General features: G+C 43.7%; 1 protein-coding gene across 6 annotated transcripts; it reads left to right on the forward strand.

Annotated features, from left to right (window-relative positions):
• Positions 1 to 5,636: 5,636 nt before the first annotated feature.
• FZD6 (frizzled class receptor 6) lies at positions 5,637 to 51,238 on the forward strand. 6 transcript variants are annotated; one of them, XM_005306022.4, is made up of 7 exons: positions 5,637 to 5,802; positions 8,051 to 8,442; positions 36,648 to 36,844; positions 41,370 to 42,387; positions 44,889 to 45,037; positions 46,378 to 46,818; positions 48,125 to 51,238. In XM_005306022.4, the coding sequence occupies exons 2-7, from the start codon at positions 8,263 to 8,265 to the stop codon at positions 48,291 to 48,293; spliced, it is 2,154 nt and encodes a 717-aa protein (XP_005306079.2). In that variant the 5' UTR covers positions 5,637 to 5,802; positions 8,051 to 8,262; the 3' UTR covers positions 48,294 to 51,238. The 6 variants fall into 6 exon arrangements, with proteins under 6 accessions (XP_005306079.2, XP_005306080.2, XP_042701089.2 ...); XM_005306023.5 differs by lacking the exon at positions 5,637 to 5,802 and adding an exon at positions 5,834 to 6,186; XM_042845155.2 differs by lacking the exon at positions 5,637 to 5,802 and adding an exon at positions 6,281 to 6,303.
• Positions 51,239 to 64,171: the final 12,933 nt, after the last annotated feature.

Raw genomic sequence — 64,171 nt, forward strand, 5'->3', positions numbered from 1 at the left:
ATGGCAGAGATGCTTAATGATGATGAACAACTTGCCTAATATTTTCCAATATAAGACCCTGTTTTCAGTTGTTTAGAACTTTACCAAACATTTTGGCTGAATTTTTCCATGCCTCAGGCTGATATTTTTTTTTTTAATTTTTAGCCAAAAAAAAAAAAAGATCAGGTGTTTTAGAGAATGAAAGTATGGGAAAATATGTCATTTTATCCATGTTAAAAAATATGTACATCTGTTTCATTGGGAAGCTCTAGCACCTCCATTCGTTGGAGAAGATACTTGACATTTGGCAAGGGGACGCTGTACTGTCAGGGATGTGCCTGCATTGGTTCCCATGAAAATCTACCCACATTCAGTCAAGGTATAAGCATCTGAAAACTGGAGTTTGCATATTCTTAGAAGAGGCCAGTTAGAGTTTTGCAGCTAAATTCTCCTAAGATTCCAATGACACTGAGTATGCTTCATCCCCACACAGGTTCTGTGTGCTGGCCAGACTGAGCATGTGCTATGCCCATAAAATGATTGAGCATCCTCCATCATGGGGTGACAGGGGCTGAGCAAGACCTGCAATTGTTTCTCCTGGCAGCCAGGCATCAGAAAAGAGAGCAGGGAGACTCTCTCTCACTGACCCCACTACTGGAGCCCAGGCAGCAGGAGGCTGTTGGAATCCAGGAGGAGAAGGATGCACCCTTCCTGGAATGCAAAGGGGTAAGGATCTTGGGGGGGCAGGGAAGAGAAGATTGGGATAAGAACTGGTAGGGGAGAAGAACTGGGACAGAGACAAGGCAAAGAGGACAGGAGTAGAAGAGCACAGAGGTGGATGGGTCCGCAAACATTAGGCACACTCCTTGCTAGAACCTGGAATTGAACGCAGGATTGTTCAGTCTTTACATTTGTGACCGGAGGCCGAGGGGGAACCAGGTGACATCACTCAATTAGGGTGAACTGCAAAGAATAGAGCAGACAATCCCCAAAGCTGGTGGATATTTCAATACTTAGATTTACCAAGCCAGCACTAAACAGCTTCTGTTATACCTTACTGGTTATTCAGAAGTCCAAAACACGGTTCCCTTAAAGTAACCCAGCCTCAGCCTTCACCCAGATACCCAAGTCAAGAATGATGAAGATTACTGAAAATCTTTTTCATCATATAAAAGAAAAGGTTCTCCCAGGTTAATGAATATTTCAGATCTTACCCAAATATATGCTTACAGTCAGTCATTAACTAAACCAAAATGTATTAAAAAAAAAAGAGAGAGAGAGTATGGTTAAAAGATCAATATACATACAGACATGAGTCAATCTTAGGATTCAGATTCATAGCAGAGATAGTAAGCTTTGTAGTTGCAAAGAGTTCTTTTCAAATTTAGTCCATAGGTTATAGTCCAGTGTTTATCTTCAGGGCGGTCTGGTCAGAACTGGGATCTCAGTCCTGATGCCTTAGGTTTCCCCTGCATGAAACCTCAAGCAGATCTGAGATGACAGGATCAGGACCCAAGGATCTTTTATACAATTTCAAACCTTCTTTGACAAGTTGGAGTCCCTTGGCTTACAATAGGTTATCAAGTCGACTTTGAAGTAGGTCCATCACCGGTACTTAGCTATACGAATTAACATAAGGCAATTGTCTGTTTTTCCACCATTCATAGATATACATTTTGAAGAAAGATGAATACAGCCACATCCTTGTTTATAGTTCATTTAAATGTTATGATGTTCTTTTGATCTCTGAATTAACAGAATACAGCATAGACAGGGACTGTTGATTACATTGTAAACCAGTACAAATATATATGTAAATATATAAAATCACAAACATTATCTCCCCATATGTCTTTAAGGGTTGAATCTGAGTCATTTATCCTGCAGGATGTTTAATCCTTTCTGGCCAGGCGTCACAACATTCCTCTGTTGTCATCTATAGAATCCACTATCAAACTTGAATCTCGGATATCTCTAGTGGCTGGTCCACTGAGGATAACAAACTATTACTGCTGTCAGTTATTTTGTTAGCTCAAATGGCAAAGGTGTGTGCTGTTAAACCTAAATATTCCAACCCTGCTAATGGATATCAATATGGCTGCACATGATGGAATTTGTTCTAGTTTGATTTAAAAAAACAAACACCTTAGGATATTACACACAGAAAAGTTACATTAAAAGAATGTTACAGTTACAAAGCCAAGCACTAAAAGTTAGGCCAGGTCTACACTATCAACGTATATCGGTATAAATACGTCACTTAGGAGTGTGAAAAATCCACATTCCTAAGTGACACAGTTATACCAACCTAACCCCACTGTAGACAGTGCTGTCTTCTCTCGTCGACATAGCTACTGCCTCTCATGGAGGTGGATTATCTATGTCAATGGGAGAAATGTCTTCACAGAAGTGCTCCAGCAGTGCAGCTGCATCGCTCCAGCATTTTAAGTGTACACCTGCCTTCAGGAAATGCCAAAATTAAGGTTGCCTGTACAACCTTAATTTGGTCCCTTTGTGCATATGTATTATGATAATCATTAATTTCATGATTACATACTCTTTTTTCTACAGGAGCCCTGCCTCTTTCAGTGTACAGAATGGACAGTGCTCAGGAAATGAGTCAGGGTTGTATAGGGAATGAGGCTGTTGTTTGTAGGGCCCTAGCCTCATTTGTTTCAGAACCTGAAAGGTGTGTAGTGGTGAAGCAGGAGACTGCAGGAAGGTAAGAAATGGTCTCATGCTTTAGACACTTGAAAGTAAATCTTGAGAACTGGATTCTGTCCCTGCCTTTGCCAGAGTTCCTCTGTGATACTGGGAAAATCACGTAACTCACTGAACTTTTCATGGGTGGCCACTGACTGTGTTACACATTTCTGTGTTCAACTTGGCACACCTGTGCTTGGTTTGCAGAAGTGTTGTATGCTCACAGCTGCAACTTAATTCAATGGGATAAGAACGTAAGAACAGCCATACTGGATCAGACCAAAGGTTTATTTAGCCCAGTATCCTGTCTTCTGAGAGTGGCCAATGCCAGGTGCCCCAGAGGGAATGAACAGAACAGGTAATCATCGGATTACAGAACAGAGGTTAGGGACACCATCTCATAGGAAACCCACCTGGGACCTGCTGTGGCCAGGGGAGGGGCACCCGGCCCCAACCTAGCCCGGCCTCCAACGGCCAGGGCAGCCCCCTGGCCCAAACTATGCTCCGGCCCAGACCTGCACATGGGTGCGAAAAATTAGAAGGAACACTGCCCTCCACCTGCATTTAGGCACCTAAATCCCAGAGAGGGGTAGGGTTTAGGACACACACCTGTCATCACCATCTGCTATTCGTTAGCTTAGATAGCTCATTGCCTAGCATGCTGGCTTTTGTGAATCTTGTTCTCAGGTGCCTATCTCTTGCCATGTATTGGGAGCCTAGGTGCCTAACTCAGGCTTTGTTCATTTCAGTGATTTTCTGGATGTCTAAGTTCCTTTGTGGATCCAGGCTAATATCTAAGGCTCTGATCCTGCAAAGACTTATGCACATGCTTAATTTTATGTGCTGAGAGTAAACTCATGCACTGGAATGGGACTACTCATGGTGCATAAAGTTAAACGTGTGCATAAGACTTTGCAGGACTGGAATCTAATTCAGCTTTAAAATTTTATACATGGTCTTTCATATTGTAAGTTGTTTGGGGCAGGGACACACTTCTCTAACATTTCATTGCATATACCAGGGGTAGGCAACCTATGGCACATGTGCCAAAGGTGGCACGCAAGCTGATTTTCAGTGGCACTCACACTGCCCGGGTCCTGGCTACTGGTCCGGGGGGCTCTGCACTTTAATTTTAAATGAAGCTTCTTAAACATTTTAAAAACCGCATTTACTTTACATACAACAATAGTTTAGTTATGTTGCCGGCACAGAATGCACGAGGACAGCAACAGCGGGGTTCGTTGCCCGGTGTGCTTCGTGCCAATAAACACACCAGGGGTGGAGAAACAAACAAAGTTTATTTGGGATCCCAAAGTGGTGCAAGGAGACTGGCAAGTCTCAAATCAAGCACACTAACAGGAACAGTTTTTCTTCTTTTATTCATTTTGCAGTTAAGCCTCACCCCCTTCCTTTCCCCTCCCTTCCTCCCCTTCTACCCCTCCCTTCCCTGGTAACAGTTACCAAGCAAATAACGATTACATTTAAGCAGTTAAGTCATTCTTGGCAGCTATAAGCCTAGCTTGTTAGTAACTTCTTTAAACCATTATCTTGTCCTTTTTCCTTTCAGCCAGAAACATGCAGGCCTCATTATTACCGCTTGATACCGGTGTGAGCAGGGGGTTGCACACAGATAACTGGTTGCTTACATATTCCAATTGCACCTGGCTTTTGAGGTTGATTAGAGTTTAAACATGGAAGAAGTTTGGTTCATATAGGCCTAGTGCAGGAAGGCTTCATTGACACTTAGTGGCCTTCCACCCTCCCGAGTTACCTAGGGTTATGCCTAGTGACACCAACAGTTATATATCATAGATTTATAGAAAGAGACCTTCTAAAAACATTAAAATGTATTACTGGCACGCGAAACCTTAAATCAGAGTGAATAAATGAAGACTTGGCACAGCACTTTTGAAAGGTTGCTGACCCCTGGCATATACTGTTCCAGGACACAGAGTTGCACATGCAGTATATGGGCAAATTATTCTTTTTTCCATTTTCATATAGGCATGAAAAAACCTTCTGAGGGAGAGAACACTTTGCAGTTAGGAAATTTCCTGTACTCATGTGACACTTAAAAATTATTTTACATGTGTTCAGTGCAGTATCCTGAACTGACTCACAAAAGACTGACATGACATGAGCATCTAGGGTGACCAGACAGCAAATGTGAAAAATCAGGACGGGGATGGGGGGGGGGTAATAGGCACCTATATAAAACAAAACCCTAAATATCGGAACCTGTCCCTATAAGATCAGGACATTTGGTCACCCTATGAGCACCTTTTCTTTTTCTCAGTTAGCAGCATCACACTCCACTTGGTAATGATCTTCTTTCAGGCCCCTTTATTTGATGTCTTAATGCACTTTCGGTATGCAAACGAAGCAAGCTTCACAAAACATTTGTAAGGTATTTTTATCCCCATTTTACAAATGCAACAAGTGGTTATGTGATTTGCCCAAAGCCATGCAAAGGATCAGTGTCACGCGAGGAAATGGAACCCAGGATCCTGATTTCCAATATTAGGGTTTATTGCCCCGAAAAAGTTGCACTGGTATAATTTAGTGGGCAATTAAACCAGTACAAAAGATTGTTGCCATGCTTAGTTCAGTTAAAGCGTGGCTCATTTCTGGGTAGCCTAGGGGCAGGTTTAACTGAACTACAGGGCAGTAATACATCCTCACACCCTGTTCACATGGGAGCCTGCACCAGTTCAACAATTATAGGTTTAAACCATCCCTGTGCATCGCTGGTTCCCAGGTATCCAGGCCCAGTACGGGCCCCCTCCTTCCCAATGCCCCGACATGGGGTGAGGCTGGGCCTGCCTGGCGCTGACGGGCAGCGGCTCGCGACAGACCCTATTGGAAACAACTGGGAGGTGGGCGGGCCGCCTCGCGGCTGGCTGTGCGTGCCGCGTGCCGGTGCGGGCACCGCCCCCTCACTCTCCTGCCCGCCGGCTTTCAAATATCGCGCGATTCGGCAGCCAGGTGTTGAGACGCCACGTCCTGTTGGTGCTTCGCAGGAATCGCAGCCGGAGCGGAGCGGAGCGGCCATTGGAGGGGGGAGGAGGAGCCGCCGCCGTCGCCGTCGCCGCTGCCTTTCTCCAGCCCCGCGTGGCTGAGGTGAAGAACGGGCGCCTGCACCCTTAAGGGCTGAGCCGCCCAGCCGCGCCGGTTGTTTCCCGGGGCGGGGGCAGCAGGGAGGGTGCGAGGACGGGCATGTATCGGGGAGGGTGGCCCCTCCCCCGCAACGCTGCGTCACGCCTCCCGAGCGCGAGCGGTGGTGACGGGGTGGGGCCGGGGGAGGCCGCCTGAGGGGCCTGGGATCCCCGAACCGCTTGGGGGGTTGTGCCGTGTCCCCGGGCGGAGCTGTGTCCATGCCGGCCGGGGCAGCCTGAAGCGGGGACATGGAGCAAGTTCCTTGGCCCCGCCCCAGGCGCCGCTTCCCAGGGAGGGGCTGGAAACCAAGTCCCGGCGCCGGGCGGAGGCCGCAGCTGTAGCTCCGGGGTAAGGCGGTGGCTGAGCTGTGCCGCAGCGAGCCGATCGGGGGGAGGGGGAGGGGGAGGGGGGGGGGGGTTACACTCGGCTAGTCCCGGCGGCCAGGCACGGGAGAAGCGCGGAGCGGTGAGTGGAGAGCCCGCGCCGGGACGCCTGTCTGCTGAACCTATTCCCCGCTGTAACCTAAGCGGCTGCGTGGAGGTGGGGGACATTCATTCCTCGCCTGGGAAGCCCCCTTGCCTGCTTAGAGCCATTGGACAGGTACCGGGTGTGAGTGAAGCTTCATCTGCCGCCTGACCTCTCCACTCAGCTAACGTTGATGGCTGTCGACCTCAGATTTAGCAGACCTGACCCATTGTGAAAGATTAAAAAAACTCATAGTGTTGACAAAAGAAAGGGAGACAAACACTTTTTGTCAGGGATGATCTAGCAGCTTGATTTAGTCCTGCCACAGCATTGGGGCTGGACTTGATGACTTCTTGAGGTCCCCCTTCCAGCCAAGGATGGCAGGTTTGTAGAAATTTTGGTGGTGCCCAGAACCTGCCCCCCCCAAACTCTGCCCTCCACCTGCCTAAGGCTCTGGAAGGGAGTTTGGGTGGGAGAAGGAGGTCTCGGCCCTAGGCTGGGGAGAGCTGCAGGTGCTGGGTGGGAGTTCGGATGCAGAAGGGGTGAGAGGTTGGGCTCGGGGAGGGTGTTTGGGTGGGGGAGGGGTCTGGGGTTCAGGCTCTGGGATGGAGTTTGGGTGCAGACTCGGGGGTGGGGGTATAGGAGGGGTGATGGGTGCAGGCTCTGGGAGGGAGTTTGGGGATGGGAGGGGGTGCAGGGGTGAGGGCTGGGGATGAGGGGTTTGGGGTGTGGGAGGGGCTAGGGCAGAGGGTAAGGGTGCAGGTGGTTGAAGGCTCTGTCTGGGGATGAGGGGTTTGGGGCATTGGTGAGGCTCAGGACTAGGGTAGAGGGTTGGGGTGCAGGGAGGTAAGTGCTCTGGCTGGGGGGTGTGGGCTCTGGGGTGGGGCGTGGCTGGGGATGAGTTTGGGGTGCAGGCAGGCTGCCCCCGGGGCTGGGGCAGGAGAGGACTCCCCCCAGCCCTCTCCCTGCCGACAGCAGCGAGCTCTGGGGGAGGGGCCCCCTCTCCTCTGCCCGTAGCACACTCACCCTGCACCATCCTCGCTGCACGTGCTCCTAGGGCCCCTCTCAGGTCCAGGAAGCCCCCTTGTCTCCCCTGTGGTGGGGGCCGGGGGGCAGGCTTCCATCACATGTGCGCCTCTTCCCCTGCTGCTGCCCCTCACTGTAGCCTCGGTGGGGGATGGGGCTGCCCCTTGCCCAGCGTGGGGCAGAGCGGTGACTGTGGGTGGGGGGCACTCGCTGTCTGGTCACCCTACCTACACCAGCACAGCAAGTGTGAAAAATCGGGATGGGGTGGGGGGGTAATAGGAGCCTATATAAGGAAAAGACCCAAAAATCGGGATTGTCCCTATAAAATCAGAACATCTGGTCACTCTAGGTGTAGGGATCTGCCAGAAAAGGGAAGGGTCCAAGGCAGAAGGGCAGGGTAAGGGCAGTCTGCCCTGCCAGTAGGGGATGGGGGGCACTAGGACCCTGTGGGAACAGTTGATGCCCAGAGCCGGCTGAGGCAGAGCAGAGTCAGCGGGGGCACCGGGGGAGGTGGGGGGGGGGGTAGCAAGTGGGGGCGTTACTCTTCATTTACACCAGTATCAAGTGAGAGGAGGGGTGAGGCCTGGGAAAAGTTGTCTTTTCATTTTACAGATTTATAGAAAACCTGTTTTCTCTGCTGGAAAGTCTACTGTTTAATGTCATTTACTGGCCTTTGTACAGATAATTACAGCTGAGGTGCTATGTCTTTTTGTTCTTACAGCTCACAAATAAGGAGAGAGAGATTTTTCAAGGAATCAAGATTGTACAGAATGGGAAAGTCCCATGAGAAGCAAGGAGCTTGATCAGTTTTTCAGTGCTCTTTGTCCATGTTCTTCTGGAAGAAGAAAAGATGAAGATTGATTTCCTTATGAAAAAACAATCTCTGTAACCACTGACCAAAACTATGTGCTAAAATCAGAAATCTTGACAAAAATGGGAATATTTGTGTTTTTTGTGATTTACAGTTTAATCTTAACCCTGATACAAGGGCACAGTCTGTTTACCTGTGAACCAATTACTGTTTCCAGGTGTACAGGAATGACATACAATATGACATTTTTTCCAAATATGATGGGACATTATGACCAGAACACTGCTGCTGGCCAAATGAAGGTAAGTTGCCCCTCCCTGTTTTGTAATATTTGTTGCATTCGAGTAATATCACTGGGAGCAATTGGAAAGGAATGATTTGTAAACAGATAAATCTTTCTGCCATCCTGTAATGCTTGGAAGGGAAGGTAGGTAATGTAAAGCAACTAACTGCCCATTTGAACCACCTAGGAAGTGCTTCTCCACCCTCTTGCAGCCTCCTGGATGTGCAGATAGGGTGTATGACAGCTGTAGGCTGTCTTATGCAGACCCTTGCAAGCCTCTGTGTAGAAGGTGTGCAAGGAAGGGTGCCTGAGGAAGGCATGGGCCTGCCAATAAGAGACAATAGCACATTACTGTGACTGTTCTGGGCCTCTCTGGGTTGCACAGCCAGGATTGTCAGAATTTAGAGCAGCTCCCTGAAATGCCTAAATCATGTACAGTGGCAAGTAGAACCTTGATCAGTCCAGAATCCAAAGGGTATAAAAGTGTCTTGAAGTTGCCTTTCCCACCCCTCCCAAGAAGCTGCTTTGTGTGCTCTGCATCAAGGAAGCTGAGCACATAGTCTCATCCTACTTCCCATTGTTTGTTTCCTGATGTGTCCTGACTGAACTTTATATTAAAAAACAAAAAAACTTGCATCTGTTTTGAGAGTTGATGAAAAGAAGCACTTCATATACCCAAATAAATTTTCTGAAAACTTATAACACACTTAGTTTTTCTGGGAGCTTGCCATCTGCAGAAAAACAGTTGTGATAGTAGCAGAAAAGTTCTTGTTGAGAGACTTGTAAAACAGGTTTCAAACCTGTTTTAATAATGGCTTAACGGGAGGGAAAAACCCTCCTAATACAGGGCTTGAAATACTTACCAGACATGTACTTGCCAGAGGCTAATGCAAAAGATGGAGGTGGCAGAGGGGGCACAAGGAAAAACTCAAGCACTTTTATCAGGGGCTGAGGACCCGATAATGGATGCTACCAGCAGGCAGGCTGAGGGATTGAGTAACTGAAGCAATAAGACAGGTTTCAGAGTAACAGCCGTGTTAGTCTGTATCCGCAAAAAGAAGAACAGGAGTACTTGTGGCACCTTAGAGACTAAACAAATTTATTAGAGCATAAGCTTTCGTGGACTACAGCCCACTTCTTCGGATGCATATAGAATGGAACATATATTGAGGAGATATATATATATATACACACATACAGAGAGCATAAACAGGTGGGAGTTGTCTTACCAACTCTGAGGCCAATTAATTAAGAGAAAAAAAACTTTTGAAGTGATAATCAAGCTAGCCGAGTACAGACAGTTTGATAATAAGTGTGAGAGTACTTACAAGGGGAGATAGAGTCAATGTTTGTAATGGCTCAGCCATTCCCAGTCCTTATTCAAACCGGAGTTGATTGTGTCTAGTTTGCATATCAATTCTCAAATATCAAATCAAATACTCACCAGCAACCACACATCACTGAACAAAACCACTAACCCAGGAACCTATCCTTGTAACAAACCCCGATGCCAACTCTGTCCACATATCTATTCAAGTGACATCATCATAGGACCTAATCACATCAGCCATACCATCAGGGGCTCGTTCACCTGCACATCTACCAATGTGATATATGCCATCATGTGCCAGCAATGCCCCTCTGCCATGTACATTGGCCAAACCGGACAGTCTCTACGCAAAAGAATTAATGGACACAAATCTGACATCAGGAATCAAAATACTCAAAAACCAGTGGGAGAACACTTTAACCTGTCTGGTCATTCAGTGACAGACCTGCGGGTGGCTATATTACAACAGAAAAACTTCAAAAACAGACTCCAACGAGAGACTGGTGAGCTAGAATTGATATGCAAACTAGACACAATCAACTCCGGTTTGAATAAGGACTGGGAATGGCTGAGCCATTACAAACATTGACTCTATCTCCCCTTGTAAGTACTCTCACACTTATTATCAAACTGTCTGTACTCGGCTAGCTTGATTATCACTTCAAAAGTTTTTTTTTCTCTTAATTAATTGGCCTCAGAGTTGGTAAGACAACTCCCACCTGTTTATGCTCTCTGTATGTGTGTATATATATCTCCTCAATATATGTTCCATTCTATATGCATCCAAAGAAGTGGGCTGTAGTCCACGAAAGCTTATGCTCTAATAAATTTGTTAGTCTCTAAGGTGCCACAAGTACTCCTGTTCTTCTTGAAGCAATAAGGTGGGAAGAAAAAGCTCCTTTGTTTTTTCCAGTAAATTTGAGACCATGACCATCCTCCAGCTTCTGGTCGGTTTCACTGCTAGGTTGAGCCCTTTGTCAGTTCCACTGCTGCCCAATCATGTCAATTCCTTACTGGTGCTAGGCTCCGGAGCTTTTCTCTGATGAAGACACTATAATGGATGCTGGAAGAAGGATAGAGCAGCAGAGTCCCAGTCCCTCAACAGCTGCCAGTAGTTCTGCATGGCAGCAGTGAAACTGACTAGAGTTGTTTAAGGTTGATTCTGCTGCTGCTTGGGGGCAGTTCTGTATACTGGCAGAGGCCTTGGAGTTGTGCATAAGTTAATGCTTGAATGGTTATCTTTGCAACCATAAGAGGTAGAAACCAATTATTTTTAAATTAAAGCTTGAATTCTGCAGGAACTTGTCTTTGTCCCCACCACCACCACTTCCATGAAAACGATCCTTATGCATAGCTATTTGGATTTTGTCAAGACCCAGAAAGCAGGAATGTTTAAGGCACTGGGCCTAAATTAAGGTGATTCAGGGTCTAATCCTGACTTTGCCAGAGACTTGTGTGACCTTGGATAAGTTTGTGCATGGAGGGGACACTCTATATGCAGCTGTCTCCAGCTTTGTGTGCAGAAAGGGGGGGTGGCCCCTGTTTGCACCATTTTGTTTTCTCTCATTGCTTTTGGCCTTGTGGAGGCCTCCACACAGGGTCCTGCTTCAGAATAATGAATGGGGACTTGGCAGGCCAGTGGGGAGAAATGGGGTGGTCCAAGGGTGCATATCTTTCTCTTTCTGGCTTTGTGAAAAATCTGTGGTACAGATGATAGCCACAGGCTATATTACCTTATCTATATATCCCCCCTTCACCTTTTCCATGGCCATCTAGAGGGGGAGAGGAAGTTTCTTGTATAGTTTCACTGGAGCTGGGGAGGTGTGCTGGGGGGGGCAAAGCTAGTGCTGAGGCACAGGGCCTCTGCACAGGTGGCTCTACCTTTCCCCTTTGTCTTATCCACTCCTTTGACAGGGTGATGTGGGGTATATTCCATGGTGGTATTCTTTCTTTCTTCAGACATTTCTCCCAAAAGAGAAGATGTGAAGGTGCTCTGCCTTAGTTCACCATCTGTGAATGGGCATGCCACTTCCCTACTTTGCAACAGAGTTGTATGGCTAAGTTCATTAATATATGTGAGGAGTTTGTATACTGTGACGGGTGACATAGCAAAGCCTAGTAATAAACTGATACAGAATTGGGCCCTAAAGATTCCCCCCCTTCTTAAATCACTATGAAAACAGACTAAACTGTTCTTTCAAAAGTTTACAACTGAACATTGACTTAATACAGCTTTGAAACTTCACTATGCAGAAGAAAATGCTGTTTTTCCTTTATTTTTTTAGTAGTTTAACACTGTACTGCACTGTATTTGTGGGGGGGGGGGGGGGAGGTGTTTGTGACTGTGCTGCTGCTTGATTGTGTACTTTGGTTCCAAATGAGGTGTGTGATTGACTGGTCAGTTCATAACACTGGTGCTCATAACTCTGAGGGGCTACTGTAAAGCTCATAATCCAAAAACAAATGCACAGTATTCTGTGGTTAGCGTCACAAGTGATACCACTTTTCAGGTGGCCACCAGCAATAGGAACAATCTAGGGAAAAAAGAATGAAGGCCGCACTTAGAGGATAGGGTACTCTATCCTGAGAAGCAGTGACTCTGAAAAGAATGTAGCGGTCATGGTGGATAATCAGCTGAATGTGAGCTCCCAATGCTAATGGGATTCTTGGGATGTATAAACAGGATAAGATCAGGGCGGTTATCTCTGTCTGGTGCTTGTGCAGCTGCTATTGGAATACTGTGATTACATCTGGTGTCCACTATTCAAGAGGGATGTTGAAAAATTGTAGAGGGTTTAGAGGAGAGCCTCAAGAATGGTTACAGGATTGGAAAACATGCCAGATAGAATTCCTTGAATTTTTCACTGTGTGGTTTATATTAACAAAGGGAAGGTTAAGGGGTGACTTGATCACAAGTTATAAATGCCTTTGTGAGGATCAGAAATTTTGATAATGGGTCTTCTAGCAGACAAAGGTATAACAAGATCCAGTGGTTGAAGGCTGAAAGTTGAAGCTAGACAAATTCAGACTAGAAATAAGGTAAACTTTAAACAGTGAGAATAACCAGTGGAACAGCTTAGGATTGTGGTAAATTCTCAATCACTGGTAATTTTAAAATCAAGATTGGGTGCTTTTCTGAAAGATATGCTCTAGTTCAAACACGAATTAATTCAGGGAAGTTCTCTGGCCTGTGTTATGCAGGAGGTCAGGCTAGCTCATAATAGCCTTACAGTCTAAGAATAGGAAGCCCAGAAATATCAATTGTAATTATTTTTCAAAAAACATTGATTTTATTTTTCATTTTTCCTTACGAATTTTTGGATTGTTGGACTTCTCTCAGGCTATTTTGGTCTTATTTCTTAATTTAGGTCTGTTGAAACAAATGAAGTTGTTTCAGCTCAGACTCAGAGAAAACAATAAAAGTCACCATCTTACAAAAATGTTTTATGCTGTGTGGTATTATAGCTATGTTGTTCCCAGGATATTAGAGAAGCAAGGCAGGTGAGGTAATGGAGCAACTTCTGTTGGTGAGAGAGATAAGCTTTCTAGCTTACACAGAGCTCCTTTTCACGTCTGGGAATTGTATTTAGCTGTGACTTAGTACAACATGGAACAAAAAAGGCTCCAGAGGCGATCCCAGCAATTATAGGCTAGTAAGACTAATGTCAGTACTGAACAAACTAGTTGAAACTATAATAAAGAACAAAATTGTCAGACACATAGATGAACGTGATTTTTGGGGAAGAGTCAATGTGGCTTTTGTAAAGGGAAATCATGCCTCACCCATCTAATAGAATTCTTTGAGGGGGGTCAACAAGAATGTCCACATGGATGATCCAGATTTTCAGAAAGCCTTTGATAAGGTCCCTCACCAAAGGCTCTTAAACAAAGTAAGCAGTCAAGGAATAAGAGGGAAGGGAAGGTCCTCTCCTGGATCAGTAACTGGTTAAGACACAGGAAACAAAGAAGTAAATGGTCACTTTTAGAATGGAGAGAGGTAAATAGTTGTGGCCCGCAGGGGTCTGTGCTGGGACCAGTACTGTTCAACGTACTCATAAATGATCTGGAAAAAGGGGTAAACAGGCGGCAAAATCTGCAGATGACACTAAACTACTCACGATAGTTACGTCCACTGCAGACCACAAAGAGTTAAAAAAGGATCTCACAAAACTGGGTGAGTGGGCAACAAAGTGGCAGATGAAATTCAATGTTGATGAATGCAAAGTAATGCATATATAAAATTATGGGGGTCTAAATTAGCTGTTACCACTCAAGAAAGATCTTGGAGTCAATGTGGATAGTTCTCTGAAAACCTCCACTCAATGTGCAGCGGCAGTCAAAGAAGCTAACAGTGTTGGGAATCATTAAGAAAAGGGGTAGATAATAAGTAAGGCTAGGATTTAATCACTGGTATTTTTAGTAAGTCATGGACAGGTGATGGGCAATAAACAAAAATTTACATCCCATGGCCTGTCCACGACATTTACTAATATCTGTGATTAAATCTTGGGGGGGGGGGGGGGGGGGGGGAGAGATGCTGCTGGGGGGTTGGGAGAGGCAAAAGGGCAATTGCTGTTGGGGGAGGGGTGTGTGTGGAAGGGAGGAGTGGTGCTGGGGGCCAGCAGCCGCCCAGGCTGGCCAGGGACTGGTTCCAGGGGCCAGCAGTACTGTTATGCTCGTACAAAGCACATGGGATCTTTATAGAGGAAGGTAAATACACACAGCGTTTATTGAGAATACCACAGTAGCATATGCTTTTTATATTTATAAACACACACACACAGTCCTGCAGTGATGTTTATAGTTACCAGTCCAGAGTCTGGATCAATCTAGTGGCCAGCCAGATTGGTCGCAGAGAGGAGCGGGGTTTCTATCGGTCGTGATCTAATGCTCCTGGAGTGTGGCAAGACGAACCCAAAGTCCTATGGCAAAGCACCCTGTTCTTATAGGATTTCCTCTTTGTTGAAGCCTATGGATTCTGCTGTGTCACTTTGTGACCGGTTACTTCTTAATTGGTGTAAACATTCCAATACACCTCCGAGAGGGGTCATCCTGTTCTTTGTTACGATTTAATCAATTGTCTTTAGGGGTGCCAGCCTTTTACCTCAGGGTCGTCAATCTGCCCTTCCTTATGGATGCGTGTTGATGATTCTTTGATGTCCTTTAAGTTTCTTCACTCCTTCTTCCTTGACTCAGGCTATAACAATGGCCTTCACACCTTATCTTTTTCTAATGCATACATTCCTCATTCACACAAACAGATTGAGAATACAAACAGTAGTATTTTATATTGAGCAAAAGGACATTGCAACTTAAACCTTGCTAAGTTTTACAATCAATAACCAAGCCAATTTACATTGAGACCCAGGCCTTCAATGGTCCTCTAAGCTACTTAACATAGACACAATAGAGAATCCTGTCTCTTACTTCCTAATTTGTAATACATATAGGAAACCATAGTAGCTTTATAACTTATTATAAAACAAAAGGATGACCATAATTAGTCATAAGGATTGTTCTGGTCTGTCATTCGTTTCTGCTATTCAAAAAGGGTGGCTGACAGGATGAAATCAAATCATACATTAATTCTCATAGTACATTATAAAATCCAGCTCCTACAGTACCAGCGGCTGGAGCAGCAGCTGGTGTGGCTGTCCTGGGGGCTATCTGCTAGGGTGGTCCTGGGGTCAGCCACACTGGCCCCTGCAGAAGTCACGGAGGTTGTGGAAAGTCACAGAATCCATGACTTCTGTGACCTCCATGACACAGTCTTAATATTAAGACAGAAATTATCATATTGCCTCTATAAATTCATGGTACACCCACATCTTGAATACTGCATGCAGATCTGGTCACCCCCTCTCAAAAAAGATATATTGGAATTATAAAAGGGCAACAAAAATGATTAGGGGTATGGAACAGTTTCCATATGAGGAAAGATTAATAAGACTGGGACTTTTCAGAGTGGAAAAGAGATGACTAAAGGGGGGATATGATAGAGGTCTATAAAATCAAGACTGGTGTGGAGAAAGTAAATAAGCAAGTGTTCGTTATTCCTCATAACACAAGAACTGGGGTCACCCAATGAAATAAATAAGCAGCAGGTTTAAAACAAACAAAAGGAAGGACTTCTTCGCACAATCAACCTGTGGAACTCTTTGCCATAGGATGTTGTGAAGGCCAAGCCACTTACAGGGTTCAAAAAAGAACTAGATAAATGCTTGGAGGATAGGTTCATCAGTAGCTATTAGCCAGGATGGGCAGTGATGATGTCCCTAGTTTCTGTTTGTGAGAAGCCAGGAATGGGTGACAGGGATTGGATCACTTGATTACTTGTTCTGTTCATTCCTTCTGATGTATCTGGCATTGGCTACTGTTGGAAGACAGGATACTGGGCTAGATGGATCTTTGGTCTGACTCAGTATGGCTGTTCTGATGACTTGTCAACAACAGGGAAAGTGTCCATAATAGCTATAGCAAAATACATTATACAGCCAGAATAAACTATTAATGAAGATGGAATAAACTACTTTACTACAGCTATGATGGTCAATTTCCCTGTGTAGACAAGCCCTAAATCTTTAGTTTTCCCAGGTCACCTGATTACTGGCAATAACCTGCACAATTTTTCAGCCTTCATAGTATGTGCATCCTTAAGATATCTATAAATTTAATTTCTAGTCTTTACTTGTTGGTAAGTTGAGATATATGTAAATCAATCCTTCCTGCTAATCCATCACTTTTGTTTTTCTTCTTTGAACTCCCTTCAGTTTGTCAGTGTCTATGTGCTGATAGTCTGAAATTGTGAACATGTCTTTTAGAGAGACAAGGTAGGTGAGGTAATATCTTTTGTTGGACTAACTTCTGTTGGTGGGAGAGACAAGCTTTCCATCTTAAACAGAGCTGTTCTTCAGGTGTGGGAAATGTACTCAGTGCCACAGCTAAATAAAAGATGGAACAGATTGTTTAGAACAAGTAAACACATTTCAAAGGACCATTCAGGGTGAAGTGGTCTGCTTCCCCCCTATGATTTGAAAGGATTAAGGGGGGGAGGGAGCTAGGAAGGAGGGTTAAGTGGGTCATAAATTGTTGTAATAAGCAATAAATCTAGTGTCTCTATTCAGTCCATGATTTTTAGTATATATTGCAAAGTTATAAATTTAAGCTCTTAGGCTCATCTTTCAAAAGTGTTGTGCAGGTTTTCTTTGAGGAGGAGAACAGAGGTCAGCTATAGAGTGGTGGCTTTGTGAAAAATGTTCACCCACAGGTGATTTGGTGTGTTAACAAAAGAGAAGCTTAAATTTAATAACTGCTAGATACTGAAAATCATGGACAATAGATGCACTGGATTTATTGCTTACTATAGCAATCTGTATAACCCACTTCTTTTTCCGCCCCGCCCCTTCCCCTTCTCCTTGAATGGTCCATTGAAATGTGTTAATTACTTATGCTAAAACAGCAACTTAAGAACGGCCATACTGGGTCAGACAAGTCCATCCAGCCCAGTATTCTATCTTCTGACAGTGGCCAATGCCAGGTGCATCAGAGGGAATGAACAGAATAGGTGATCATTGTGATCCATCCCCTGTTGCCCATTCCCAGCTTCTGGAAAACAGAGGCTAGGAACACCATTATGTGTGTTGGCTAGTAGCCATTGATGGGTCTATCTTCCACGAATTCATCTAATTCTTTTTTGAACCCTGTTATAGTCTTCTCTGGCAAAGAGTTCCACAAGTTGACTGTGTGTGTGTGAAGAAGTCGTTCCTTTCGTTGGTTTTAAACCTGCTGCTTATTCATTTCATTGGGTGACGCCTGGTTCTTGTGTTATGAGGAGTAACTAACACTTCCTTACTTACTTTCTCCACACCAGTCATGATTTTATAGACCTCTATCATATCCCCCCCCCTTAGTCATCTCTTTTCTAAGCTGAAAAGGCCCAATCTTATTAATCTCCTCATATGGAAGCCGTTCCATACCCTTAATCATTTGTGTTGCCCTTTTCTGTACCTTTTATCAATTCCAATATAGTTCTTAGGCTCAATATCAGGAAAACTTCCCGGCTGTAAGATTCATTAGATTTTAATAGTTTTATAGAAGGAAATGATGTAAGGCCATTTTCAAAGTATTTTAAAATTAGACTATAGGATATTTTCTACTGTTTTGTATAGAGACCAGTCCTGCTCAGGAATGGAAAAAATGATCTAATCTTGTATTTTCCATTTCTAAATTCTGAGGCAGGTGTTCATGTGTCTGTTATCTATGCTTACAGTGGAGAACTAAATGAATCTAGCTACAGCAGCAGGAAAAAATAAGTTAACAGGCACTTTAATTCTTCTAGGATGTACCAAAAATAATATCACTTAAATTATTGAAGCCCAGGTAGAAAATAAAATAAGGACAACACTTCTGTACCAAAAAACACTTCTGTATTTTTCCCCTTCTGTAAACAGAAATTAAATTGATTCAGTATTGACATAATAGATTGTAAAATGAAGAAAACAGTGGAGTTGGGAGAAATAAATCTTTCATGGTTAGTTCAACATTAAACAACAAACCCATGCAACTGGTAAACATTGACATCTGTTTTTAAATTACCGTATATCTTCAGCACATGGAAGGGGTTGGTAGGAGAAAGGAAATGCAGTGGCTACAAATAGGGAGTGTCAGGAAATCTGTAAGAAGACTGTTTCAGAATATTAACACACTGAAATGTGGATAGATATTCTTTAAAATTTTAAGTAAAAAATTATCTGGAAGAAGACAAAGGAGATGATGGACTAAAATCGAAATTTTGAAGATTGTCTTAAAGAACAATATAGCATAGTGCTCACAAATAATAGTGGCACACCGCCGATGTAAGATGCTTATATAAATTCTTTCATGTACTTGTAATTTAAGACATTAATGTAATAAGGTGAAGCTTCACCAGAAGGTGAGAAAAAAATTGAATTATAAATATAAAACTGACAAATACTATCCAAATTATCCTACATGCGTCTAATAAGGCTAGCTTCAAGACTGGACTGCTTGCTATTTGAATGGCAAAGTGGTTTACTTTCTCCAGGGAAAAGTTGTTGGCTGTATCTCCTTAGAATCACTCTGAAAGTTCAGGAGATGAGCAAATATCTATACAAGCACCAGCATGAAAGGTAGTTAGTTTATTTTTCTCTTTAGTGTAGAGTTTTATAATGTATTTTTCATTTAACAGCAATGCAGGTAGAAGATGGGAAATTGTTAGGAAGCATTTATTTGCATGATGTGATGGGTATGCTGACTTTTGCTGGCCCTTTAGATGGTGGTTTCAGGTGTATTTGTTTTAACCATTATGCAGAAGTGCATAAGGGATAACTTCATTTGTGTACAGTACATAGTGAAGATTAATCCACCAGTTTTGGTGTTAGTAGTGGTAAGCATGTCAGTAGGAAAAGTACTATGCCTTTATTTAACCTCCGGTCAGTATGGCTATTCATGTACTTGAAGTTAAGCATGTATGGAGCAGAAGGAAACGATCCCATAGTTGAGACCCTCTTTCCAGATGATGTCATGGTATCCTTTTGCAATGAGGATACCTCTGTGAGGGAGGGATCTCCAGTTATTAGGAAGAGACAGGTAATAGTAGTGGGGGATTCAATTCTTAGGAACTTAAATAGCTAAGTTTGCAATGAACGGGAGAACCGCATGGTGTCTTACCTGATGGGTGCAAAGGTTGCAGATCTCTTGAGACATCTAGACAGACTAATGTGTAGTACTGAGGAGGAGCCGGTGGTCATGGTACATGAAGGTACCAATGGCATAGGGAAGGATAGGAGAGAGGTCCTGAAGGTCAAATTTAGGCTGCTAGGTAAGAGATTGAAGTCCAGGACCTCCATGGTAGCATTCTCTGAAATGCTTCCAGTTCCATGTACAGGGCCAGTAAGACAGGCAAAACTGCAGGGTCTGAATGCATGGATGAGATGGTGTAGGGAGGAGGGGTTTAGATGTATTAGGAACTAGGAATCTTTTGGGAAAGGGGGAGCCTATACAGAAAAGATGGGCTCCACCTAAACCAAAATGTAACCAGATTGCTGGCATCTAAAAGCAGTTTTTAAAGTAAGGGCTGTGGGAAAGCTGACCGGTGCGGAGTAATATGTGTTTTGGACTGAGACATCCCTTTTGGGTGGGGGTGGGGGGAGGGAGATCTATTCATGGAGATTCTATATGTCCTAGTAAGAAGATGATAAAATATGGATAGGATCTGATGAGAAACAGTTAAATGAAAAAAGTCTCAATTACATCGCATAATGGCAGACAGCTAAAAAGTGATGATTTTTTAAGTGCTTAGATACAAATGCTAGAAGTCTAAACACTAAGATGGGTGAACTTGAGTGCCTCATATTAAATGAGACTATTGATATAATAGGCATCACAGAAAATTGGTAGAATGAGGATAATCAATGGGACACAGTAATACCACAGTTCAAAATATATCTGAAGGAGAGAATAGGTCATACTGGTGAGGGAGTGGCACTAATGTGAAAGAAAGCAGAGAGTCAAATGAAGTAAAAATCTTAAATGAACAAAACTGTACCATAGAATCTCTAGGGATAGTAATTCCGTGCTTCAATAATATAGCAGTAGCGATATACTACTGACCACCTGACCAGGAATGGTGATAGTGACTGTGAAATGCTTAGGGAAATTAGAGAGGCTATAAAAATAAACTCAATAATAATGGGGGATTTCAGCTATCCCCATATTAATTGGGTACATGTTGCTGCGGGACGGGATGTGAAGATAGTTTCTTGACATCTTAAATGACTGCTTCTTGGACCAGCTAGTCCTGGAACACACAAGAGGAGAAGCAGATCTAGATGTAGTCCAAGTGGAGCTTGGGATCTGGTCCATGAGGTGAATATAGCTGAACCGCTAACATAGTAAAATTTAACATCCCTGTGCGGGGGTGGAAAACATGAAAGCAGCCCACCATGTAGCATTTAATTTCAGAACGGGGAACTACACAAAAATGAGGGCGTTAGTTGAACAGAAATTAAAAGATACAGTGCCAAAAGGGAAATCCCTACAAACTGCATGGAAACTTTTTAAAGACACCATATTAGAGGGAGTGTTCCCGCAGCAGCGCTTTGAAGTTTCCAGTGTAGACATACCCTATATGAATTCTTTGCATTGGTCTTCACTGCTGAGGATATGAGGGAGATTCCTAAAACTGAGCCATTCTTTCTAAATCACAAATCTGAGGAACTGTCCCAGATTGAGGGGTCCTTAGAGGGGGTTTAGGAATAAATTGATAAATAAAACAGCAATAAATCACCAGGACCAGATGTTATTCAACCAAGAGTTCTGAAGGAACTCAAATGTGAATTGCAGAACTACTAACTGTGGTATGTAACCTGTCATTTAAATATCAGCTTCTGTACCAGATGACTGAAGGACAGCTAATGTGACACCAATTCTTAAAAAGGGCTCCAGAGGTGATCCCGGCAATTGCAACCTAATTAAGCCTAATTTCATTATCAGGCAAGTTGATTGAAACTATAGTAAAGAACAAAATTATCAGACCCATAGATAAACACTATTTGTTGGCAAAAGTCAACATAGTTTTTGTAAAAGGAAATCATGCCTCACCCATCCAATAGAATTCTTTGAGGGGGTCAGCAAGCATGTGGACAAAGGTAATCCAGTGCATATAGTATACTTAGATTTTTCAGAAAGCTTTAATAAGGTCCCTCACGAAAGGCTCTTAAGCAAAGTAAGCTGTCATGGGATAAGTGGGAAGGTCCTCTTCTGGATCAGTAGCTGGCTAAAAGATACACAAACAAAGGGTAGGAATAAATGGTCAGTTTTCAGAATGGTGACCCCCCCAGAGGTCTGTACTTGGACCAGTACTTTTCAATATACTCATAAATGATCTGGGAAAAGGGGTAAACAGCAAGGTGGTGAAACTTGCAGATGATACAAAACTACTCACGATAGTTAAATCCACTGCAGACCACAAAGAGTTAAAAAGGGATCTCACAAAACTGGGTGACTGGGGAACAGAATGGCAGATGAAATTCAGTGTTGATAAATGCAAAGTAATGCATGTTGGAAAACATCCCAATTATGCATATAAAATGATGGGGTCTGAATTGGGTGTTACCACTCAAGAAAGAGATCTTGGAGTCGTGTATAGTTCTCTGAAAACATCCCCTCAATGTACAGTGGCAGTCAAAAAAGCAAACAGAATATTGGGTATCATTAGGAAAAGGATAGATAACAGAGAAAATATATTGCCTCTATAAAAAGTCATGGTATGCCCACATCTTGAAAATTGCATGCAGATCTAGTGGGCCCCGCTCAAAAAAGATATCAGAATTGGAAAAGGGCAACAAAAATTATTAGGGGTATGGAATAGCTTCCATATGAGGAGAGATTAATAAGACTGGGACTTTTCAGCTTAGAAAAGAGATGACTAAAGGGGGATATGATAGAGGTCTATAAAATCCATGACTGATGTGCAGAAGGTAAATAAGGAAGTGGTGTTTACTCCTTCTCATAACAAGAACTAAGGGTCACCAAATGAAATTCATAGGCAGCAGGTTTCAAACAAACAAAAAGGACGACTTTTTTCCACAGGTTGACTATGTGCTGAATGACATTCTTTGTCACAGATGTTGTGAAAGCCAAGACTATAACAGGGTTAAAAAAAGAACTGGGTATGTTCATGGAAGATGTGTCCATCAATGGCTATTAACCAGGATAGGCAGGGAAGCAAAACCATGCTCTGAAATGTCCTTGGCCTCTGTTTACCAGAAGCTGGGAATGGATGACAGGAAATAGATCACTTGATTACCTGTTCTGTTCATTCCCTCTGGGGCACCTGGCCTTGGCTGCTGGCAGAAGACAGGATACTGGGCTAGATGGACCATTGGTCTGACCCAGTATGACTATTCTTATGTAAGCCTTTTGCAGGATCAGGACCTAATACAATACGAAAGTTTAATATATGATTGCAAACATTAAATCACAATCTTAAGCATCTTAACTATGATAAAGAAATAGTAATAAAGCCTACAAGTGACATATGACAACTTCAGGCAGAGGAAGTAGTTCGGTATTTATGGGTGAGGCAGGAGACTTTCAAAGTTGTAAGTCAAGTTCAATCTCAAGATTTGTGTGTGTGTGTGTGTGTGGTTAATTTAGCATAATTACTGTTTATTTTCTTAAAATTTCTTACAACAGCTTTTTGAAAAATTCTTTTTTTCCAGCATTTGAATGCTGAGCTACATTGCTTATATCTGATTACATTATCCAACTCTTCTTTCCAGAAGAATTAGTAAAATGGTAGCTCTTGAGACACAGAATACCATTCACGTTTTTAGATGTTGAAACAGTTGGATGTTTCTAAAACTTGATAAGAATCAATTTTAATACATATTTTCACACTGTCTGGAGTGACTCACAACTGTGAGTGCCTAACTCTGGGCAGACTGAAATGTTTTTATTCACACACTGGCCACTTGCTTTGCGATTAGCATTCCCAGTTAGTCCTTTTAAGCATTTCACAAGATTTCTTTGAGTAATTTATTTACCGGGTTATATACAAATGCAAATATTTGTAATAACAATGTATTTCACTAGTTTTTATTAATTGAACACCTCAATACAGTCTTATTGGCACACACTTGAATCTAGGATTATCTAATTACAGGAGTATACATAATCTCAATGTAGTTATAGGGGTATGTAACAGCTGGTTACAGATAAGTACAATAACATTAGCATCTCTTTTGATCTCTATTAGCATACGAGTGAATTAATTTGAATATATACTAATACGCTTAACACTTCTTTGATATTCACACACAAGTTAATTGTCCTATGGCTCTGGCCTGAGCTAGCCTGTCAGTGTCACACACATAGTTATCAAATAACTGAAACTAAACAATACAGTTTTCCTTAACTAATGGATGATCTAATGGGCCAAATTCATCCCTGCATTTAGGTAATTGGTTTTACTTCTGAGATAATTTGGTTTATTGTGTCTTCCAAGCACGGAGAATCATAGGACCAGAAGGGACCTTGAAAGGTTATCTAGTCCAGTCCCCTGCACTCATAGCAGGATTAAATATTACCATCCCTGACAGGCATTTTGTCTAATCTGCTCATAAAAAAATCTCTGATGGAGATTCAACAACCTCCATAGGCAATTTATTCCAGTGCTTAAACTTCCTAACAGTCAGGTGGTTTTCTTAATGTCCAACCTAAACTGCTCTTGCTGTAATTTAAGCCCACTGCACCTTATCCTATCCTCAGAGGTTAAGGAGAACAAATTTTCTCCCTTCTCTGTGTATCAACCTTTTATGTACATCTCTACCCCGATATAATGCTGTCTTCGGGAGCCAAAAAATCTTACCGCGTTATAGGTGAAACCGCGTTATATCGAACTTGCTTTGATCCACCGGAGTGCGCAGCCCTGCCCCCCGGAGCGCTGCTTTACCCTTTTATATCCGAATTCGTGTTATATCGGGTTGCGTTATATTGGAGTAGAAGTGTACTTGAAAACTATCATCATGTCCCCTCTGTCATCTCTTCTCCCAACTTGTGAGTAACTTCACTAACATCTAACCAGTGAAGTGAAATAGTTATTCTTTAAACAAATTTAGTAGAATTAAAAAACATAAAGTGAATAATAAATTGCACTCCTCTGGTTAGTCTCTTGAACTATGCTGGCACTGTACTTATGGTGTTTTTGGAGTAATCTTTCTAGTGGCTTGTAAAGTCTGCCTAGCTCCTCTCATCCTCTCCCCCAAACTCCAGCCACTTCTGTTTGTTTGAAATGTTGATCTTTAATGTGGGGTGGGGGGAGACAGAGGAGGTCTGTGTATTAGCGACATATGCAAGTCTTATCTAGATTTGGATTCCTTTAGAATCTGATGTGTCTTGGTGGTCTTATTCAGCTTTTTTAATGGAAGTCAAAAGTATAAATTCAGAGTAGTTTATACTAATTCCGATTTTAAAAATGTAAACCATTTTGTATATGAGGGTGGTGAGAGATTGTAAAATCAAGACTTCTAGCTCCATAGTTCACATTAGGTATAGCACTGAAATATTATAAGAGTTGTTGGAAAGGAAAGTACAGCACCAGAAAACAGAAGCTTTTAAATTAATATTCATTTAATACAACTGAAAATGAGCCACATTAAACAGAAGAATGGTAGACTGAGAGCACTTGTACATTGGAAACACGCATACACGCATTCCATCTTTAAAAGACCAACTAAATTTTTATTTCTCTGAAACAGGTTGTGATTTTTTGCAACATATCTGTTAGTTACTAAAAGTGTTTAGTTCCTGCTTGACTGTAGAAGTAAAGACTTTTATCCTTCAACACTGAACATTTAGGCTAAATCTGCAGATCTCAAACTTTTTAGAGTTTGAGTTTGAGCAGCTGCCCTCTGGCAGGGTGTTTGGGTAGAAGAAAGATGGGACTGTCACAAAATAACAGCTGTTGTAAAGTTCTGAGGAAAGGACTTGGTTTCCTGCCTCAGTCCCCTTCATCTTTTTAAGGTTTAATTATTGTGATATATTATATATTTTTTAAAATATAACTATTAAATTATTTTAGAAATCTTGGTATACTTAACTGTGCTTGTATTTTAACATGAGGATTGGAATCAGTAAGGTGTTTCCTTGCCTTTCTGTTTCTTAGGATTGGGGTGTGTCTAGAATCATAGAAGTTTAATTACTATGTGTGTACGTCTATATAGCAAAAATTCCCAGCCAGTCATGTTAAAATGCAATTTTAGACATATCTTGTGTGGGGAAAATTCTGATCTCACAAACTATTTAAAAATACCCATGTGAAAGATCTGAACAGTTTTCCTATAATTAATTGAGACATATGTAGCACTATTTTTCTTTCAAGCAAAAACTTTTACATAACTTTTGTCAAAACTTAAGGACACACACAGATTCACAAGGGGGCTTAAACACTTAACTGCCACGTTAGGTACCGAAGTTTAACATTTAGGTGCTATTGGCATGCACAAAATCACTGGTGAGATGCTGCCTCCCCTTGTAGGTGCCTACGTTTCCACTGTTAAAGTCCCCCAGCTGCCTTTATTTCTGTCCTGGGACATGCACACAGCCTAAGTCCTGACAGCACCAAGCAGCTCAGGGCCTAGCTCTCACCTAAGCCCCAGTGAAAGTTCCCTTACCTATCTTGCCTGCAGGGACTGAGCTGGTGGCTATGCTAAAAGTCTGCCTAAGAGCATGCCTACCAAATTAGGCCCCTTTTACCCAGTGGCTAGAGCAGTCACCTAGGCTTTGGTGTTCAAATCCCCAATTTGCCTGTTTTGGAGCAGGGACTTGAACTCAGGTCTCCCCACTCCCCATAGGTGAGTGGCCTAACCAATGTGTGTCCCATTGAAGCCATTTTGCTTTATATAAATAAGTATTCATTGGGCCAGAGAGAGAGAGAATGACTCTATAGCCGCTGTGGTTAGTACACTCTCCTGGGAGACCCAGGTTCCAGTCCCTGCTCCAATGGATATTTAAGTATTTTATACAAAGTGGAACAGCTTCAACAGGAGAGACACAACTCTTCCCTCCGCACCCACAACTACCCTATAGCCCAGGGCACTCACCTGGGAGTAGGGGAGACCTGACTTCAGTTCCCTGCTCCAAATCAGGTAGACTGGGGAATTGAACTGGGGTCTCCCACGTCTTGAGTGAGTGCTCTAACTACTGGGCTGTTGGGGGCAGGCCTCTTTCTCCTCACTCCTCCCCTCCCCCGAGAAAGGGCTGACCTGGCTTTGGCACCTAACTCCAGGAATGGGTTTATGTCTGGAATCCTGAATGGAGATAGGCACTAACTCCAGGCCAAAGGCAAGTGCATAATTGCCTTTGAGGGATGGGACTTAGGCCACACTCATCTCATTGGCATTTCCTTCTGGCTTGTTTAGATGGTTCTCAATTCAGCTTGCTGATGTCTGTGAATTCCTTTTTTGGCACCTAGCTTTCCCCATGCATTGTGAGGGGAGCCCGAGCCCCTAACTTGCTGCTGTGAATTCCTCTATGTGCATAACTCTCAGCATTGCAGTGTCCAAGTACCCTTTTTGAATCTAGCCCCAAATGTGCTTTTTGTAATTCAGTGGTGCACTCTGATGTAATAACAGGACTTAACACATGTATTTTAAGTTTTCAAAATCTTATACAAACATTAATTACAGAGAAAATATACTTAACACAAGAACAGGTCTTCTGCTTTTTCTGCTATCGCTATAATGTAAACTCTCATCCCAGAAGCACTGGTATTATAGAATTACCCTGGATTCAAATGTACAACAGTTGGTGGATCCTACATATATGTAAAGACAGCAGTCATCATACAGTCAGTCTCCCAAATAAAACCAAACCAAAAATGTTTTCTGTTTTTCCATTGTTCTTTCCAGCTGTACCTCTAGTTGTGTAATTTATATATTCAGATTAATCATCTAACAGGGGCATTCTGTATAGTTTTACTCTGGTCAGTGTACTTGCGAAACTAAGAATTCAGTTTTAGGCCCCAAACTTGCAAACTGGTCCTTATTGATGCAGAGATCCTCTTGCAGGATAGGGGTCTAAGTTTGTCTATGGAAGGTAGCTAAACGGCATTAAAATGGTTTAAACATAAGTTCAGTGAGTTGCAAAAAATTTTGTTTGAAGGAGCCATGTGTGCAATGTACATTTGCATCTTGAAATCCAGAAATTGTGAATTTTAAGTTGTCAAACAAAAGGAACTGTGTACCAAAGCTTCTCAAAACAGATAATGGTTTTGCTTTCTCAAACCTCCAAATTTATTTTCTGTCATTGCTTGTCAAATCATAAACAATTCACTTAGGGCAGGATGTTTGCTGCTTTGAGATCCTTCTATTGCCATTTCAAAAGTAGGTGTCAGTCTTAATGCTTGAGGTACAGGATCTGAAGTAAGTAGACCTCTACTCCATAGGTGAACAGTCTATAGTCAGGTCTCTGTGGATATGTCTACACAGCAATTTGGAGTGAGTCTCCCAGTCCTGGTTGACAGATGTGGGTTAGTGGGATTTGCACTAGCACTCTAAAAAATAGTTGTATAGATAGCACTTTGAAGTTGCAGCTTGGATTAGATCTCAGGCTCTGAAGCTTGGGGGGAGGGGGGGGCTTCAGAGCCCAAACTCCAGCCTAAGCCACAACTTCAAAGCGCTATCTGTTCAGCTTTTTTTTTTTTTTTTTTTTTTTTTTTTTTTTTAAGAGCACTACTGTGAGCCCCACTAGCCTGAATCTGTTGACCCATGCTGGGAGGCTTGCTTCAAAATATTGTGTAGACATACCCTGTAAGATCTGTAAATATTTTGCTAATTAGTGGACACCAAGTTTCCTTATTATTAAGTAGGCCATCATGCTGGGGTGTTATTACATCTTCCAAATAGGTTGGTCCCTGTTAATGCTTCATTTTTTTTAAACTTGATTGGTAAGACCTTTCTAGCTACCCTTACTTATTCGGTGCTTCTGAATTAGAAAAATGTACTTTTAGGTTAGATAATATTTTCATTTAAGGGGACAGAGTATGAGAAATTTTTAATTAGCAGAATGATAAAGTAGCCATTTATTTTGATGATCTAAATTGTTAACTCTGAAACCTAACATTGAAAACTTCTGTGCCAACTTTATTTTTTCTAAAAGTCATGAAATAATTAACATAGTCCCTCATCTCTCTGATCAGCAATGGGAATTGTCTTCAGCGTAACTTGATTTCCAGCTCTCTAATTGGATTCTTTTAAAGTTACTTCGTAGTTTGGGTAAAATTCACTATATATCTCCAGAAAATAGGCTATTAAATTCCTATACTTTTATCAAGACCAGTTAGGTTATTCTCTTTGTATGAACCAAAATAAGAGTCAAATAATCTGTTATGCAAATTGCATTGTGGCTGCGATATGCTTTGTGTGTAGTCTTTCTAGATTGATCAGAGTTTCTGGAGACTTGTAGCTAACCTAGCCAATTTTACTTTGTGACATGACAGACTCTTAATTAACCTAAGGTCCATGTTCTCTCATGAATTTTTTTTTATTTTTATTTTTTCTAGAGAGGGTTGGAAATTCCTTGAATTTCAACTCTTGTGATTTCTGGGCTTCATTTTGTTGGGTGGGTCGAAGACCGGCTTCAGCGTTTTTATCTCTGTACTTGATCGGTGATGGGATTCAGCCTCCTAAACCAGAGGATCTTCTAGTTTATATATGGGGTTCAGTACTTCCCACCAATGCCTGATTTCTCCCCCTCGCCGCCCCCCCAACACACACCTCTTCATACCCTTTCCTCATTTGGGCAGCAGTGAAGGTTGAGGGTATAAGTGTTAGGGTGTGTATGTGACAAGTAGGCCCCTTGGTAACGGGTCCCATGTTCTTTGCAAACAACTCTTGTCTCAGACCTGACAAACTCACTATGCCACACACCTCTTGTAGGGTATTTAGCTGTAAGGGGTAACGTACCGTATCTATTGAAAGCTCATAACTTATCAAGACTCATAATCATTACAAGATGTATGAATGAGTAATATTTAAGAAATAATGTAACTATATTAAAGGTATGCTTTATGGACTTGGAGTAAAAGTTAGTCACCTGGGGATAATATGTCTTGGTGATGGCCCATTCAAGGAGGACCAAGTTGTCATCCCTCGGTTAGCTTCCCCTCCGTTTTCTAGCTTTGCTCCATCCCACGACTATCAATGGAAAACCATCCGACACAACTGAAACCACTTCCAGGCAAAAAAGGAACATTGATTGCCAGCTCTCTAACTGGATTCTTGCCCTACCTATGAATAAAGACAAAAGACTGTTTTAGTAAACAAGGTGGGTTGAGGCACTCTGTATCCATTCACTGAGGAAATATCTTATGGGGCAGGGGTATTTTCATAATAGTTTGGATCTTGGTTCCTGTGAAGCCAGCAAGCTCTATAACAGACTGAACTTTGGGGGAAAACCTACTTTATTAGATAGAAAAGGAAACTATTAATAAGTGTAGGTCCTAGTTTGTATTTTATTTTGTTTTGTATTATCATTTTGTTTCCATTTTGTTTCTTGTTGAATCTCTATTCTTAAATAAACCTTCATTAATTTTATTACAAGCACTGTGTTATGTAGGAGTGGTGATTTAAGGTAAAACTAGTAAAATGGGGTACACTGCTCCTTTGGAGGCAGAGGATCTGGAATTTATGTGAATAACCAGGGTCACGGGCTGGATATCACAGGGAAATGCTTCAAAGGAACTGAGGGCTGGGGTGCATCTATTGTTAGGCACCTACGCAAAGATAGGGCTGGCATAGCCCAGAGGAGAGTGCTTGAGTGGCTAACAGGCTGATGGTGTTAGGGAGCTGACAGCCACCATGGGCAAGGCTACCTCTTGCTAGAGTCAGGAGGTAATAAGGCGACTCACAGTTCCGGGTACCCCAAAGATCGTGACAGGTGGAGTAGAGTATATCATGGGGTGCAGCTGTTCCTCTACTTGCTGCCTCAGAATTCCTGGGAAGGGCCATCCGCACACAGCTCTGTTGGATAAGCTTTCATTGAATACTAATGAACATGTCTGTGTGGTGGGGGGCAGAAGGGAAGCATGCTGGTGAAGCCAGAGCTCCTCTTTTCCCCCAAGCCTCATCCTGTGCCATCCCACCAGGATACACCTGTATGCTCGGAGGCAGATGGAAGATTAATGGCTCTTCAGTGTATTAGGACAGTCAGGTTAACTACTACCACTTCTGTAAGATCCCACAAGTGAAGAGATTTCTTTGGATAACAGCAGTATTGATATTTTAAAAATGTGTGTGCTCCATAGCAAAAGAAATTCAGTAATTCAATTATTAGTGTCCTGTGAAATTCTTTTTATTTTTTATTTCTCTGGAATTTTGTGTTCGAATATAAGAATGGCCACACTGGGTCAGACCACTGGTCCATCTAGCCCAGTATCCTGTCATCTGACAGTGCCCAGTGCCAAATGCTTCAGGGGGAATGAAGAGAACAAGGTAACTTTTTGAGTTATCCAATCTCTATTGTCCAGTCTTAGCTTCTGCGAGTTGGCGGTTTAGGGACACCCAGAACATGGGGTTGCTACTAACCATTTTGGCTAATAGCCATTGGTGGACCAGTCTTCCATGAACTTACCTAATTCTTTTTTGAGACCCATTATAAGTCTGGCCTTCAAAACATTCATGGCAGTGAGTTCACACACTGCAGTCAACCTGTGGAAGATGTACTTCCTCTTGTTTTGTTTTAAACCTGATGCCTGCTAATTTCACTGGGTGACCCCTGGTTCTTGTATGCAAAGGGGTCAATGACACTTTCACTTTCTTCACACCAATTTGAGGACTTCAGTGACTCAGTCAGAGGTTATGGGTCTATTGCAGGAGTGGGTGGGTGAGATTCTGTGGCATGCAATGTGTAGAAGGTCAGGCAAATCAGTGGTTTTCAGACTTTGTTTTGGTGACCCTTTTCACACAGCAAGCCTCAGAATGTGACCCCTCCACCTTATAAATTAAAAACGGGAGGGGGAGGGTTAAGTTAATTTAATGGAGGCTCGGGGCTGTCAGCCCCATGGAGCTGCCAGCTCGTGACCCACATATAACCACCTTATGACCCCCTGAGAGTCATGACTCCCAGTTTGAAAACCCTGGACTAGATGATCATGATAGTCCCGTCTGGCCTTATAGTCTGAGTCTGAGACTGGATCATCTCTGTCTGCGTGCTTGTTGAATTCCAATAGAATAGTGAGGCTTGATTTTCCCTTTACAAAAGCGGTGTTGATTCTTCCTCAACATATTATGTTCAGCTATGTGTCTGATTCTGTTCTTTACTATATTTTTCAACCAATTTGCCTGGTGTTGAAGTTAGGCTTACCAGTCTGTAATTGCCAGGATTGACTCTGGAGCCTTTTTAAAAAAAAAAAAAAAAAAAAAAAATTGGTGTTATATTAGCTACTCTCCAGTCATTTGATACAGAGGGTGATTTAAGCAATAGGTTAATACCACAGTTAATAGTTCTGCAATTTCATATTTGAGTATTATTTTGTCCCCTGGGCGGGGGCAGGTGAGATTGGGTCCTGTCTCCAGGGGGTGGGAGGCTGGGCTGGAGAGCTAGCTTACTCTCAAGAGCAAGCCCATTCCATGCTCATCCCACATGGCTCCTGTTTGGTGGAACTGGGTCTGGCACCCCACTCTGGGCATTGTGACCTGGCTCATGGGGCTGCAGTACTACACAGGTTTGGCCTGGCCACCCCTCCATCATGATAAGCATGGGGCAGCTAGGCCAAATTTGAGTGAGTTGTGCTACAACCCTTTGCATCAGGTCGCAATGCCAGTCACTGAGATTTGGCCTGGTCAGATGTAAGTGGCACTCTGATCTGGTGTGCCAGAGTGATTTTGTTTTGTTATTTTATACATTGTTGTTTTATGTTGATTGCTATTTGCAAAAAGCATAGAGCTCTACCAGTTATATCCATTTATTATAGTATGGATATAAATATATGAAGAAGGACATAGCACCTGAACCCTGAGTTAGCTTTATCATCAGCTAGTTGAGGTTTGCCCTCCCACTGGAACAATTTATAAGGTTGTGATGGGTCACTGGAAATTTTTGAACGGCGATTGGATGTTTTTCTAAAAGATGATGTGCTCTAATACAACCGTAGCCATTGGACTTGAAGCAGGAATTAATTCAGGGAAGTTCTATGGGCTGTGTTATGTAGGAGGTCAGATTAGATGATCATAGTGGTCCCGTCGAGCCTTAAAATCTGTGTATCTGGGGTATATAATAAAGTTATTTGAAGGTCTACAGTGTATTTTTATTTTTCTCACATTTATGCTCTGTATAATCTACATGGAGAGAGCTATATATAACTGAAAGTTTTGCACAAAGATTTCAGATCTGTAGTGCTTAGAATAGAAGCATTTTGTTATGATGGTTTTGAATTGTAAGTGACATCTATAATTTAGGTTCAGACCTCAAAATGCAGTGTGGTGTGTTTTTGTTGTTTGTAAGCCATTTGGGAAAGCTGGGATTTTAAATCACTGTACTTCAGTTTTTCACAGCAGCTACTTTTATTAAGATTTAAATGATGATTTCATATTTATACTGTTTCTAAACTTTGTGACTGTCTATAAAAAAAGTATATATATATTTTTAACTTGGAAGAAGTATAATAGGGAGGGCATCTTTACAACAATTAAATTATTTTAAAACTCCTACTCTTACTACTCTGTGTAAAATAACTGTAACAGGCTAAAGCCTAGAGAAATATAAAGAAAAATGTGTGTGTGTGTGTGTGTGTGTGTTTTCAGAGGCACAAGGCAGTTAAATGGCCAACTCCTGTTGGCCTTCAATAGGAGTTAAGCAGCTAACTGCCCTTTGTGGCTTTGAAAATATTTTCCCAGGTGCTTTTGCTCCCTTCTGGTTGGAATTCTGACTAATGAAAGATAGGGATTCGAATGGAATTGTTAAGTCATAGCTACAGTAATGGTAGTCATAGGTAGGGTTGCCAGACGTCCGGTTTTCGACTGGAACGCCCGGTCGAAAAGGAACCCAGCGGCAGCATGCAGAGTCTCCCTGGCCACCCATGTGCCATGGGGCTGAAGGAACCTAGCAGCCGCTTCCTGGGAGCCGCAGAAAGCATGGCTGGGACCTTGATTCCCGTCCCGCACCCCAATCCCTTGCCCCAGCCGGAGTCCTCTCCCGCACTCAAACTTCATCCCAGAACCCATACCCCCTCAACACCCAGACCTAGCCCTGAGCCTTATCCTGCACCCCAAATCCCTCATTCCTAGCCCTATCCCAGAGCCTGCAGCCCCAGCCAGAGTCCTGACCCCCTTGCACTCCAACCCCCAGCCCAGAACCCCTCATTTCTTGCCCCACCTGGAGCCCACACCCAGAGCCCATACCCGCACTCCAAACCACTCATCCATGGCCCCACCCCAGAGCCTGCATCTCCAGCCGGAGCCCTCACCCCCCTCCTACTCCCCAATCCCCTGCCACAGCCCGGTGAAAGTGAGGGAGGGTGGGGGAGATCGAGCAACAGAGGGAGGGGGGATGGAGTGAAAAGGGGCGGGACCTTGGGGAAGGGGCGGGGAAGGAGTGTTCGGTTTTGTGCAATTAGAAAGTTGGCAACCCTAGTCATAGGTTACAGGACCAAAAGGGACTGCTATAATAATGCTGTCTGACCTCCTATTTAACACAAGCCAGATCCCTGTTCCTGCTATGCTCGTTGTCAGAGCAAGTAGTTGCTAGGCCTACTGCTGCCCAGATCCCTGACACCAAGTTCCTTTCTCCTTGCCTGGTTCCTGTTCCTTGTTCCTGTTACCTTGCCTTGTTTCTTGTTCCTGCTTCCTTTCCCTAACTCCAGTTACTGACTTCAGTTTGACCCTTGGCATGATTCCTGACCACGACCCTGACTCTCCTTGAGGCTCTGACCACTGGGTCAGACTGCTCACATTACAGGCCCTGACTGGGACATGCAAACAGCCTCTGGCATGTTGCAGGGGGTGGAATGGGAGGGCACTTAAACCCCCTGACAGGGTGGAGAATGGTACTGCCTTCCAGAGCCCACACCCCACATCCTGCCGTAAGTGCAGGGGATTGGACTAGATGACCTCTCAAGGTCCCTTCCAGTCCTATGATTCTATGTTTCTATCCTCTCCTGCACTCCAACTCCCTGCCCCAGGTCGGAACCCCCCTCCCGCACCCTAACTTCCTCCCGGAGCTTGCACCCCAATCCCTGAGTCTGAGCCCAGAACCCCCTCCTGCACTCCAAACCCCTCATCCCTGACCACACCCCCAGCTGGAGCCCTCACTCCCTCCTGACTCCAACCCCCTGCCCCTGTCGGGAACCCCCTCCCGCACCCTGAACCTCCTTTCTGGCTCCGCCCCGGAGCCCACACCCCAGCCGGAGCTGGATGGGAAATGATTTTTCTCTGGCCCTTGTAGTGGGACAAAATTAAGACCTTTTGAAGTTTTTGACAAAATTAAGAGAAACCCCAGAAAATCCATTAGCCTGGTGGTTAGGGTACTCCCTAGGATGTGGGAGAAACTGATCTGGAGCAGGGACTTGAACCTGGGTCTCCAGCATTCCACCAGGCTATTGGATATTCTGGGGTTTTTGCTTGCTGCACATTATACAAGAGTTGTGCCTGCCTCCTCAGCAGAAAGTGCTCAAGTCTTAGGGTTCCAACACAAGACAATTGCAAAGACAGGTGGTCAAGTGCACATACTTTCATAAAGCATTACTTTCTGTAATGGAATCTGCAGATGAAGTGCACAGCCAGACTGTTCCATGGCGTAGTGCCAACTTAACTTTTTTTATTTTAATGAGGGGCTTTTCTGTTTGTTTTATCTTCCCCATCCCAAACACACCTCTAAATTTTATTACTTATGTATCATGATTGTTGGACATATAGTTTTGTGAGGAAAAAAATGTGTTTATTTGTCAATTTATTTTCTCTTAAATAGCATGTCCACCAATCCCATTCTCCCTCAGGGGATCTTTACTGTTGAACGTTAAAGCATCTTGGTTTGAAAAACAGCTTGTTAATGTTAGTTTCCATTGCAGAGTCAAAAATTGACTTCTCCCTCTCCCAATCGCTGACTGACAGCTTTAGAATTATTTCTAGCTGCCAGAAGGTATAATAAGGATTGGGAGACATACCCATCTGTTTCTTTCCAATTAATGGATAACAGTTTTTCCTTTCTGTCCCATTTGCTTATACCATACATTCTGCTCCACTGTGAGAACTCCTCATATTCATCCGATTTATCTACAGATTTTCATATGGGTCATATATTATCATATGGGGTTCCGACCTGAGAGAGACCAAGTAGGTGAGGTAATATATTTAATTAGGCCAACTTCTGTTGGTGGAAGGGATAAGCTTTCAAGCTACACATAGCTCTTCTTCAGGTCTGGAAAAGGTAACCAGAGTGTCTGAGCTAAAATACAAGGTTGGACAGATTGTTAAGCACAAGAGGTTCACACATTCTGTAGGAGACCACTTAAAACGAAGTGGACAGTTAAGGGTTAGCAGGCTGTAGGGCAGGAGTAGTCAATAGGTGGACTGTGGGCCAAATCCAGACTGCCAAAGGCTTTTAACTGGACTGTGCAACTCTGGGGGGGGCCATGGGCAGTTAGTGCAGGGGAGAGGGGTTAGTGGGTAGAGAAGTGACTGGCAGTGTTCTTGAGCTTGGGAGAGCTGGGGCTGCAGGGTAAGGTGGAGGAGCCTGCACCAACACTCACCCTGCTGTTGCCACCTCTACCACCCTTTGGCCACCACTGCCTGCGACTGAGGAGCAGGAGTGAAGGCGCTCGACTGCCTGCCCCACAGGGGCCACAGTGTGCTCAAGTGGCCAGAAGGCACAACTGCAACTCAGTCCTGCCTGCAGTTTAGCCCAACTGTGGCAACCGTGCTTTGTGTGCCCCTGGTCAAAGAGGGTGCCATTTAGGGAGGGCAGGGGGTGCACCCCCCGGTTTCGTGTCACCCCCTGGGTGGTCGGGACTCCCACTGCCCCAGAAGGTGCCTGGGACAGACATGTAACTCCCTAAATGGAGCCCAGGGCTGACAGCAGGAGCCCCAGCAGGCAGCCAGGGCTGACACATAACTTGGGGTGGGGGGGTGTGGCCCCCCCATCCACCTTCCCTAAATGGAGCGCTGCCAGGCTGGAGCCCTTCCCACTGGAGTCCGGACCTTGACTATACCTTGACCAAGAAATGTGGACCTTCACAAAAAATATTTGACTACCCCTGCTGTAAGGTGTGTTACAAATCCATAAAACCAGTGTCTCTCTTAAGTCCATGGTTTTTAAATTTGCTGATCTGTTTCTTTTAAAAATTACTAATCAAAATCATTCTTTTTTTTTTTGTAAAGCCTTTTCTTCCTCTTGTGAATCTCCACTGTTCTCCAGATGTCCACACATTTCTGTGCAAAGCATTTGTGCCTGCCTGCGTGAAGCAAATTCATGTGATTCACCCTTGTCGAAGACTTTGTGAGAGAGTGTACTCCGACTGCAAACAGTTGATAGACACTTTTGGGATCACCTGGCCGGAGGAACTGGAATGTAACAGGTGTAGTACCTTTTAATCTGACAGGCAATGAAGGTGACATTTTCAAACACTCCAGATTTGACCCACAGCTGAACTGAAAGTCTGAGACCGAGAATGTGTTAATATCTGCTTCAGAGTAGTCCCCACACCAGTGGGGACCCTGAGAGGTTACATGAGCAAGAGAGAAATTTCTCTTCAAGAAACTTTATTAAACTGATCTCCTGGATTTCCTGTTAGTGATTTTGGCTCAGTACAAAATGCTTAAAACATATATTTGTCTGCTTCCTTATCTGTAAAATGGGATAATAGTACTTACCTACTTCAAAGAGGTTTTATGAAGAATTATAGAGTTTAAGGTCAGAAGGGACCACCATATCATCCAATGTGACCTCCTTACTCCTGAGGGAATTCTGCACCAAAAAAAATTAAAAATTCTGAACACAGTATTCTAAAATTCGATAAAATTCTGCAAATTGTATTTGTCAATAAATAAATGTGGAGGCTGCAACATGGCAGTGGGGAGCACAGGCCACTGGCTACATGGAGGTGGAAGATCACCCTGCAGCTCCTTCCCCAGGACATAGACTCAGCAGTGAGGCAGCACCTGACCCTGACACAACACAAGGGCCAGTTCTGTCCCAGAAACACCACAGGGCCCTGCCTCTCCACCCAGACTCACCAGGTGTGGGGCAGGCAGGTTCAGCCTGGCCAATCCAAATGTGGAGGGGCTTAGTGTGGGGGGATCCAGGTGTGGGTTGGGAGAGTTCTGTGTGGGGCAGTTTGTGTGTGGGAGCTCTGGGGGAGTCCAGGTTTGGAGGGATAAGATGCACAGGGGCTTGTTTGGGGGGGGGGGGGGGTTTCCAGGTTCAGAAGTAATGGAACTCTGCAGAGAGGGGTGAAGGTGGTTGAAGTTCAGCGGGGGGGTGGGGTGTCTGGATGTGGGGGGGTGGGGCTCAGCGGGGAGGGTCAGGTGTAGGGGGCTCAGTGGGGGGGTCTGGGTGCTGGGGGAGTGGGGCTTGGTGGGATGGGAGTTTGAGTGTGAGGGGTGGTCCAGGTGCAGGAGGATGGTGGTTTGAGTGCAGGGGGCTCAGCGAGGGGTGGTCTGGGAGCAGGGGTGGGGATCTGGATGCAGGGGTTGAGGCTTGGAAGGGTGGGGATTCGGATGTGTGGGGGGTGAGGCTCGACAGGGGTCTGTGTATGGGGGTATCCAGATGCACAGGTTGTGGGCAGTGGGAGTAGCTCCCCATACCGTGACCTCTACTCACACCGCTGAGGAGCAATGTGGCAGGAAACAGGATGTCTGTAAGGAGTTTCCTGCAGCTGGAAGAGGTTTTTGGAGGTGAGTTTGATCCGGCTCTGGCTGCTCCTTAAAAGGGAAGAAGAAATCCCATCCTCCCCCAGCCCAGCTGGGACTAGCAACTGGGCCCAGCACAGGGTAGGAGTCACCAGCTGGGGCATACCCAGCCCCACCCCCTGCAGTGATTTACCTTTTCGCCAGCTGCTCTGGGTGCCTGAAATGACGCACCCACTCTGCTGGAGAGGGGCATGTGACCACTCTTGCAGTTTCCCTTTGCTTCCCTGTTATAAAGTAACTTTTTTCTGCAGGGAAGCAAAGAAATCTACGGGGGACACGAATTCTGCGCACACGCAGTGGTGCAGAATTCCCCAGGCTTAACCTCCTGTATATCGCAGGTCATCAACACCCCCCAGCGTGCGCGCGCGCACACACACTAAACCCAACAACCGAAATTAGACCAAAGTATTACAGCCCCCAAAGAGTAACTGTACAGTACTATGAAATATAAATCACTGTCTATACATCAGCTAAGTGGTTAAGATTAAAATAAAAGCCTTCGGTACTTAGTGAACAAATTAAACCTCCCATTACTTTATCTATGCTGCATGCCAATATTCAGTATTTCACAAAAATCTTTGTTTCTTTTAGCCCCCAGAGAGAGAATCATAAATTCATAGATTTTTAGGGCCTGAAGGGATCATTATTATCCTTTAGTCTGAACTCCTGCATGATACAGGAAATTGAACCTCACCCAGTAATTTCTGTTGGCAACTATAGCATTTGTTTTTGAAAGGTATCCAGTTTTGATTTAAGACTTCAAGTGATTGAGAATGCACCACATCCTTAGGTAAGATGTTCCAATGGTTAATTACTCTTACTGTTAGAAATAAAATATGCACCTAATTTAAATCTGAATTATCTAGATTCAGTTTCCAGTCATTGGATTGTTATGCCTTTTTCTACTAGATTAAAGGGCCATCTACTATCAGAAATCTCTTCCCCATTTAGGCACTTGTAGATCATAAGTCACCTCTTTACTGTGCATAGCCACAGGGAAGAGAGTCTGTGATAGTAGGGACCCAAGGGCAGGGGACAGGTTGAGCAGTAGCATGGAAAAACGGTATGGAGGCCCATGGGATATTCAGGCTCCGCAGCATTTCAGACTCTCACCCCTGCCCCTCTGCAGAGCTACAAACCTCTCTCAGAATTGTTCTGTAGAATTCGCCATCTTAGAATCTTATTCAGAGATTCAGTATATTTTCTAAATTATATTTTAAAATCAAATACTCAGTTTTTTCCAGGAACCATTGCATCTCTAAATTATTCTACTACTGACAATAGTAACTTAAAGTTAATAGTTTCTACTGCTCATATGCGAAGTGAGGTGGTTCTTAACCCATTCTGTCCAGTTCTTAACACAGAGTCCATAGCACAAAAAAGACCCTTTGGGTCAGCAGTAACTGGCACTCTTGTTGGCAGCCTCAGAAAGGCCAAAGACTGAATGAGCCTAGAGAGTGTTAAGAGAGACAAGCACTAATGAGAACCCTAAGATAGACACTCCTGACTCCTTAGAGATGACTCCTCCAGAACAAGGATAAAGCAAATTGGTATGTTGGTGAGATAAGCTTGTACTGGTGCAGTGCATGATGTTCCAGCTGTATGGTTAAAAAGGACTTCAGTCTCTAGAATTCTCAGGCCAATCTAATTTGTCCAAAAGAACCTTTATTAATGGTGGTGATGAAACAAAGAGCCCAAGCTGAGTTTGTCTATCTGGCATTTAGGGGGAAAAAACCTTTCTACTTTTAAACTGAGCACATTTCTTATGGAAATCACTGAGAAATCATGATCATGGAACTCCACCATGCCATTTTTACAGAGGCCCTCTTAATCTAATCTCACTCTCATGGCTAAATTGTGGAACTCAGACTCATTGGTGAGTAGTTGCACACATGAGTAGACCCATTCTGAGTAAGTGTGTTCCTACTCGAGTAAAGATTGCATAATCTAGCCATAAAATAAGTCCCTCACCTGCTAATGCAGAAATGGTCATTATAAAACAGATAGTTATTTTGTCCAATCAAATTCTAAATGTCACAAGCTATATTTAAATTAACTTTTTTTTAAAGTTAGAGGAAAAAATAATTACAATTGTGTTCAACTTCTTATACTAGTTCTCCTTTTATTTTTCCTGTTTCTTTCAGTTAGGTAATTTCCAGTAATGTATTATGAATATCAAAGTCCTTATCAGTTCTATGATAGACAGTCCTCACCATTTGACTGCTTCTGTAAATATTTCCCCCCTCAGGTAAAGTGTTATCAGCTGATATAAAACCAAGCAGATCCATTAGTGAAGGCAGAGTTATTGTTAAAAAGGTCATCTCTCCATTTCTAATAATGAGTCTTTCCCTTTTTGAATGGATTTACTCTGCTATTATGAGATTTCTACAGAATGTTCTAAATTCCCACTAGCCTGAATTGTTTATCCCTTCTTTGATCTCATAGTCTTGATCTCTCGATTTCAAATTAATTAGCACAGGAAGGGGCCTTACAGAGCTGAGAACAAGAGCAGGAAGAAGTGTGGAGCCACTGGGTACCATGGGAAGAAAGCTTTCTGAGAGTAGGTGATTTGAAACACAATCAAACCACTATTGTCAGCAGTTAAACATTGGGCTGGTCCAATAAAAGCAATGATATTTCCATCTGTATATGCCAGATGTTCAACATTCCACTCCTATATTCGGATTGGAGCTTGTGAATCTCAAACAACAATTTGTCAACCAGATATAAAAATCTATGATGGGTGTTTTTCACACGTTTACATATATATAATTTTGATGTGGAATAAGACCAGTAAAGAAACAACTGCAAAATGTCTTAAATTTAAGTGTTTCATAACCAGGACTGGCTCTACGCGCCAGCAAACCAAGCACGTGCTTGGGGTGGCACAATTCCAGGGGCAGCCCTGTTCATAACCAACTGAATACAAAACCAAGGTTTTGTAAAGAATAGTTAGCTTGTGTTCAACTGTTCTTCTAAACTTAACATTAAAGATTTTATTTAACTCTGCTAAAAGTTTTTTCTAAATGCCACCTGATATTGTTCTCATAAGCTAAGTTTTGGATCATGTATAAAAATATATTACTCAGAAACAGTTTTTTTTTTCACACTTAAGAAGAATAGCAGTAAAATAAGGGAACGCTTGATAGTGGAAGAGTATTAATGTACATGCACTTTTCTTAATCTGTGTAGACTGGAGGATTGTGATGAAACTGCTCCTGTCACTGCTGCTGTAACCACAAAGGTCCACGGAACACAGAAGACCCCAGGGCAGGCTCGAAGGGACTATGGATTTTGGTGTCCACGGCATCTGCAGACTTCCAATGAACAAGGCTACAAGTTTTTGGGAATTGATCAGTGTGCACCCCCATGTCCCAATATGTACTTCAATAATTATGAGCTGGATGTTGCCAAAAGCTTCATTGGAATAGTTTCAATTTTTTGCCTTTGTGCTACTCTGTTCACGTTCTTGACTTTTCTGATTGATGTTAAAAGGTTCAGATACCCAGAGAGGCCAATCATATATTATTCAGTCTGTTACAGTATAGTGTCTCTGATGTACTTCATTGGCTTTTTGCTGGGAAATAGAACTGCTTGTAACAAGGCAGATGAAAAGTTAGAAATTGGTGAAACAGTTGTTCTTGGCTCTCAAAACAAAGCCTGCACTGTCCTTTTTATGGTTTTGTATTTTTTCACTATGGCAGGAACGATATGGTGGGTGATTCTTACGATCACTTGGTTCCTAGCAGCAGGAAGAAAATGGAGCTGTGAAGCTATTGAACAAAAGGCAATGTGGTTCCATGCAGTTGCATGGGGCATACCTGGTTTTCTCACCATTATGCTTCTTGCAATGAACAAAGTTGAAGGGGACAATATCAGCGGAGTTTGCTTTGTTGGTCTCTATGACCTGGATGCATCCCGATACTTTGTTCTTTTGCCTTTGAGCTTTTGTGTTTTTGTTGGTCTCTCTCTCCTTTTAGCTGGAATTATTTCTTTAAATCATGTGCGGCAAGTCATACAGCATGATGGCAGAAACCAAGAGAAGCTAAAGAAATTTATGATTCGAATTGGAGTCTTTAGTGGCTTATACCTGGTACCACTGGTGGCACTTCTTGGATGTTATGTTTATGAGCAGATGTATAGGAGAATCTGGGAGACCACTTGGGTCTTTGACCATTGTGATCAGTACCATATTCCCTGTCCTTACCAGGTAAGGAGTAATGTTTTGTTTCATTCATATTGTAATGTTAACATAAAAAAGACACTGAAATGCATTATGATATTTGTAACAACATTTAGTGGGTAGACTGTAGGTAAAGAGAGCCAATGAAATGCACGCAATATAAAATTCATAGACCAGTTAAATATTTTCAACATAAATATTGGTTCAGTCAATTTATTTAATCTCTAGCTAATCAGGTTGATGGCACTTAGCACTTAAAATCTTTTTAGAGTAATGAGTTTAAATTTTTAAGTTATTTGAACTTAATCATAAAAAATTGTTCATGGTTCAAACTTTCTACATAATAGGCAGCTATTCCTAAAACTACTGCCCCAAATTTTCTAATTTAGGTGCCTAAAGTTACTCAGCATTTCTGAAAATGAGGCTGCCTTGAAATATGGACTTAAGCAACTAATTTTAGCCATTCGAAGTAGAACATTTTGGTCAGAGCCACATTTGATTTAAAATCAGTTTTGTCTTAAGTTGTACAAGTACAAAATACTGAGCTTTTCACTCTTTATTTCTCACAACTATGACTACATATGTCCAAGTTGATTTTTGGTAATGTGGACTTAAGTTTTAGAAATGTTAAAAATATATATCTTAAATTGCTGAGATGTTCAAGTTTAAAATTTGACTTTTGATTTAAAAATTGTCTTCAGAAAGACTTTAATATGCATACCAACTGCATGTGTGCAGTACTCTCTATGGATTACATTTTGTTTCTAATGCATAAAATTCTGTCATGTCAAGTAATTTTGGGTTTATGCCTCTCTATTTATGAGCTGGTGTTTAAGAAGGAAATATCAATAAGAGAATTGTTAGTTTTTCATGTCAAGTTACAAACTTCAGTTGCCTTGCATCTCACCATTAATGTTTATACTGCAATGAGCTACCATAAAAACAAGGAAAATAAACACAAAATTCTTAGAACGTTAGGGCTTGGTCCTGCAAGTTTCTGAGTACCCTCTACTCTTATTGAAGTCAATGAGAGTTGAGTACAGCCCCGCATAGGACTGGGTCTTTAATACTTATTCTTGCTCCCATTTAAAGTCAGTGACAAAATATTCACGGTCTTCAGTGGATAAAGCATTGAGCCCCTTGTCAACTTAAATCCTCCAAAGTAAGGAAGTTCAGAGCTGAGGTATCTATTCCTTCTTTAACAAGTTTGCCTTGCAATGCTTAAATATAGCAGCACAGTAATAAGAAATTAATGACATAATTATCAAGGATTATTTAGCTTATTGGAGAGAGTAAATAGCAACAGAACAAACATATGCAATCAAATATTATACCAAGAAATATACAATTGGATCTGTTCCTTTGTGTTGTACTTGTTGTTTTCCAGTGACAAAAACCTATTAACTACAGAATGGCTTCTCTTTTTATCCTGATTAGTTCAAAATAAAACCAAAAGCTTCAGCTTCAACAATTACTGGTACCTAACTAACAAGAGTGACTAGTGCTTTGAAGGCTAGGATACAGAGACAAGTGGATTAATCAAGAAAACAAATTACATTTGGGGCATGGGAGAGGAAGTTAAATAACCACTTAATGAATTAAATGTCTCAGCAACTGTGTCCCTGTTCTGCACATAGGTGAATTAATGTTGCAATAAACAGCAGAAAACGCTGGTATACTGTCAGGGGTAAAAGTAACTTAAGGGACTTACCAGTACACACGGCAAGGGTCCTGAGCAAGGGTGGAGGGGCCTCCACCGGAAAGGGCGGGGCCTCCAGTGGAAGGGGCGGGGCCTTTAAATCACTGGCCCTTTTAAATCGCCACCACTACCCCGGGGCTCTGGCTGTGGTAGCAGCGACCGGGAGCCCTGGGCCCTTTACATCACCGCCAGAGCCCCATTGTAGTGGTAGCTGCGGCGGCTGGGAGCCCCAGGGCTCCGGCGGTGATTTAAAGGGCCAGGGGCTCCAGCCGCAGCCAGGAGCCCAGGGCCCTTTTAGATTGCTGGCCTGGGGAAGCTGCTCCCTGCTGGTAGAGTTGGCTGTGTACCGTCTCTTGCCGGTATGCCGGACTGAACTGGACTGGCTTACTTTCACCTCTGTATACGGTCCTGAGGCTCTCTGAAGATCCTGATTCATGTAATTAACTCTAACTCATCCACTCCATCATCTCTTCTGTATCCAGAGGAAGCTCCCAAATATGCAGTGTGTCGCTGGAGAAACTGCTTAATAATACAGTTCCCCCCTCCAAATAATCTTTTCTTCCAGTTTTTAAAAAATTCTCCCCTTATGCCTCACCTCCTGTCCACATCTTCAACTACATCTCCATATGCAAAGATTAACCAGATCTGACTCGACTGTGCATGTTTTAGTTCAGTCCATAGTGTGTCTGAATGCAGTATAGCATAGCTGGTGTAAAATAGAAAGTACTTCAGTATGCTCTTGTACATGGTTTCTGTTCATTTTCTGCACTTTGTCAAGAGTCCAAGTGTCTGTGTGTGCATTTGTTTATTAAACTTTGTTATCTTCCAGGCAAAGGCATTAGCTAGACCAGAAATATTTTTGTTTCTGATGAAGTACCTGATGACGTTAATTGTTGGCATCTCTCCAGTATTCTGGGTGGGAAGTAAAAAGACCTGTTCTGAATGGGCCAGTTTCTTCAACAGAAATCGCAAGAGAGAGTAAGAGCAACTCTTTGTATGTGGTACTGATAAGCTTAAAATAAATGTATTTGTAACATGTGTCCCTTTAAATATATGTCTGGTGATATAGAAAAAATATTGTTGTTTACTCTCTCAGGGCCCAATCCTGCAGTTGGGCATAGGTAAAATTCCCACTGGAATCAATTCAAGTTTTATCTGTGCAATGACTACACGATTGGGCCCTAATAAGATAGAAAATATACTTCCCTACTGATTTGGTCCTTTAAATTGAGCAAAAGGGATTTTGCTGCTTTTAACACTGACTAACATGGCTGTAACTTTCAGTTAAATCAGGGAAGACCGCATGGCCTATCAACTCTGACTCCTTTCATTTTCCAGGTCTGCTGCTTACATCATTTGCACTAATGCTTTAATCGTATCTTGCAGTCATAGTCCCTCCACCATTTTTCTTAGTAGCTTACTCTGTTGCCCTAATTCTCTTACTATTTCTAATGTCCTACCTTAATTTTTTCTTCTATTGTTTCAGACCACTGTGTTGTCTTCTACCCCCTTTTGCACAAGAGTAATTCCATTCCTTTATTTAAACTTACATAGAGTTCTCTTTTGTAGGAGATGCATGGGCCATATCCTTTTCAATATAAGCAGACTATAAGTTCAGGTCTCATCCCTTGTAATTATTGTATCCTTTTCTTTTCCCCTGATTTATTTTTCTTTAGATTTCCTATATTCTTCCTAAACTGTGGATGTATTTTTATAACTCTTTATTTCCTTGGACTTGCCCAGCCCACATTACTTTGGTTTTCTTTAGCTCCTTTTATTTGAAGTCTGCATTCCTGGATGGTGAGCTTATAGCTTCCTTTCCATCTCCCTACTTTTCCATTTCCTGTATAAGTCTTTCTTATGTTTCAGCTGTAAACGACTTTCAGCTAAGTGATTAAAAAAAATGTTGCCCATTTTATACTATTTACCTTTTTTTTTTACTTTTAACAAAGTTTGCTTAAGGAAAACTTAATTTGGTGACGTAGCTACCTATGAGCTAATCCTGCTCTCCTTTTTCACATGGTTAATCTCATTCAAGTTATTGGAACTATTTGCAAGAATGAGGCATGTAGGATTTTGCTCTATTTCTGTAAATTGAATTGCTCCACATATATAATTACTTAGTAGCCACAACCCCCAGATTTCCTCCCGATCGTCAGAGGTTATCATTTCCTCGGAATTGGTTAACATTAGAGCCAGGTTTGTTACATTAGAGACACCCCCTTTGTTACTTCCTTCACATTTTGGAAAAAGAAGCAATCTTCCACTGAGTCTAAATGATCTTTGATGAACTAGTCATATGCTTTTTGTTTTTTCAGTCCAATCAGTGAGAGCCGAAGAGTGTTGCAAGAATCATGTGAATTTTTCTTGAAGCACAATTCTAAAGTTAAACATAAAAAGAAGCACTACAAATCCAGGTCACACAAACTGAAGGTTATTTCTAAGTCTATGGGGACTAGTACAGGTGCTACAACAAATCATGAAACTTCTGCAGTGGCTATTACTAACCCTGATTACTTAAACCAAGAGAACTTCACAGAAATTAAAACCCCTCGAGAAACAGCTGAGAAAGAGATGGAGGCAGATGGAACATCCACCCAGAAAGTGGAGGAGGGGGAGAATGCTGGTGGTGAACATGTCCTACAAATATTATCTACTTCTAAACTGGCTATGGAACAGGTGGAAAAGAGCAGCAAGGCAGACAACACAGTTGATATGATTAGCTTATCTGAGAGTATGAAAAGAATGTGTGAAGGAAGGTAAGATTCTTATTTTTTATCTAATTTTGGACTTCAGTTTTCTGGTTTATGTTCATACTACCAATACTGTGGTATATTTTTGTGTCCTTTTCCTTTGAAGACAGATTGTCCAATAACTAACAATACCTGCAAGGAAAAAGTAATTCTTATAAACTACTTTCCACATGACCATGCAGATGATGTGTTTCTGTATGAGGATATATGATTTGGGGATTTTTTCTAGCAGAGGTTTGAAATACTAGAGCTATTATCTTGGGATAGGATGTGCCTTATATTTAGGGCCCCACCAATTTCACGGCCATGAAAAACATGTCACAGACCGTGAACTAAGCCCTTCCCCTTGAAATCTGATCTCCCCCGTGCTGCTGGAAGCACCCCAGCCAGGGGCTCCGAGCTGCAAGTTCCAGCAGGGCTGGGGAGGAACAAGAGAACTTGTCCTTCCCCTGCACAGCCGCTCTCGGGGGGTGATCAGACCAACCTGCAGCAAGGGGAGGCACTCAGAGGAAGCTCTGGGACTGGGTAGTAGCCCCGGAGGTTCCTGCAGCCAGAGGAGACGTGTAGAGGTTGGTCTGATCCCCCCACTGAGAGCGACTATACAGGGGAAGGACAAGTCCTGTCCCTTTTCAGCCTGGCCGGGACTCTCAGCTAGGAGTCTCTGGCTGGGACACTCCCAGCAGCAAGGGGGAGATTGGACCCACCTCCACCTTTGGAAGACCCTGTGGCTGCAGGAAGGTCTGTGGCTGCTGAAGGCAGCGCAGAAGTGAGGGTGGCAATCCTATGCCCCCCCCCCCCCCCAACAGCTTTGTGACCTCCCACAACCCCCTTTTGGGTCGGGACCCCCATGGTTTCAACACTGTGAAATTTAAACATCTGAAAATGTGAAATTTACCAAATTTCAAATCCTATGGCCATGAAATTGACCAGAATGGACCATGAATTTGGTAGAGCCCTACTTATATTGCTGAATAGTGACCTCTAAGACAAAGAAAGGAACAGCACTGAAAGGCTTTGAAAAGCGTTCCCTATCCAGTGCTTGCCAAGACGTCTGTGGCTGCCATACAGCTTCTTTGGATGGGTGGCTGGTATAAAAGACATTAGTGATGACCATCTGGACTCAGGAACACAAAGGCCTATTAAATGGCTAAGGAAAGAGTATTCAGAACTATATTAATGTCTTTTAAAAGGAGTGTCGTAAGTCCAATGTTTATTACCATTTTGTTGCTAAATGTGTTTGTGTTTCAGTCTAAAACATTATAAGCTTAAAATTGTTTCAGTGTGTTTTGTTTTTGTTTTTAATTACATACAGGGTATCTCCTAAAAGTGATTTTACTGAAACTCATCCGCTACAAGTCAGTCATTCACAACTACCCAGTGTTTCACAACCAGGCAGTACCAGCGGCTCCATATCAATGCTTGTCCACTCAGCTTCAGACACTAGAAAAGATCAGGATTCTGGAAACAGTTCAAATCCTTGAAAGATTAGAATTTCCATATGAATGATTTCAGTTTATGAAACTGTTATGGGTTTGTATTACACTGGAGATTACTGATGCTCTGTGCCTTGTAAAAATACCACATACATATCCCTTGTTTTGCACTTAAAAGTTACACTACATAGTGGGGAGGTCTAGCAATAACCACTGTATTTAACCTCATAAGAGAGTACTGGAAACTGAAGTTCTAATAGCACTCAACTGGGCAGGTCAGCAGTAATTTAAGAGAAAAAGAAATGAGAGAAATAAATCTTTTCTTTTCCAATACATGAACATGCTGTTAAATGACAGCAAAAATAATTGATGGAAGACAGTTGCGTTACTTTGAAGCATAAACATTTAATTTGCTTCACTGGTGTCTTTCAGTCTTCCTATTAACATTTCTTTTTCTTTTTAAAGTAACTGCATCTTAAACAGCTGTCTCATTTAGAATAATTAGAAGTTACACAAATCTATGGACATCTTTAATGTGTAAATGTCTCATGATGTACTAATCTTAGCACTGTATTATGGTTGTTTCTACACTGAATCTGAAAAGGATTCTGGAATTATAGTGGTTTATTTTGTAGTTAAAAATGAATCTTGTAAATAACTTATTTTTATAAACTCAACATTAAGAACTACTGTTTTGTTTGTTGCACAACTCTGATAATTAAGGTGCTTCCTTCTAGTACCAATAAGATCAACAATATTGTGCTGATAAGATGACCTGATTTCCTTCTGAGCAATAGTCACTACAGGATAATATAAGCATTAATATAACCTCCACATCTAGAGCAAGATTGTGTCTGATCCTTCCACAGATGAGAAAGGAGAGACACCTTTACTTTTGCACACCTACTGTTACCCCCAAAACAGACCCAGAGTACCCACTGAATAGCTCATCTATTCTCCCATTCCCGGGTTTACCAGAGGTTCCTTTCAAGGTAACCTACTTACCTATTAATCTATTTCTGCAAGGTAAAAAGTGGGCCTGCCCTAGAGGAACTACTTGGGTTCACCAGGTTCTCTTCAAGAGACTCCCCAGAATAGCTTAGACCTGTTATCTCTGGGAGGACATGGATACGGCCTTCCATTATAACTGACACACAGGCAATACTTTTTCTAAAACAAAGTATTTTTTATTTATCCTAAATTATATTCCCTGATTCAATCATCACTCTTGGGGGAATTCTGCACCACTCTGCATGTGCAGAATTTATGTCCTCCGCAGATTTCTTTGTTTCCCTTCAGAAAAATGACTTTCTGACTGGTAAGCAAAGGGAAGCCACAAAAGCAGTCATGCAGCCCTACCAGCAGTATGTTTCTGGTGCCCTGGGCAGCTGGCAGAGAGGTAAATCACTGTGGGGTGGGGGCAGGACTGGGGAAGACACGGTCATGGCTCCTACCCTGCTAGGCCTGGCTGGGCTGGGGAGGACAGGACTTCCTCTTCCCCTGCAAGGCATCCAGTGCTGGATCAGACTGACCCCCAGATTTCAGTTTGCATGAGCACGTTCCAATTGTCAGTTTATTAACCTCAATATTATGGTCTGCTGTTGCCACTCTATTTCCCTGCCAATTTAGTTAATCCTACCTAATCTCCCTGCCGCTGCCCTATTTTCAGCTAATCGTGGCAAAATGATGCCCACCCAGGGCTGTGCTGAGAAAACAGAATAGAGTAGTTCAAAAATCTCTTATATCACTACACAAGGGCTGAGCTAAGGGATAGTAGGAGTGGGAGAGATTTGTGTCCGTATCAGTGCAAAGAGATGGGGCAGAGAAGCGGCAGAGATATAACCCTGCCTAACATTTTCACTGTTCTCCTCAAAAAGATGCAGCCTTTGTGCATTCCATACAGGAATGGTGCATGAGGTGTGCAGCTCCACTTCAGAAAGGATGCTTCCCAGATCTTCTGCTGGAGTGGTGTTTCACTCACCCCCAGTGAGGAGGCACAACAAAGCTCTAAGTATACAAGGACGTCATGTTCTGAAGCTCATTTTTCTAAAAATCCAATGTTAAAGATTCTCTGTAGAGAAGTATGATCTTGCAGAAAAAGCAACTTTTGAATATTAACATGCAAATTCATCAGATGAGGTTTTCACTTAAAACCGGACAATAATGCATTTTCCACGTGCCATAATTTTTTTCCCCATGCTTTAATGGTCTGTTTGTGTATATATAGAAATACCACATTTTCTTTAGATTTTTTTGGTATTAGGGCCCAATTCCCCCACTCAGAGTAGTCCTTATTACCGGAGGTAGTCCCGTTGTTTTCAATGGGACAATGCACATGAGTAAGATGACTGGTGTGGATAAGGGTTGCAGGACAGGGCCCTTTGGGTGAAATTCTGTCTCCAATGAAGTCAATGGGAGTTTTGCTGTTTCAGTGGAGCCAGGATTTCACTTTCCATCTGTAACACTAATGTTGATACATTCTATAGGGCTCTTCTGCATTTTGCCTTATTGGTAACAGGAGGGCTCTTAGTGTGACATATCCACTCCGATAATGTACAGTGAGGCTGTTACATTCCACTTTGAACAGCTTTTTGGGGGGTGGTTTGAACATTCAAGCAAAATCACATAAGAGAAAGGTCCTGTAAATACTCATTGAATAAGAAATTGTAGTTCTGATAAACCAAAGTTACTTGTTTTATCCAACGTGTATTGAAATTTGAACGTGTTTATGTTGTCTCCTGCATTTTATAATTTGTAATTTATTGCCTTAAATAAGGGATGTTCTTTTTTAGTGTTCCCTTTTTATTTTTAGCACACAATATTCTTGCTGCTGAGATAGAGAATGAGAAAAATATGAAATATCCTCTGTGAAGAAACACACTAAATATTCTTTATTATCTTTTTCTCCTGTTTGTAAACTGAAAACTTGATATATATTTTTAATAGTTTTGTTTTTACTATCTTTGTTAGTAATAAAATATTATATTGTTCAATAGGAGCTCCTGAGTTGATTTTATTGTTAATACTTAGTTCTCATAAATTGGCTTTATTTCCCCTATTGTCATAGTATCTGAGCACCTCACAGTCCCTAATGTGTTTGTCCTTACAACACTTCTGTGAGATAGAGAAGTACTATTATCCACATTTTGTAGGTGGGGAAATGAGGCATAGAGAAACAAAGTGATTTGCCCAAGTTAACTGTAAATGTGTGGCGGAGCAGAGTATCCTAACCACTGGACCATTCTTCCTCTCTCTGGTCCTAATCAAAGGCCTCCTTTAGAGTACAATAAATATGTCCTTACTTAGGGTCATTTCGGTGTAGTGTTCTGTCAGTGCACAAGTACATGTCAGTAGTTTGACTTGAGATGATTTTCTTTTAATACTCATTTAAAAAATTAGAAAAGAGTACAAGAGCACTAAAAAGTTGAGTACAATAAATACTTTGGATTTGTATTACACTGCATTTTCAAAGCACTGTACAAATGTTAACGAATTAATAGTCACACCCTTTTGAGGTATTGTATGTATTCTTATTTTACAGATGGAGAATCAGACACAGAAAGTAAGTGACTTGCTCAAGATAGAATCTCAGCAAGTCAATAGTAGAGCCATATTTTAGATTCCCCCCCATGATACAACCAATTGAACATGAGCTCCTAGTGCAATGCTGTAGCTAAGGTGACTAACATGATCCTTGAATATATAATCAGGAGAATATCAAATAGCGGTAAGGAGGTAGTATTATGGCATCAGTGAGACTATTACTGGAATACTGTGTCCATGTCTGGTGTCCACGCCTCAAAAAGGATGTTGAAAAATTGGAAAGGCTTCAGAAAAAAGCTACAAGAATGATTCAAGGTCCAGAAAACCTACCTCACTGTGAAAGGTTCCCTCCCAGCACACAGCCCCTAGCTATTCCCCTACCTGTACCCTGAGCTCCTCCCCTGCTTACACACAGCCCCTGCACCCTGAGCTAGCCCCCTGCCTGCACACAGCCTTTAGCTACCCTCTCCCTGCACCCTGAGCAGTTTTCAAACTTGGAGCTGAGCACCCCCTACTTTGAGTTATAATTTTTGGTTGTGCCCGCACCCCCTCTCCCCCCTGCAACCCAGACAAGCTGGGTGGACTGCTGAGGTTAGTCAGGGGGTGGAGGTGGTGGTCCCTTGCCAGGGCCCACCATGCAGATTTGACCCCGCAAAATAAAAGTCAAACTACACCTATGGAGCCACCCTTCCCCATCTGGCAACCTCCAGGGCTAAAACCCCAAGCACCCCCGCCCCCCACACACTGGGTCCTGGAGTTTTTCTAGCACATTGTGGGTGGGGTGATGGGGCTCAGAAAGAAAAGGGTTGAGAACCCTTTGCCTATATTAGGTAGGTCACACTAGATTGGGGTGGGCAAACTATGGCCCCCGGGACACATCTGGCCCTCAAGCTCCCACTGGGAGCGGGTCTGGGGCTTGCCCTGTTCCTGCACTCCAGCCGGGGAGCAGGGTTGGGGGTCGCTCCGCATGAGCCGCAGCTACCAGAAGCAGCGGCATGTCCCCCTCCAATTCCTACATTTAGGGGCAGCCAGGGGGCTCCGTGCGCTGCCTCTGCAGCTCCCATTGGCTGGGTTCTGGGGCTAATGGGAGCTGCAAGGGCGGCACCTGTGGATGGGGCAGCATGCAGAACCGCCTGGCCATGCCTCTGCGTAGGAGCCAGAGGAGCGACATGCCACTGCTTCCGGGAGCTGCTTGAGGTAAGCGCTGCCTGGAGCCTGCACCCCTGACCCCTCCCATGCCCCAACCCCCTACCCCAGCCCTGATTTCCCCTCTCATCCTCTGAACCCCTCAGTCCCTGCCCGAAGCACCCTCCTGCACCTGAAATCCCTCATCCCCAGCCCCACCCCAGAGACCACACCTCCAGCCAGAGCCCTCACCCCCTCTTGCACCCCAACCCCAATTTCAGGAGCATTCATGGCCTGCCATACAATTTCCAGACCCACATGTGGCCCTCGGGCCAAAAAGTTTGCCCACCCCTGGACTAGATGATGATAATAATCCCATCTGGTTTTATAATCTGCAAGCCCCCTGCAATACATCATGATGCCACTCTCTATTTTTTTAAATTTACGCAAAGTGAATCTCCATGATAGAGCACTTTAAAAGTGCATTACAATTAGCTCCCAGGTCACATGTGAAATAAATAAGGCCAAGACTTAAAAAACAGAATACTGTAATAAATCTTGTGTGATATAACCTGTCTGCTAAATTAGCAGTCCTTCAATTAGTTTTGCAACAATGTATTTTCCGTATAATCTATTTTACTTTCCTTTTTTATTTATCTTTTTAGAGTTTTTTGGGATGCAGTTTACCAAAAAGTTGCAATACAAAATAATGCTGTAGGATATATAAACTAACTGGAAATCATCTAGTTTTGGAGCTAACTTAGTGGTGAAATGTAAAAAGTAAACCAACAAATGGCAAAAAAATAAATTAAATAGTTTAATTCTCCGACTTGTAATACTTTTAAGGTGATGTTAGTAAATTTGGTAAGAAAAACAATTGTAGGGTTACCATATTTTGTGCCTCCAAATGGAGGACACTCCATGGGGCCCCGCCCCCGCCCCCAGCCCCGCCCATGCCCCCCCAACTCCGCCCCCTCCCCAAAGTCTCCGCCCCCTCCCCTGCTTCCCGCGAACATTTGATTCGCAGGAAGCCTGAAGCAGGTAAGGGGGAGTGTGGGGGGAGGAGGCGCGGCCCAGGCTGGCCCCCGGGCGGCTCCAGCCCGGGTCGGCTCGGGCCCTGGGGTGCCGGCCCCGGCCCCCGGCCGACCACCCCCGGCCCACCCAGCACTGCCGGCCCCCGGCGGCCCGGCGCACCTCCCGGCCCCGCGACCCCGGCTCCCGGCCCCGTGACCCCGGACCGGCCCCGCAACCCCGGACCGGCGCCCGGCCCCGGCCGCCCGGCCCCGGCCCGGACCCCGGCCCGGCACCGCGCCCCCGGCTCCCCGCCCGGCCCCGCGCCCAGCCCGGCCTGGCCTGGCCCCCGGCCCGGCACTGCGCCCCTGGCCCCCGGCCCGGCACCATGCCCCTGGCCCCGCGACCCCGCACCGGCCCCGGTCCCGCACTGCCAACCCCAGCCAAAGAGGCCCCGGCCGAGCCCTCCCTCCCTCCCGATTTTCCCGGACATGCCCGGCTTTTGGGGATTTCCCCCCAAAAGCCGGACATGTCCGGGAAAATCTGGACGTATGGTAACCCTATTGTAACAATTGCATATGATTTGTAGTTTTATACTATCCTTTTAAATTTACAAGGAGCTTGACCATTTGGAAAGCACTCCTGGGCTGAGTGGGAAGAGACAGTTGAGACATCATTGCGTGTTTTTAGTTTGAAATTTGGTCAGTTGCTTCACAGGGAAATGCAGGTCCTTCCTCTTTCATAGCCACCGAACTCACCAGTGCTTCATAGGCAGCCAGGCCACCTTTTAGTTGAGTAAGAAACTAAATCAGGAATTGTTTAAATGTTCCCAATTCAACTTCTTAAGTAAAACTAAAAAAGCAAACCTAGCTTTCTACAAAGCACTGAAGACTTCAGGAGCTGAATGGAATGAGGAATCATATTTCTCTTTGAAGTTTGACCACCCACTCTCACCAGACCATTTCATAAAGCCACACATCTGTTGACCGGCACTAGTTGCTGTGCTCAATAGTGCTTTGAAGGTGTCAAGCTGCTTTTTGTTTGGCTGTGTTTATTAGTAAAAATCTTTGCCAATATTAGCCTCTGGTATTAGCAAAAACTTAGGACTGGCACCAAAGGTGATTCATGGTTTAGAATCTCACAGGATAAAATGTTCCTTTCTGCTGTAGCTGTTTTTGCATTTATGCTTGCTTTCTTGTTTGCCTTTCATCACGTTCACCCTCTTTCTTATTTTTTCAGATAGAATAAAAGACTCATTATACAAGCCTTGAACTTTTTTAGTCTAAACATAACTGTATTTAAAAATCAAAGAAGTCCTGCTACCTACACCTCCCCTTAATGTGCTGCCTGCTTTGTATGTCTGGAAGCTGTATTAGGAGTTACTGTTTGATTCAAAACTATAGAAAAATGAAACCTAAATCACAGTAGTAAATGTAGGAGCAATTTTCTGCACACCACAAATGCTTCAGTGTATTGACCGAGTTTCTTCTCTATCACTAACTGGAGCATTAATCATATTTAAAATATTATAAATTGGAACATTGAATTTTTTGGCAATGACAATTACATCAGAATACTTCACTACGTTTGCTCTCTGCAGTTCAACTTTGTTCAAGAAACAAACCTAAAAACCAGCATGCCTATAAAAAAGGAATGCATGTAATAAGAGGGCAACAGTTTTGATTTGCCCTGTGTACCCCAAGTTTCACCTTACTTAAAAACTACTTGCTTACAAAATCAGACATAAAAATACAAAAGTGTCACAGCACACTATTGCTGAAAAAATGCTTACTTTCTCATTTTTACCATATAATTATAAAAAAATAAATTGGAATATAACTATTGTACTTACACTTCAGTGTGATACTTGAGCCTGTTGTTTACTTGTGAGCCTTGTCTGAAGCAAGAGCCCCAGGCGGCAGGGCTGAAGCCCCACTGCCCAGAGCTGAAGCATGTAACTTAGCTTCTCAGGGCCCACTGTGGCATGGGCCCCTGGCAGTTTCCCTGCTTGCCATCCCCTAATTCGGCCTTGCACTTGTGACCCCCTAAACCCATCCTGTGACTCTCCTGGGGTCACAACACCCAGGTTGAGAAACACTGATCTAGATGAGTTGAGTACCCGCTGGAGGCCCTGTGTGTACTCCCAGGGGTACACGTGTCCCTGGTCGAGAACTATTGCTGTAGATAACCAATTTCTTGGTGTGTTTGGGGTGATTACTGGCTCTGAAGATAGGTGTGGAGTAAATCACCTTGCAAGGGCTATTTGTACTTGCAAAGCATTTGTGGAATATTCCTGGGAACCACTGAAGGGGAACCTGAGGTGAGCATGCCTGTTGCTGGGGAGCCACCCTGTCACAGCATCCTCTACTGGACCTCAGGTGACTAAACAAGTTCATTCATTGGTTCTGGTTCACAATGGGTACACTTGCTTCTATAATCCCCTCCCTGGGTCCCATGGATTGGTTTGCAACTCTTGATTTTCAGGATGTGTACTTCCATATTTCCATCCTTCTGTCCAAGGAAAAACCTAAGATTCATAGTGAAAAGCACTCGTTAGCCATTCAGTCTGTTACCCTTTGGCCTTTCTACAGTTCCAAGAGAATTCACCAAGTCATAGACAACTTGTGCCTCCCCGTACTGGGGGGCACAATCTAAAGGGGAGGACACGTGACTGCCCAATGTGTCTCCTCTCCCATCCTGCGCTCAGCCCAGGGTCTCTGCACTCTCCCCGCTCTACATTATTTGCAAGGGGGGGCCCCTCTGTCCTCCTCCCACTGCGCTCCCCCCCTCTCAGCTTGTTTGGCCGCTGCCCCTGGCAGCCGGGCCTGGGCGGGGAGCGGGATGGAACTGAAGCTGGCCGCTCTCAGTCCTTACTTCCACTCAATCAATAGAGTTCTCTGGAGCACTTTGAGATGCGAGGTCAGCAAGTGCACACCTTCCTTGCAACAGATTTGACACCATGAGTTATATTGGCGCTATAGACTCATCCAATTACATCAGTGAAGGTCTGTCTGTCTCAGTGTGTTGGGTCATATGGGCTCTTGCACTTATGTGATGCCACGTGCCAGATTGCATCTTCTTCCTTCCCAAGGCTGGCTGAAGTCAGTCAATGAGCCAAACAAAGCATGGATTTGCCAGTAATTGTTCCCAGGAATGTCCTTTCATCACTACTCTGGTGGAATGATCCTCAGAATGTCTGTCGGGGGTGATGTTTGCCTCTGCAACTCCCACAAACATCCTGGTGACAGATGCCTACACAGGGCTGGGGAGCACATCTGGCTCACCTGCAGACCCAGGTCCCTGATGGAATCCCAACTACATATAGACATACCAGAAGTCAGAAACATTAATCTAGCTTGCAGGGCATTTTAACCTCTGATTCAGGGCACCACTGTCCAAGTTTTGACAGACAAAACTTAGATAATTTTTTCACATCTTCACTCATAGAGCTGAGAAGCGATGCACTACATAAACAGACAAGGAGGAACAAGATCATCCCCTTTCAGAAGTGGGCCCCGCCCCATCATAGACCTCTTTGCAACCAATGTAAACAACAAATGTCACATTTTTTGCTCCATGGAAGGAATGAGTCTGAGTTTTTTTCAGATGCATTTCTGATTTGTTGAGACAGGAATCTGCTCTTCTTGTTTCTCCTAATCCCTAGAGTACTCAGGAAAATAAGACTGGCATGGTGTGACGGGGTGCGACTCACTACTCTGGCACCTCCTTCTGGTCATCCCAGGCATCAGCACTTCTAGCCAATGCACCCTCTTCAGTTGGTGCCTCACCCGCTGTCACTTCTGCTCCTGGACCGGTGTCACTCCAAGAGCCACGGCGTCCTCTTCAGGACACAGCTCTCCGGCTGTGCAACACACTGTGCTCCCCGCTTCCGGGGGACAGTACTGCAGTCCAACTGTCCAGTCACTTCCTCAGTGGTGACTGGGGGGGGACGATGACCCAGTCCTGCCCACTACTCCAAGTCCTGGCCCAGGGACCCTGTGGATGGCAGCCATGCACTGTGTCCCCTCCAACCTCTCAATCTACTTCTTTGGGCCACTTCCCCGCAGCTCCAGCATCATCTCTGCCCTTATCTCAGGGCCTCAGCATGCCAGCAGTCAGCCAGGAGCTCGCTGTGACTCCCCTGATCCTGCCCAGCAGTGCTCTGTCCAAGGTGCTAACTTTCTTCCTCCTGCAAGGCAGCTAGTTCTTCCTCCTCAAGCTCCAGGGAGCAACCTGCTCTGCCCTGCAGCTCTTCTTATATGGGCTTCCCTGGCCCTGATTGGCTGCTTCTCACAGCCCTTCTCCTATTGGCTGCTTTCCGTGAAGCCTCCCCAGGGCTCCAGTGTGGGGTGGACGCCCCATCACACATGGACACAACAACCTTGGTATTCAGACATGGTACAGCTATCAGGTCAATCACAATTCAAGCTACTGGTTACTCCAGACATCACATCACAGGACCAAGGTCTGATTCTACACCCTGGGCCCAGTGTTTCTACATCTCACAGCTTGGACACTAGCTGGTTGAGCCTGGAAGATAGCTGTTGCTCTGAAGAGGTGCAGAACATTCTCATTGAGAGCTGAAACAATCAACAAGGTTTATTTACAAAGCCACGTGGAAACAATTTTCAATACGGACTTCTGTGATCTTAACAGTATTCCAGTGCTAGAGGGCAAGGGGCTCCCTGTTATCTAGGAGTGAAATTCAGCTGACCAAACCAGTCCAGTGTACCCCAACTCACTAATGTCATATCTATATCCAATAGGTGTTATGTAAGAACAACAAGGAGTCACTAATAATACGTAGATCATTTATATTCTTGCATGGTGTATGCACAGTAAAACCCATAGGACTGTACAGTTGTGCTGGAAATATGGGACTAAGGCTATGCCTACACTGCGCACTTTACAATGGCACAGCTGTGCCACTGCAGCTGCGCCATTGTAAGGCGCTCTGTGTAGCCGCTCTTTATCACTGGGAGAGAGCTCTCCTAGTGACAAAATAAAACCACCTCCAATGACGGGTGGTAGCTTCATCGCTAGAATTGTTGTCCACACTGGCGTTTTTCATTGTTAAAACTTGTGTTGTTCAGGGTTATTTTTTCACACCCCTGAGCAACAAAAGTTTTAAGAGGAAAGTGCCAGTGTAGACATGGCCTGAAATGTGTTTGAACCAGACAAGTCTGGTAAACAGGCTTTTCTCAGACAAAGGAAAGACTGACACCTCCATCCAGGTGAAATCAAAGTCAATTTGTTATTCATTTGCATATCAGAGGTTGCAGGAACAGATCAATTTGCACTGTAGCAGTCATCAGGGTGGAGGAAGCAGCACAGAGCCTTATTCTCCAGACCTCATGGCTCCTTTACTCAGCATTTCAAAGGTTCACTGACCTATGAAAGAGAGGGGCAAAGAACCTCTGGATTATCCTTCATTTTAGGAGACAAAAGAGTCAGGCAATTTGATCACTGTGATGGATCCTGGCCAGTAAGAGCTGGAAAGGCAACTGTGGGTGAAATAAATCCTCTTGAACAAAGACTCTTTTAGATGTGTGTTTTTACGTTTTTGCTTGTAGCCATTTTTACTTTTTTCCCTTTTACTTGGTATCACTAGCTCCAAGTTCTTTTGTAATAAACTCATTTTGCTTTCATTATAAATCATCAGTGCTGTGTAATCTTGGGCAGCTGGTGACCCAGCCATTGGGGGAGGCTAGCTCCTGGCCCCTCCTCTTGTGCCAGAGGCCCCACCCATCTCCCTCTGTCCCCGCCCCCCCCCCCCCCCGCAGGAGCCCAGAGTACCCCTAGTGCAGCACCTGGTCCCAGCACAGCACTCCCAGCCCCAGTGTGCTGGGTGACCAGCCCCAGAGCACCGGGCAGCGCCGTCCCCAACCCTGGAGCACTAGGTGGCATGGCTGCAGTGCCTGCAGCCCCAGCCCCAGCTGCCTTGAGTCCCTGTGGGAGGCAGGACAGCCAGCCTGGGCCAGGGCAGACTCAGCACAGGGAACTGCTGGGATGCTGTTGGGGTCAGAGCTCTGGCCTAAAACAGCACAGCAACAAGACACCCAGGGTTACAAAGCACATGGTGACCTAACCCCTTACTGGCCTAGGTGAACCCCAAAACATCACAGCTTCTCACCCTGTGGACACATCTATTTCTATCATCCCATCCTACAGTAACCAAAATTTTGAAGGGGCTAATGCCTTATTTTCTGCCATATAAGAATTTTTACCCTTCTTGGGACTTAAGCATAGTCCTATCTCTGATGGAATCTCTGTTTGAATCCATGTCCTCATGTTCTGTGTATCATTTGTCTATTAAGACAGCATTTTTTATCTATTCAGCTACTACCTCTACTCTCAGAATGAGAAAAATCCAAGCACTGATGGCAGGACTATTTATGCAACCTTCCATAAGTAGTTACTTTTCACCCTCATCTTAAACTTCTGCCTGAAGTGGTCTCAGACTTTCACTTAAATCAGTGTATTCACTTACCTGTGTTCTTTCCAAGACCTCACTCGTCCTCTGCAGAGGCTAAACTCCACACTTTGGATGATTGAATAGCAATCTTGTAGTGCCTCAATAGGACAAAAACATTTTATAAATCACCAAAACTATTTGTATCTTTTGCTAATAAATCCAACACAAAAACTCTCAAAATGGGTGTCAGACTGCCTTAGCATATCATCAGCCAGCATCTGGCCAACCTCTCCCCAGACATCTATTGATGAATTGGGGGGAAAGGCCTCAGGACCAGACTGTATTTGTGTAACCCATGCCTGCTTGGTATGGCACTCTGTCCTTCTCTAGTGGCACCTAGCCCAGATAGGGATTGTTGAGTCTGCTACAGCATTGGCTAAATACCATGTGACTTTTAGCTCATGCAGTAGAGGCTTATGCACTAAGCTTCAGAAGTCCCAGGTTCAATCCCGCCTGCTGACAACTGGGGTCTATTGGTATTAGATTTGCATGAACACACCTACTCTGCTTAGATGATCAGCAGACAGGCCTGCTTTTTGAAAGTGATCAATTTCAGCTGTTTTGGGTTAAAATCTACTTTAGGTTGAATGCAGGGGTAATGAAATGTTGTTATCCTTATTGTATAACTAACGGGTAGCAGAATTATACTTAATATGCCCTATTGTGGAGGGAGTCACTTGCTTGGGGGGGAGTAGTGATGTCAACTCCAAAAGTGGGGACTGATTGAGATGCCTTGTTTCTGCTCAGTGAACATAAGCTGAAATCACTGATGAGCAGGTCTAAGGGTACGTCTACACTTACCTCCGGGTCCGGCGGCAGGCAATCGATGTTCTGGGATCGATTTATCGCGTCTGGTCTAGACGCGATAAATCGATCCCGGATCGATCCCGGAAGTGCTCACCGTCGATGCCGGTACTCCAGCTCGGCAAGAGGAGTACGCAGCATCGATGGGGGAGCCTCCCTGCCGCGTCTGGACCCGCGATAAGTTCGGACTAAGGTACTTCGAATTCAGCTACGTTATTAACGTAGCTGAATTTGCGTACCTTAGTCCGAAGTGGGGGGTTAGTGTGGACCAGGCCTAAGGGGCTGAACCTTAGCCGTTGGTGTGGGGACAGTGCTGCAGTGAAGGAGAATGGAACAGCAGTGATGTTCCCCATTCCTTGGTAAAATCACTAAGAACTGAAGTCATTGAAAACTAGGCTAAGTGGGGGAACCTCAGCATACAGCATTGCATCAAGAGGAAGAGACAACAGGGAGTAGCAGCAGTAAAAGCCACAGTGTCAGCAGCAAGCAGTGGCAGAGATAACAGCTAGGGCAGTAAACAGCAAAGACGGTAGCAACAAACAGCAGCAGTGGTGAGCAGCAGCAACTGGCAGTAGAGATGGCTGTGGCAGTGGTGAGCAGCAGCAGCTGCATTGCACAAGTCCTTGTGCTGATTCTTAGGGTACCCAGGCCTGTGAGTCATCTTGTTACCTCCTGCCTCCAGCAAGTGGTAGCCAGTATCAGCTCCCTCACACCACCAGCCTTTTGGCCATTCAAGCACTCTCCTCTGGGCTCTGCCAGCCCTAAATGTACCTTGCAGGTCCCTGAGTCCCTTAGAACCATTGCCCTGTGATATCCAGCCCCTGACACTGGCTATTCCTAGCAATTTTCTGCTCACAAAGGTACAGTGTACCCCAGTTTACCAGTTTTATCTTAAATCACTGCTCCTTTAAACCACACAGCACTTGTGAGCATTTATAATAAAATAAAAATAGGTTTATTTAAGAAAGAATAAAGATTTAATAAAAAATGAGAGATGGGCAAAACAAATGGTTCCAATACAAAACAAAGTCATAAAATGTGAACATGGGTCTAGATGTATTAATACGTTTCCTTTCCTATCTAATAAAGTAGACACACACCCCGCCCCCAGTCAGTGGCGGATTAATAATTTTGCCGCCCCTAGGCCGGGAAATAATTGCCGCCCTGGCCTCGCCCCAACACCGCCCTTTTCCCGCCCCAACTCCGCCCCCATTCCAACCCCCTCCCCAAAGTCCCCGCCCCAACTCCGCCCCCTCCCTTCCCCTATTGGATCCCTTCCCCAAATCCCCGCCCCTGCCTCTTCCCCCAGTGTGCGGCGTTCCCCCTCCTCCCCCCTCCCTCCCAGCTGTTTCGCGGGCAAGCGCTGGGAGGGGAGAGAAACAGGACGCGGCGACACGCTTGCAGAGGAGGCAGAGGTGAGCTGGTGCAGGGGGGGTTGGGCGCGGAGGGGAGCTTCCACCCCTGCAAATTTGTCGGCCTAGGCCTAGGCCTTGTCGGCCTAGGCAATAATACGGCGCTGCCCCCAGTCCCAAATTCAGTCTATTGCAGAGCTTGCTGGTTTCACAAAAATCAGGATCCAAATGTTCATGAAAATATGTCACTCCACCAGGGGTTTCCTTATTAAAAGGGTGCAAAGTGCTTCTCCTTCCTCTTTGTTGTGCTGAAAACAGCCTTTTGTGTCTACTCACACACAAGACAAACTCCTGCCTTGTTGTAAAGTTCCTTTTTTACCTTTACAGAGGTTTCAATCATTAAACTGGGAAACCATCAGAGGCACTGCAAAGTCTTACTACTTAGCAAGGCTAAACAATTGAGCCTTGCATTGCATCACTGGCCAAACAGGGCAGGCTGACAAATCCCCCTTGCCTGAACGGGTCATCACCCAGACACATGGCAACTAATTTCTACTCCCCATCCCTAAAGTGTATTTCAGTATAAATACATTATTTCATAAATATTATCTATACATACATCTTGCAATGATTATGAATTTTAAAAAGCTATGAGCTTTCTGTAGATACCTTACATGTTACTCCTTATGGATAAATACCCTGCAAGACGTGCTTGGATTAGTGAGTTTGTCAGGTCTGAAGCAAGAGATGTTCTCAAAAGCCAGGCGCCCCTTTGCCAGGAGCCCGCTGTGTCAGATCCTCCCTTCAGGGATCTGAGGTGAACCCACATAAACGCACCCTGAATTCTGTGACTTTGCTGTCTTTGAACAACCGAGTACAGTGCAGTGGAGGGCAACATGAACTGACACATTTTGTAAAACCATTACATCTGCCTTCAGAACTAGTTTTAGAGTCAAGTCTTAAAAGATTACATGTCTTACAAAGAACTACTATACATACTACACCCCTAAATGGCGAGCTGTGCCAGGAATCAACCTCTTTCAGTCAACAAACATCTAACACAGTTTATCCCTGCCAGTAGAAGTAACCAACAGAGAAACAGTTTTCTAGTGTCCTTTAAAATACTATTACATGTGTTTTATTCAAATCAAGTGCACACATGAAATGTATTTAATTAAAATTTCAAATATAGCTATTGAAAAGAAAGTTTTTATCAATGAAGAGCACAGTCATTTTCTTATATTGTTCTGAGGCTCTTTGTAAGAAAATTAAATATATTTCCTAGCCTGTGGTAAGTTTTAGTTCCTAGAAAACTCATATTTTGGCTTTCTACTACTGAAGTACAGACTGTTCTTTCTTTCTTGAATCAGACACACAGGCTGCACAGTACTATTTGAAATACCCAACTGTCTTCTCTGATCGCAACCTTTAAAAAAAAACAAATTAACTTTTAGGGTCGGAAGAGACCTCAGGGAGATCTAGTCCAACCCCCTGCTCAAAGCAGGACCACCCCCAACTAAATCATCCCAGCCAGGACTTTGTCAAGCCAGGCCTTAAAAACCTCTAAGGATGGAGATTCCACCACCCGCCTAAGTAACTCATTCCAGTGCTTCACC

This window comes from Chrysemys picta, chromosome 2, assembly GCF_011386835.1.
Source record: "Chrysemys picta bellii isolate R12L10 chromosome 2, ASM1138683v2, whole genome shotgun sequence".
NCBI lineage: Eukaryota > Metazoa > Chordata > Testudines > Emydidae > Chrysemys > Chrysemys picta.

What these genes read in the sequence shown, in the direction of transcription:
- FZD6 (XM_005306022.4), top strand. Translation starts at nt 8,263, where the DNA reads ATGGGAATATTTGTGTTTTTTGTGATTTACAGTTTAATCTTAACCCTG. An exon ending in GAGGAACTGGAATGTAACAG is followed by an intron (nt 36,845 to 41,369) that starts GTGTAGTACCTT and finishes TAATCTGTGTAG; the next exon opens with ACTGGAGGATTGTGATGAAA. An exon ending in AAAAGAATGTGTGAAGGAAG is followed by an intron (nt 46,819 to 48,124) that starts GTAAGATTCTTA and finishes AATTACATACAG; the next exon opens with GGTATCTCCTAAAAGTGATT.